Source organism: Eucalyptus grandis, chromosome 10 (assembly GCF_016545825.1).
Source record: "Eucalyptus grandis isolate ANBG69807.140 chromosome 10, ASM1654582v1, whole genome shotgun sequence".
Taxonomy (NCBI): domain Eukaryota; kingdom Viridiplantae; phylum Streptophyta; class Magnoliopsida; order Myrtales; family Myrtaceae; genus Eucalyptus; species Eucalyptus grandis.
Window position 1 is genome coordinate 21,984,507 of NC_052621.1, and position 70,640 is coordinate 22,055,146.

The 70,640-nt window shown below is 39.2% G+C and overlaps 8 protein-coding genes across 13 annotated transcripts in view; 4 read left to right on the top strand and 4 right to left on the bottom strand.

Moving 5' to 3' along the window:
* Nucleotides 1–13,304: 13,304 nt before the first annotated feature.
* Nucleotides 13,305–19,279, top strand: LOC104422266. Its single transcript, XM_010034531.3, has 5 exons — nt 13,305–13,685; nt 13,833–14,026; nt 16,200–16,521; nt 17,991–18,086; nt 18,939–19,279. Exons 1-5 carry the CDS (start codon nt 13,590–13,592, stop codon nt 18,996–18,998), a joined length of 768 nt encoding a protein of 255 aa, XP_010032833.2. The 5' UTR covers nt 13,305–13,589; the 3' UTR covers nt 18,999–19,279.
* A 3,525-nt stretch (nt 19,280–22,804) lies between these two features.
* Nucleotides 22,805–26,106, bottom strand: LOC104422265 (zinc transporter 5). Its single transcript, XM_010034529.3, is given in 5 exon segments — nt 22,805–24,259; nt 24,262–25,425; nt 25,428–25,742; nt 25,744–25,911; nt 25,914–26,106. Coding segments are annotated over 5 exon segments (2,664 nt in total). The 5' UTR covers nt 26,010–26,106; the 3' UTR covers nt 22,805–23,338.
* A 1,068-nt stretch (nt 26,107–27,174) lies between these two features.
* LOC104422267 (E3 ubiquitin-protein ligase SIRP1) lies at nt 27,175–30,207 on the top strand. Of its 6 annotated transcripts, none has more exons than XM_039303809.1 (3): nt 27,175–27,339; nt 27,851–27,970; nt 28,221–29,595. In XM_039303809.1, the coding sequence occupies exon 3, from the start codon at nt 28,247–28,249 to the stop codon at nt 29,387–29,389; it is 1,143 nt and encodes a 380-aa protein (XP_039159743.1). In that variant the 5' UTR covers nt 27,175–27,339; nt 27,851–27,970; nt 28,221–28,246; the 3' UTR covers nt 29,390–29,595. The 6 variants fall into 6 exon arrangements, with proteins under 6 accessions (XP_039159743.1, XP_039159742.1, XP_039159741.1 ...); XM_039303808.1 differs by having other exon boundaries at nt 27,881–27,970; XM_039303810.1 differs by lacking the exon at nt 27,175–27,339 and adding an exon at nt 29,618–30,207 and having other exon boundaries at nt 27,412–27,970; nt 28,221–29,393.
* Nucleotides 30,208–31,593: 1,386 nt separating this feature from the next.
* Nucleotides 31,594–35,361, bottom strand: LOC104422268 (pyruvate kinase, cytosolic isozyme). Its single transcript, XM_010034537.3, has 3 exons — nt 34,990–35,361; nt 33,069–33,530; nt 31,594–32,694 (listed from the first exon to the last, which is right to left on the bottom strand). The coding sequence occupies exons 1-3, from the start codon at nt 35,233–35,235 to the stop codon at nt 31,882–31,884; spliced, it is 1,521 nt and encodes a 506-aa protein (XP_010032839.2). The 5' UTR covers nt 35,236–35,361; the 3' UTR covers nt 31,594–31,881.
* A 2,689-nt stretch (nt 35,362–38,050) lies between these two features.
* Nucleotides 38,051–46,805, bottom strand: LOC104422269 (glucosidase 2 subunit beta). Its single transcript, XM_010034539.3, is given in 17 exon segments — nt 38,051–38,634; nt 38,731–38,782; nt 38,862–38,923; nt 39,240–39,327; nt 40,226–40,294; nt 40,422–40,479; nt 40,561–40,662; nt 40,748–40,852; nt 40,950–41,196; nt 41,198–41,284; nt 42,094–42,186; nt 42,281–42,349; nt 42,764–42,996; nt 43,755–43,994; nt 45,222–45,317; nt 46,244–46,360; nt 46,513–46,805. Coding segments are annotated over 17 exon segments (1,902 nt in total). The 5' UTR covers nt 46,634–46,805; the 3' UTR covers nt 38,051–38,571.
* Nucleotides 46,806–49,008: 2,203 nt separating this feature from the next.
* LOC104422271 (TATA-box-binding protein) lies at nt 49,009–53,430 on the top strand. Its single transcript, XM_010034540.3, is given in 11 exon segments — nt 49,009–49,288; nt 49,632–49,758; nt 50,877–50,964; nt 51,097–51,168; nt 51,656–51,706; nt 52,050–52,094; nt 52,186–52,278; nt 52,428–52,476; nt 52,479–52,527; nt 52,617–52,690; nt 53,214–53,430. Coding segments are annotated over 10 exon segments (606 nt in total). The 5' UTR covers nt 49,009–49,288; nt 49,632–49,681; the 3' UTR covers nt 53,222–53,430.
* Nucleotides 53,431–54,490: 1,060 nt separating this feature from the next.
* LOC120289240 (2-oxoisovalerate dehydrogenase subunit beta 1, mitochondrial-like) lies at nt 54,491–57,453 on the bottom strand. Its single transcript, XM_039304016.1, is given in 12 exon segments — nt 54,491–54,850; nt 54,937–55,023; nt 55,151–55,228; nt 55,293–55,388; nt 55,830–55,916; nt 55,980–56,048; nt 56,130–56,202; nt 56,898–57,006; nt 57,095–57,152; nt 57,227–57,243; nt 57,246–57,285; nt 57,388–57,453. Coding segments are annotated over 12 exon segments (792 nt in total). The 5' UTR covers nt 57,430–57,453; the 3' UTR covers nt 54,491–54,814.
* An 11,913-nt stretch (nt 57,454–69,366) lies between these two features.
* The window catches only part of LOC104423778 (cysteine-rich receptor-like protein kinase 1), a 1,900-nt gene continuing 626 nt past the window's right edge, over nt 69,367–70,640 (top strand). The window contains exons 1-2 of the mRNA XM_039302902.1: nt 69,367–69,730; nt 70,406–70,459. Coding sequence (XP_039158836.1) covers nt 69,367–69,730; nt 70,406–70,459 — 418 coding nt within the window. The remainder of the gene's footprint in view (nt 69,731–70,405; nt 70,460–70,640) is intronic.

The following is a 70,640-nucleotide window of genomic DNA, read 5'->3' on the forward strand; positions in this document are numbered from 1 at the left end:
ATGCATCCGAATCATTCAATTTACAAAGATATATGGAGGGATTTGAAAAGTTTTTAATCATTTCTTTTCATTTCCCTAAAACAATCAATTTGCGTTTGGCAGTCGGAATAAAAGTCGGGATAAAATATTATTTATCATATGATGTTCACTTAGGACAGGATAAAATCATATATAAAATGAATATAGACGGGATAAAATTATCCCATGAGGCGGTGGGATAAAAGTGAATAGGATTTTTAATATCTATAATAGGAAAGTTATTTTTCTCGAATAACAAACTTATTAAATTAAAAAAATTGAAATTATATTTCAATATAAATAATATTTGAATTATAATTTAATAAATTAAAAAGAAAAAAAGAAAAAAATATTTTTAATTAATCCTATTTTAATTTATATATTCAATTTTAATTATATCTTATAATAAACATTCAATCAATAAATTAAATATTTATATTTTTTATATATTTTAGGTATTTTTGTATTTTAGATATGTTAATACGGTTTACTATTTGATAAAATTTTATTAAAGAATGATGAAAGGGAAAAAAGAAATAATATAAAATATATATAAAAAGAGGAAAAATAAATTAATAAATTAATAAATATTGTTACAAGAGATTTTCACAATCTCCGTTTATGAATTTATGTTTATTTATAATGATATGCCGTTTATATCAAAAAAATGTACATGATATGATGTGAACATATCCGATTCGAATGCTACGATTCACCAAACAATAGATATGATATAAAAAGATCCCAAGATTTTATATCATATCCTATTCAGTCCTATCATGATTAGAAATTCAGACGACCAAACGTAGCCCAAGATGTTTGAAAATCATTCACCCCTACACATCCCCTTCACTTTACCTATCCCTTCAACCAAACACATCTGGGACAAGGGATGTACCCTTACTCCTGTTCAATCAAGTCGAAACCCTAATCGTAGAGCACAGCAGCATTGGTGAAGCAAATTGAAGAGCTCGACCCATACAGAGGCTAAGGCACAAGATGGAGGCATCCAGGGCTAGGTTAGAGGAAGAAAAGATGGAGGAAGAAGAGAGTACGAGTTGAGTCCTATTTTAAGTGGATTGGAAATTGATTCATTTTAGAATCCATTTATTTAGCTCTTTTCATTTTATAAATTGATTATATCTGTTTTCAAAATTTGATGAGACCCATTTATAACTTATTTAAACCCATTTTGGGTTAATAAATGGATTTTAAGCCCATTTTGACAGATCCTAACCTATCATTAATTGCAACATCCCTTTTCTCTACGTAAGTACTACATTGCACCATTCCAAGCCAATTACAATAGTAACTTTGTTGAAGGTTAGACTCCGGGACACACTGAGCACTCAGCTGAATTAAGCATCACAGTAACAACTTGTTTGCCAATTGTACTCCAAACTTCATTAGAAAAAAGCAAACATTACAAACCACACAAAGTACAAAGTATTCACAAGAAAAGAAAAAAAGAGCGTTTAATGTGCCCCTAGACTCATCCTACAAACCATACAAAGCATAAAGTATTGACAACCTAAAACTATGCCCCCTAGACTCATCCTACTACAAACCACATAAAACACAAAGTACTCACAACCTAAAAAGAAATAAGGAGCGGCCATCATCCAAACAAGAGACAAGCTTTGGACATCCAGAAACCTAAAACCTTATCTCTAAGAGTAGGTCATCCCCTAGGAAAAACCAGTGAACCAATATGTAGAAAACTCCGGCAAAAACCGCATATATTAATCGCCCCCTGCGACCTAACCTCTTGACATTGTGTAGCCGCTCGTCATTCGGCAAGAGGAGCCTTCACTCCACCTTCCTCTCGACAAGCTCTGTGTACCGATACTCTAGATGCCGCAACAACATGAAAAAGGAAATGGAATGGGTGGCGGAAATCAACAAAACGGCAAGCGCCGGCAACCATCCCATCTCGCAGTGCAGCTGGGTGGTTGGTGTGATGGCCTGCACGCATGACAGTGCTGCCACATGGAACGCTAAGAGGCAGCCCAGCTGCTACCAGAATAGGTCCACCGATGACTCTAGAAACTCCAGGCGCATGGTCGTCTCTTCTCTCTATGCAACGATTACTTCAGCCATGGAGGAGAGAGAGCGAGCGACTGAAAGCGAGCGACTGAGGAGAGAGAGTAAGAGAGCGAGCGACTGACTAAGGAGAGAGAGCGACTGAGAGCAAGCGAGAGACTAAGAGCGATTGAGAATGAGCGAGAGACTGAGAGCAACTAGAGCGAGAGAGAGATTAAAGTAACGGGTTTTCTCTCTTCTCCTGCAGGAGAGAGGTCATTCTCCAACTTTTCGATTAATTGACTGAACTCCCTCTGCAAGGAATTCATTCCCTCTCGTTATTCTTCATTCTCTCTATTTGCGCCTTTCTCCGTTTAGTTGACTACAGTGCAAAAGATAAATATATTGTTGTGGCGAGGGATAACAACCTAAGCATTCTTTCATCCAAATTAAATGAGAGGTTGCACATCGCATTGTTGCTCCAACCATAAACTTTTCCGACGTTTTTTGGGGAATTTCTTTTGGCAATTTTTTCTTGAAATTTTTTTGACATCTTCTATCAAAATAACAATAATGCCCAATTTATTTTGAGAAAAATAAATAATTTAAAATTTTCAAAAAATTGATTATTTATATTGTTCGCAAAAATTAATACATTAAAAATTACTTTAATCATTTATGAAAATATCTAATTATAAATTGTTGTTGACAACAAAAATATTATTTATCGATTAGTTACTTCAAAAGATACAAATAATCATTTATAAAAAAAAAAATACTTTTTAGATCATTCATTTTCCATGAACAAACTAATTATCAACAACCATTAAAATCCTACATAGTTTAAAATTAATAGGATTCCCAAAATTTCTGGTCAATTATGCTTAGTAAGGACTTCTCACATTTTTTAAAGCAAGAGTACCTAGATGTTACTATTTATCAATTAATTGAGTTTGTATTACTATTTGAGTACGCTAAAAGAATGCAATCCAAACATATATTTTATTGCAAGAGATTTTATGAAATAGCGTAATGATACCATATTCAATAATGGTAACCGAGGCACGTGCATTTGAATCATTTAATTTGCAAAGGTATATGGAGGGATTTGGAAAGTTTTTAATCATTTCTTTTCTTTTCCCTAAAACAATCAAATAAGATTGTTTGCAAATCATTCACCCATTCACATCCCCTACTCTTTTCCTTGGAATCCTTTCAACCAAACGATCTAGCACAATAAATGCACCATTGCCCCGTTCAATCAAGTTGAAACCCTAATTCTAGAGCACAACAGCATTGGTGAAGTGAATCGAAGAGCTCGAGGCGTACAGAGGCTGAGGCGGAAGATGGAGGCATCCGAGACTAGGTTAGAGGAAGATAATATGGAGGAAGAAGAGAGAGAAGAGAGTATGAGTTGAGTCATATTTTAAATGGGTTGGAAATTGGAAATTGGAAATTGGTTCATTTTAGAATCCAATTATTTAGATATTTTCATTTTGTAAATCGATTATAACTTGTCTTCAAAATTTGATGTGACCCATTTATAATTTACTTAAATCAATTTGGTTTAATAAATAGGCTTTAGAGTCATTTTGACAAGTTCAGGACACTAATCTATCATGAATTGGAATATCCCTTTTCTCTCCACAAATTGTACATTGCACTATTCCAACCCAAATTCAAATGGCAACTTTGTTGAAGCTTAGACCCTGAGACACACTAAGCCCCCAATTGGACTTAACATCGATGCCGCAAAACTGCAACATTCTGCTCCATACCTCACTAGAAAAAAAAGTGTTCACTTTTTGCAAATGCACAATCTATTACAAGTATGCGGCTTGTTAAGTCCAACAATCCAAGTAGTCGATTATAGTCGTGTTTGTGTTATACCAAGTAAACCTATGCGAAATTACTTTTGCCTTTATATCTCTAGTTAAGTTTCATGCATTTGTCATGAGCCGGTATAAGATGGGTAACAGAATTTTCAAATTTACTAATCTTAGTGAATGTACATGCACAAACTGTTTACATTCATCAAGTAAGGTTTTGTATAATAATGAACATAACTCAAATATAGTACATGCCACATTGGACCGAATGTTGTGATTAAGTCCATTAACTTTCAAATTACCTAATTAAGTTCTTAATTACTCAATTGAACTCAACATCCCAGTTCCAACTTGTCTGCCCCAATTTGACTCAACATCCCAATTCCAATTTGTCTGCAATGCCGCAAAACTGCAAAATTCTGTTCCATACCTCACTGGAAAAAAGACCGTTCAGAAAGCAAATGACCTCTTAAACTTATCATTCAAACCACACAAAATACAGAGTGTTCACATTCTTGCATATGCACAGTCTATCACAAGTATGCAGCTTGTTAAGTCCAACAATCCAGGTAATTGATTCTAGTCGTGTTTGTGCTATACCAAGTCAACATATGCCAAGTTACTTTTGGCTTTATATATCTGGTTAAGTTCCATGCATTTGTCACGGGTCAATATAAGATGAGTAACAAAATCTTCAAATCTACTAATCTTAGTGAATGTACATGCACAAACTATCTACATTCAATAGGTAAGGCTTTGTATAATAATGAATATAGCTCAAATATAGTACATGCCACATTAGACCGAATGTTGTGCAAGAATGCATGATAAATTCATTAACTTTTAAATTACCTAATTAAGTCATTAATTACCCAATTGGACTCAACATCCCAGTTCCAACTTGCCTGCCCTAATTGGACTCAACATCCCAGTTCCAACTTGTCTACGATGCTGCAAAATTGCAATATTCTACTCCATACCTCACAAAAAAAAAAAAGCATTAAAAAAGCAAAACACAAGTATATGCACAGTCTATCACAAAACACAGAGTGTTCACATTCTTGCATATGCACAATCTATTACAAGCATACGGCTTGTTAAGTCTAACAATCTGGATAATCGATTCTAGTTGTGTTTGCGCTTGTTAAGTCCAACAATCCGGGGTCAGACCTCGGGATACATTGAGCACCCAGCCAAATTAAGCATCACCATAACAATTTGTCTGCTGATTGTGCTCCAAACTTCACCAGAAAAAAAGCGAACAGCACATAGTAGTCACAAACCACGCAAAGCACAAAGTATTCACCAAAAAAGAATAATAAAAAAAAAAGAGCGTTTACTATGCCCCTAGACTCATTCTACAAACCAAGCAAAGTACAGAGTATTGACAACCTAAGACTGTACCCCCTAGACTCATCCTACTACAAACCACACAAAGTATAAAGTATTCACAACCTAAAACAAAAAAAAAAATGAGCGGCCATCATTTAAGTAAGAGACAAGTTTTGGACATCCAGCAACCTAATACTCTGTCTCTAAGAGCAGATCATCTCCTAGGAAAAACTAGCGAATCCAACCGTGAACAATATGTAGAAAACTCCGGCAAAAACCGCATATGTCAATCGCCCCCTACGGCCCAGCCTCTTGACGTTGTGTAGCCACACGTCATTTGGCAGGAGGAGTCTCTACTCCTCTTTCCTCTCGACAAGCTCCACGTACCGATACTCCACGCGCTGCAACAACATGAAAAAGAAATGGAATGGGTGGTGGAAATCGACAAAATGTCAAGCGCTGGCAACCATCTCATCTCACAGCGCAGTTGGGTGGCTGGTGTGATGGCTTGTACGCATGACAATGCCGCCACATGGAATGTTAAGAGGCGGCACAGCTACTGCCAGAATAGATCTACCAATGACTCTAAAAACTCCAAACATAAGGTCGCCTTTTCTCTCTAGGCAGCGATTGCTTCAGCCATGGAGGAGAGAGAGCGAGCGACTGAGAGCGGGCGACTCACTGAGGAGAGAGAGCGATGAGAGCGAGCGAGAGACTGAGGAGCTGAGAGCGACTGGAGCGAGAGACTGAAGTGAGAGACTAAGAGCGATTGGAGCGAGAGACTGAGAGCTAGAGCGAGAGACTAAGAGCTGGAGAGACTAAGAGCTGGAGCAATAGACTAGAGCGAAAGACTGAGAGTTGGAGCGAGAGACTGAGAGACTGGAACGAGAGACTAAGAGATTCGAACGAGAGACTAAGAGTTAAAGAGATTGAGAGCTGGAGCGAGAGACTGAGAGTTAGAGAGACTGTGAGCTAGAGCGAGAAACTGGAGTGAGAGACTGAGAGCAATTGGAGCGAGAGAGACGATTAAAGTAGCGGGTTTTCTCTCTCCTCTTGCAGGAGAGAGGTCTTTGTCCAACTATTCGGTCAATTAACCAAACTCCCTCTACAAGGAAATATTTGGTGAGCATCTTATTTCCTCTCGTTATTCTTCATTCTCTGTTTGCGCTTTTCTCCTTTTAATTGACTATAGTGCAAAAGATGATTATATTGTTGTGGCGAGGAATGACAACCTAAGCATTATTTCATCCAAATTAAATGAGAGGTTGCACATGACATTGTCGCTTCAACCATTGACAGGGGAGTCTGATGACTTTAGTGTGAAAGGTACATTAGCTCTAATGTTCAAATTTAGATATTTGTGTCTGGAATTTTTGTTCATAATTTGTTATTTGAAGGCATAACCTTCCTGTAACCGTCTAAGTATGCAACTTGTTAAGTCCAACAATCTAGGTAGTCGATTTTAGTCGTGTTTGCACTATACCAAGTCAACCTATGCCAAGTTACTTTTGACTTTATATCTCTAGTTAAATTTCATGCATTTGTCACGAGCCGATATAAGATGGGTAACAAAATTTTCAAATTTATTAATCTTAGTTAATGTACATGCCCAAACTGTCTACATTCATCAGGTAAGGCTTTGTATAATAATGTACATAACTCAAATATAGTACATGTCACATTTGACCGAATGTTGTGATTAAGTCCATTAATTTTTAAATTACCTAATTAAGTCATTAATTACCCAATTGTACTCAACATCCCAGTTCTAACTTATCTGCCCTAAGTAGACTAAAAATCCCAGTTCCAACTTATCCGCGATGTCACAAAGCTGCAACATTCTACTCCATACCTCACTAAAAAAAAGAGCGTTCAAAAAGCAAATGACTATCTAAACTCATCCTTCAAACCACACAAAACACAGAGTGTTCACATTCTTGTATATGCACAGTCTATCACAAGTACGTGACTTGTTAAGTCCAACAATCTGGATAGTCGGTTCTAATCGTGTTTGCGCTATATTAAGTCAACTTATGCTAAGTTACTTTTGGTTTTATATCTCTGGTTAAGTTCTATACATTTGTTACGGGCCAGTATAAGATGGGTAACAAAATCTTCAAATCTACTAATCTTAGTGAATGTACATACACAAACTGTCTACATTCATCAAGTAAGATTTTATATAATAATGAACATAGTCCAAATATACTACATGCCACATTGGACCGAATGTTATGATTAAATCCATTAACTTTTAAATTACCTAATTAAATCATTAATTATTCAATTGGACTCAACATCCCAGTTCCAACTTGTTTGTGATGGAGAAAAGCTGCAACATTATGCTCAACACCTTACAAAAAAAATCATTTAGAAAGCAAATGACCCAATAGACTCGTCCTTCAAACCACACAAAACACAGAGTGTTTACATTCTTGCATATGTATAGTCTATCACAAGTATACGGCTTGTTAAGTCCAACAATCCAGGTAGTCTACTCTAGTCGTATTTGCACTATACCAAGTCAACTTATGCCGAGTTACTTTTGGTTTTATATCTCTAGTTTAAGTTCCATGCATTTGTTACGGACCGATATAAGATTGGTAACAAAATCTTCAAATCTACTAATCTTAGTAAATGTACATGCGCAAACTGTCTACATTTATCAGGTAATGCATTGTATAATAATGAACATAGCTCAAATATAGTACATGCAACATTAGACCGAATGTTGTGCAAGAATGCATGATTAAGTCCATTAGCTTTTAAATTACCTAATTAAGTCCTTAATTACCCAATTGGACTCAACATCCCAGTTTCAACTTGTCTACCCCAATTAGACTCAACATTCTAGTTCGAACTTATTTGCGATGCCATAAAGCTGCAACATTCTACTCCATACCTCACTAGAAAAAAGAGCGTACAAAAAGCAAATGACCCCCTAGACTCATCATTCAAACCACACAAAACATACAGAGTATTCACATTCTTGCATATGCACAGTCTATCATAAGTATGCGGCTTATTAAGTCCAACAATCAGAGTAATTGACTTTAGTTGTGTTTACGCTTATTAAGTCCAACAATCCGGGGTTAGATCCTAGGACACACTGAGCACCCAGCTAAATTAAATATCACAGTAACAACTTGTCTGCTGATTATGCCTCAAACTTCACTAGAAAAAAGCGAACATAACATTATAATCACAAACCACACAGCATAAAATATTCACTAGAAAAGGAAAAAAAAAAAACGTTCATTATGTCCCCTAAACTCATTTTACAAACCACATAAAGCATAGAGTATTGACAACCTAAAACTGTGCCCCCTAGACTCATCCTTATACAAACCACACAAAGCACAAAGCACTCACAACCTAAAAAAAAATAAAGAGCGGCCATCATCAAAGCAAGAGACAAGCTTTGAACATCCAACAACCTAAAACCTTGTCTCTAAGAGAGATCATCCCCTAGGAAAAACCAATGAACCCAACCGTGAACAGTATGTAGAAAACTCTGGCAAGAACCACATATGTGAATCCCCCATGTGGCCCAGCCTCTTGACGTTGTGTCACCGCACGTCATCCGACAGGAGGAGCCTCCACTCCTCCTCCCTCTCGGCAAGCTCCGCGTATCGATACTTGACTCGCTGCAACAGCATGAAAAAAGAAATGGAATGGGCGGCGAAAATTAACAGAATGGCAAGCGCCGGCAACCATCCCATCTTGCAGCGCAGTTGGGTGGTTGGTGCGATGGCCTGCACACATGACAGTACTGCCATATGGAATGCTAAGAGGTGGCCCAGCTGTTGCCAAAATAGATCCACCGATGACTCTAGAAACTTCAGGCGCATGGTTGCCTCTTCTCTTTGGGTAGCAATTGCTTCAGCCATAGAGGAGAGAGAGCGAGCGACTCACTGAGGAGAGAGAGTGAGTGAGAGACTAAGGAGAGCAACTGAGAGCAAGCGAGAGACTGAACTGAGAGCGACTAAAGCGAGAAACTAGAGTAAGAGATTGGAGCGAGAGATTGAGAGCGACTGGAGCGAGAGATTAGAGCGAGAGACTGAGAGATTGGAGCGAAAGACTGAGAGTTGAAACGAGAGCTTGGAACGAGAGATAAGAGCGATTGGAGTGAGAGAGACGGTTAAAGTAGCGAGTTTTTTCTCTCCTCCTGCAGGAGAGAGGTCTTTGTCCAACTGTTCGGTCAATTGACCAAACTCCCTCTACAAGGAAATATTTGGTGGGCTCCACCAAATATTTTCTTCGCATCTCATTCTCTCTCGTTATTCTTCATTCTCTGTTTGCGCCTTTCTCCTTTTAGTTGACTGCAGCGCAAAAGATGATTATATTGCTGTGGTAAGGGATAGCTGTGAAAGCTAGTACGAGCACTTAGAGGGGGTGAATAGATGCAAAAACAAATTTTCCAAAGTGAAGTGATCAACTTTGATCAACAATAGATTATAAAAAGGAAATTAGACTCTTATAATCAAATTGAATTACAATCAAAGTAAAAGAGCTTAGGGAAGAGAATAAGAACACAGGGTTTATAGTGGTTCGGCTTAGTCCAAGCCTACGTTCACTCTTCCGCACTAACAGTCCACCGGCTGGATTTCACTATGAATCAAAAGAGTTGTTACAGTATAATTCTTCATTGATTTCATAGTGTAGAGACTCTGTTACACTTTCTCAAGGTCTCACAAATATATAAACTCTCTTTTGAGTACAAGATTTCACTCAACAATTGAATTGACTAAGAACAAGGAGCTTCAGACTTTGGAATTCTTCTATCGCGCACACATTCGAATAACTGGAACGTTTTCCTTATATACTCCTTCATGCCATCATACCCATCAGCATTTACTAAATGAGTTCTTCCAATCTACCCGTTGGACAGAATCAATTAAGGAGATTTCGAGTTATTTAAGGAATATATCGATAGCCCACCAATCCTGCTCACCCATACAATCAGAATTTAGGTTTCCATAAGTAGAACCTTCCAAGTATACTTTGTCAATCAATGGATCCAAAATCTCTAAATCAATCTCAATTTGAATAATGGATTCCGACATGCTATATTCAGCCAAGAGATCTTTTTCAGTCGATAAAATCAAATCTTTAACGAAATACTCAGTTATGGATAAGCCTTCTTCGACGGTCTAGAAACTATCAATGAAGATAGACTTTGAGTCTTGAGTCTGGCAATCCGATGGTCTTCAGACTTTGATGGAAGAATATGCAAGTCTTCAGACTAGACTAATGGAAACGTCTTGTCAACTTCAAAACACTCAATGAAGTTTTCTCCAACAATAACAACTTAAGCATTCTTTCATCCAAATTAAATGAAAGGTTGCACATGACATTGTCGCTCCAACCATTGACGGGGGAGTCTGATGACTTTAGTGAGAAATGTACATTAACTTTGATGTTCAAATTTAGATATTTGTGTCTAGAACTTTTGCTCATAATTTGTTATCTGAAGGCATAACCTTCATGTAATCGTCCAAGTATGCGGCTTGTTAAGTCTAACAATTCGGGTAGTTGATTGTAGTCGTGTTTGCGTTATACCAAGTCAACCTATGCCAAGTTACTTTTAGCTTTATATCTCTGGTTAAGTTCCATACATTTATCACGAGCTGATATAAGATGGGTAATAAAATCGTTAAATCTACTAATCTTAGTTAATGTATATGCGCAAATTGTCTACATTCATTAGGTAAGGCTTTGTATAATAATGAACATAGCTCAAATATGGTACATGCCACATTTGATTGAATGTTGCGATTAAGTCTATTAACTTTTGAATTATTTAATTAAGTCATTAATTACCCAATTGAACCCAACATTCCAGTTCCAACTTGTCTGCCCCATTTAGACTCAACATCCAAATTCCAACTTGTTTGCTACAACATTCTGCTCCATATCTTATCAGAAAAAATAGCGTTCAAAAAGCAAATAACTCTTTAAACTCATCCTTCAAACCACACAAAACATGGAGTATTCACATTCTTACATATGCACAGTTTATCACAAGTATGCGGCTTGTTAAGTCCAACAATTAGGGTAATCGATTCTAGTCGTATTTACACTATACCGATTCAACCTATGCCAAGTTACTTTTGGCTTTATATCTCTGATTAAGTTCAATGCATTTGTCTACATTCATCAAGTAAAACTTTGTATAATAACGAACATAGCTCAAATATAGTACATACCACATCTGACCGAATGTTGTGATTAAGTCAATTAAATTTTAAATTACTTAATTAAATCCTTAATTACCCAATTGGATTCAATATCCTAATTCCAACTCATCTGCCCTAATTGGACTCAACATCCTAGTTCCAACTTGTCTACAATACCGCAAAACTGCAAGATTCTGCTCCATATCTCACCAGAAAAAAGAACATTCAGAAAGCAAATGACTCCCTAAACTCATCATTCAAACCACACAAAACATAGAGTGTTCACATTCTTGCATATGCACAATCTATCACAAGTATGTGACTTGTTAAATCCAATAATCTAGGTAATTGATTCTAGTCGTGTTTGCGCTATACCAAGTCAATCTATGCTAAGTTGCTTTTGGCTTTATATCTCTAGTTAAGTTTCATGCATTTGTCACGGGCCGCTATACCAAGTCAACATATGCCAAGTTATTTTTGGCTTTATATTGCTTGTCATGGGCCGATCGATCTAGCATTCCCTAACCCGTGCGGCCTTAGGATTTCTCCCAAGCAGTCTTTCTCACACTTAACTTATAAGGATCTTTTAGAGAGAGAAACTCTATAGAGAGAAGCTCTGAACTTGTATTTCACTTGTGAATTAAATGATACAATAAGGAGAATAGACCTTTATATATACAAGTACAAGATAAACCGCATCCATAGATTTCTCCTCGATCTAACGGTGGAAATCATATCTCCCCAACTACCATATACCCGCATTTATTACATAAGTGTACAATTACCGTATCACCCGCCCCCAGAAGTATTCTAAAAAACTCGAGAAACTTTAGGACTCAGGGATACAAGTCGAGGGTTGTTTGTGGATGTGTCACGGCCATCATTTAAAACCCTCTTGGATCATGCTTTCCTTCGGGCCGTGACACGTTCTTGAGTAAGAATTCCATATTAGAGGCAAGGAAAACTCTATCTGGTTGTGAATAGGCACTAGTGTCCCACAATGATCCTGCTCACTAAATCATCAGAGCAAGTTTGTTGCTAAACCCGTTCATTTCCTTTTTATAACAGCTGAAACCTTGGCTTCAGCCAATGCAAAGTCATAGATGACCCTTCTTGGTAATACCTCAACCAAAATCCCCTTGGGATGCCAATGATCATGCCAAAAGAGGCCAATTCCATATTCCCTCTTATATACCCAATAAGAGGCTTCAAAGGATTCCTAGGTTTGAGCTATTTTCTCCATGAAAAAGCGCAGTAGTCACTATCCACAAGCACTTCCCCTTCAACAAGCCTACATTGAACCAAGCAACTCAAATTGAACCAATCTAAAGCAATAATAAATAGGGAAGCTCTCCCATTCATTTATATCCATCCAAACATTTCAACAATACAAAAGATTCTTTCCCATAGTTTCTTTTCTTAAACTCTCTCTCTCTCTCTTTACAATATGCTGAATTATTGGAAAGGCTTAGTTTAGGCGCTCTACTAATTTAAGAAAATTAAGTCGCTACACAGTTTTGATTGCAAACGATCGGCCCATCACACGTGGCAGTGGTATGCGCCTTCTTCAGCAACTTTGAAATCTGAAAATGTTAAACCGCACCTGTTGCTGAATTGGGATTGATCACTGGTCATGCTACTTTTAAAAGAAATGTAAACTAACCCCATCCATTAATCTAAGGGTGTGCCATTCTCTCGACTCGGCTCGATGCATTCAAGATTTCTATCTCCCGAAATGCCTCCAAAAGGATCTAAAGCCCATGACCATGAAGAAAGTGAAACTCTCTTGTCAATCTCTAGTTAATGTCGAACTTCACGTGCACAAAAAGGGACAGAACACCAGGACAACTCAACTGGTGACAAAGCGTCATCAAAGCCATCACGCACGTGCGCCGCACGTGCACCGGGGGGAGGGGGGGACGAGGATTTCCGCTCCTTAGGATCGGAAGCGCGACCTCTGGAACTGTAAAAGCCCAGCCAGTTTTCCTTCCTTCCTTCCTCCCTTCTTCCCAAAGCTCCCATTTTTTTTAAGTCACTGCGCATCTCGCCGCCATTGCAGAAGCTCCCGGCTTCTCGCCCTCCGCCGTGTCCTCCTCCTCCGCCGTCTCCTCCGCCGCGCGCGGCGCCCGCTTCCGTTCATGTGCAGCCACGCGCGGTTCCCGCATGGCCAGATCCACGTAGGCGAGATTCGACCCGTCCCCGCGGGCATATGATGCCTTGTTGCTCGCTGGGAGAACGCGTCCAGCGCTTCCTCCGCGATTACGACAGCCTCCAGTCCTTGGCCGTCGTCCTCATTTACATCCAAGTCAGCTCCCTTCCTCTCTCTCTCTCTCTCTCTCTCTTCCCCTGAATCAAAGCTCGGTTTTTTTTTTTTTCCCTTCGTTTTCGGGTTGTGGTTTTCGGAGAGTGTTTGATTGTTTGCTTGGGAATTCGTGGTCTTTGTGGATTGAAGATTGCTTGCGCGCTGCTGGGATCGCTGGGCGCGATATACAACGGGGTCCTGCTCATCAACTTGGCTATTGCTCTGTTCGCTCTGGTGGCTATCGAGAGTAGCAGCCAGAAGTTGGGTCGAACCTACGCCGTCCTTCTCTTCTGCGCTATTGTGCTGGACATCTCCTGGTTCGTCCTCTTCTCGTACGAGATATGGTACGTTGTCTGTCCGATAGTTATTCCCAAGTACTTCATTTTTGGTTGAACTGTTGCTTTGCCTGTATGTCGTGCCGGGGTATTGATGTTGAAGCAGTCGACCTGCTTGTAGAAAATATCAGATGGGAAAGGATTACTTCACTGCCCATTCTTGTAGTGATTTTTGTCCTGTGGTAATTAAGTTCCACGAACCCATCATTCTCGCCATTAGTTCACAATAACAGAATTGTATGAATGTGAAGATTGATTGTGACCTTTCCCATAATTCGATGCAAAACTTGGCTGCAGATCTTATGGCGTGCCACAAGTTCTCTTTGTGAGGTTTAGTCAATGTAAGAAAAGGAAAGGTTGGTTGATGCGGGACCACGAGTCCCACAAGTAGTGAGTGCAGGTTGATTGAGAATTGAAAGGTGACTCGCAATCTGAAGATTCTTAAGCATCACTCTAGGCTTCTTGGGCTTCATACTTAAGAGAATTATGGCATAACTATTATAGCAAACCTTGCTAGAATTCGATAATCTCCATCCTTTCTATTTAAAAGAAAGGTAAACAGTAATCCTACTCCAAGTTGGAATAGGAATAGGAAAAGGAAAGTCACTGAATTTTGGTATGCCATATGACCTTATTCTCCACGCTAGAAGCACAACCATTGAAGCTTTCTTCCTTGCCTGTTTCTTCGACATTCTTAATCCTTTCCCAATAATCCACCATGTCATGTGATTCTAGTTCCTCGCCCTCTAGCAAAGATTCTTCTAACTCTTGAAGACCGTGGAAACTTTCTGTATCCCATGCAAGAGAGGCTTGGTTATTTGTGGTTCAAATTGGTCGCAATCCATGGGCAATGGGTATCTCGTTTAGTTGCTAAAAAATTTCATGGACTTTGTTTGCAAGTGTACCAAAACTTCCTTTATTTATTCATCTATATATCTTTTGAGCAAAATATCTGTAAAAAGGGGGTGCCACAGAGTTACCACCCCTATACAAAATGACTTCAAAGGGAAGCCACCCATATACAAATATTAAGAACAAAAGACTATATATATCATTCCCAGCAAGCCATGAGTGTGAAATTGAACTACTCCACCAACCAAACGTGAAGAGTGGATGAACACTGATCTCTCTTCTCCTTGAAAAGCCCTCTGCATAAAAACTTTCTTTATATTGTCATGAGCCTCACAAAAAGCTTTTTGATTTCAATTTGCCAAAGTCATAGTTCAACTTACTTAGCCTAGGGTTCGATTCAGTGTGACTCACCATTTTTAGAGAAAATCATAAGTCAATTCTAGGAACATTTGCTTTGATTCCAAAACCTGATATAGGACAAGTCCCAACTTAGTAGGCCAGGACAGAGAATTCAAGGAGAACTTTTAATGGACAATAATCAAAGACAATCACATTTTTCTTTTTGCATTACACTTAAAGTTTCCCAAGCACGCCGCTAAGGCTTCTTATCAAGCTTAAGAGAAGAATTGCATCATACTATTCAAGGAAAGACTTGCTAAAATTCAATAGTTTTCCTTAACTTAATCTAAAACGAAAGAATTTTAACCATATACGTGACTCTTGTAAATTCAACTCCAAGTCGAAATAATAAACCTGAATAGGAAACATAATTGGAAAAGGAAGCCTGTCATTACTTACGACAAGAAAACTTATTATATACCTAATATAAGTTGCTGATCAAATCCCAATCTCCAATGTCAGTAATTGAAACCGTCCAAGTATGATGGTTCTGGAACCTAATATGCTGCCGTTCTATTTTTCCACCAACCCCTCATTCTAAAGTGGCCTGCCACAGTTATTTATGTTCCTTTAGGTTGATTACTTTACCAAGAGTTACTTGGAAATGAAATGTGGCTCAAAGGTCATATATCCTGGCATGTTCTTTTCTTAACAACAATACCGTTAGGAAAATAAACTTATATCAGTCTTTTAGATACTGATCAATATGCAAAGGCTTTTTAAGAATCTATACAAACTGTTGAAAGTAATATTGAAAATGAGTATTTATAGATGTCAAATTGAAATTTTAAGAATATTGTAGGGCCTGATATATATTTTCCCTGTGAAACAATGATGGCCTACTGTAGTGAATAGTTTACTCCAGGGAGCAGTCTTTCTCTTCTTGCATTCCCTTTATGTATAATCTTGGAGTATTTTTATGTTAATGCAGGAACATTTCTTCTGATGACTATGGAGTATTTTTCATCTTTTCAGTGAAACTTGTGCTGGCTATGCAAATATGTGGGTTTTCTGTGAGGCTGTCATCCTCGTTTTTATGGATTCAGATCTACAGGCTAGGGGCCTCACGTGTAGACAGCACATATTCCCATGAGGTAGATTCTGATTTAAGAAGTAGCTTTTTAAGTCCGGTGACTCCTGCTACAGCTAGACAAGGCCCAGATCCTGATGAGATTCTTGGAGGCTCAATCTATGACCCCACTTATTATTCATCACTTTTTGAAGAGGGTCAAGACAGTGGATGCTTAAATAGGGTATAGTTTTTTCACCTATATTATATTAATTGTATTTGGCTTGCTCTTTTTCTGCACTAAAGTTGCTTCCGAGTTATTGTGATTGTCATCTAAATTGGTCATATGGTTTTTCAAATGTTTCATGCCGTTTTACCTGATTTGTGTCCATACATCATTGTTTGCTTAATTTTGGATCTTTTCCCTCACAGATAATATTAACTGACAGCAAAGTGTTATTCGTTCTGCTGAAATAGAGTATATGTATGTTATATATGTTGTTCTTGACTGATAATGTAGGAATTGGATGGCTGCTTTGATATGATGACTACATTATGCAGCAGATATTAGCTGTTGAAACTGTAATAGCAGTTGACATTTTGATACATTAGATTTGGAAATGTGAAGTGACATTGAAAGCATCTGGGCTACAGAAGGATATTTGGGTCGAATACTGTCTTCGATAAGTGAGTAGATGGGAGTACAAAAATCATTAGGGAGCAAGTTTTGGGAGAATATAGTGGGAGCCATTGTCTAGACCATATATGATCTTAGGGAGTGCCTCCTTTATCAACGATAGTAGTGCATCCCAGCTATCTTTTCCATTTTTGCATAAGAAGTGCTATCATAGTTGTTAATGTTGACCAGTAAAATGTCCATTTTACTTGTATAGCAACTTTTATGACATGTTTGATCTCATGCTGTCATAAGTTGCTTCCTTGTCTTCACGGTAGGGCCTTCTGAGTGGAAGCAGAAAGTAGGGTTGACAGTCAACTCTCTTGATTATAAGTTGTGTGCATCCTTCATTAGGAGCTGTAGCAATGCTTGTGATCAATCACGAGCTTTTCAAGAGCTCTAGGAAATTCTCGACAAGTCCTTGCTTTAAAACCTTTGCCTTGCAACCAAATCAATGATGCATGGTTCAGCACAAGTGCCAACTAAATCTCCAGTATATCTATTTTTGTTTTATACACTTTTCGATATCTCTTCAGATGAGCCAAGTTAATATATCACTTTTCCTTTTGTCCAAAAAAAATTATCACTTTTGCTTCAATGAACCTTTATTGAGTTTAGTTAGTGTATAATGGCTGTGTCATCATAATGTGCTGGTTTATGTTTGTTTACACATCTTATTTTATATATGGAAAATCTGAAGATTTGTCACGATATGCTTGATTAGAAGCTAGTGAAGGCTCTCTCTACATGGTGTGTGACAACCATTATTTAACTCTTCTGCATTTCCTCTTAATGTGTGCTTTCTTGGGATCAAAATCTGTTCTGGAGAGGTTGTGCTGCAAAGCTGATTTTGCAGGTTGTTTCGTTTCTATATCTGACTATGTGTTTGAATCTAACTATCTCTGAGTTGAGAGTACATTAATGAGATTGCCTAAGCATTATCCTTAGGCTCAGGTTCTCAGAAGCTGCAGAGTTCTTCGTGATGTGGTATAATTTATGAATTCTGACATCATCTATCTTGCGTGCTGCATTTGTAGGTTAACCAAACTGGCGCACGTGATGATGAATCTTTATCTTCGGCAGAATTTTCTGAGCTGAAGACATCCGTTGGGAGGTCCTTTCAGGATGCAGATGTATGTGGCAATCTCAATATTTCTTTTTACTTACTGCGATTATACTTGAGGATTGATTAGATGGAGAATTTAACTTTTTATAAATACAGTTCTTGGTTCACTTGATGAACTGATTGGAAAAAAGAGGGAGGCAGGGATCTTGCAAGATTGATCTTTAGTTTATCTACTCATCATGATGTGCTCAAAACTAGGTGTGAGTAACCAGGCTCATTCAATCCGAGAACTGAACTAAACCAGCCTTACCTGACCAATTCTAGGCCAGTTCACAGGGGCACCTTGTAGATTCTATGTAAAAAATTTGGGAACCTGCCTTGACTGGTTAGGTTTCTGGTTTTATACTGTGAACATCGGTACTCAGGGTGAATAAGTTCTAAATTGGTTTTTTAACATTTTGTTTTTTGTAATTTGTTTGGAAGAAAAGAATAGTGTTGGAAATATGTTTTCCTAAAATAATAGAAGTAATACTTATGATCAGGCCTGGTTCTGAGTTGACCTTGGAATTGGTTCGTTCAGTTCTTGGTCTGACAAGGTAGGTTCTAGGTTCTAGGTTGTTGGTCTAGAATCTACCCATCCTGAAACCAATCTCCCTTATTTGGACCTCTTTGTGTGTGTCTGTGTCTGTGAGAGAGAGAGAGAGAGAGAGAGTAGTCCATGTAACTTCAAATACAGATATGTGCAGCTTCTCCTGCAAATGGACATATGTTTGTAAAAAGCAAATAACTGCTAGATAAATTTATAGTGACACCATAAGGTACCAGAGTTATTGTGAATTTGTTGTAAGATGAGCACAGTTTTAGGACTAAGGTACATGATTCTCCTTTTGTCCTCTGTAATTTCAATGTGTCTTTGCAGGTCAAGGGTTCAAGAACCCTATCTCAGCAGGAGACTGCAAAGAAGCCTCAGAGTTTATAGGTAAAGGATATATGATAAATATACCCTTCTCAGGATCTAGTGCATCCATATATTCTGAGATTTCATCATTCAATTTTCCGATTGAGTTATTTTAGGATGGCTTTGTACATTTTCCTATGTCCATTCTTTTTGTATGAAGAGGATGCTGAGTGTAATTTAGAAGGATCATATTCGCGGCTCATGTGGAAATTGGAGTTGACTAATCAAATGATATTGTATTCATTAACTTCTGAGAGGGAACTTCAATGGAAAATGTTGGGTTTAACTTCATTTGAATGCCACTACAGTGGAAAATGTTGGGTTTAACTACATTTGAATGCCACTTTTGCATTGAATATCATGTCAGACCTCTCTTGGCAGTGGTCGGTATTGTTGTGCATGACCATGATTATGTACAGATTATGCATAGATTTCTTGTCTCTCTCTTTTTAAAAACATTTGCATTACTTGAGACATAGAATTTGGTCCTTTGTTGAGTAAATGGCCTATTAGTCTAGTTCTGATCTCAATTTATGTTTTGCTGGTGTCTTAAGAGTGTTAGAACGGATTTTTGCTAGGAATTTTTGTCTCTCTCTGTCCCTCTCGAGCTATGTTTTGCCGGTGTCTTCAGGGTATTAGAGCTGATAACTGATTTTTCCTCGGCACGCCGAGCACCCTAACCTCTCTGCCTCCCTCCCCGTGCGTGAGCCCGTGAAATGGTGACTGCTTGAACTAAAACAAACTCCTACCGTGACAAAAGGGAACGAGGACGCCATCGTGCAACCATGATTACAGCTGCTAAGGTGCGTTATAGCTGGAGCATTTTCGCAATGCCTTTCAGATACAGTAGCGCGAGTAATATGTCGGAGAAAGTGATTTACAATGTCACGGCGGTTTGTCGTAAATCGAATTTTAAAGTGCAATCATCACGCGTTACAACGTTGTATCTGGGAAATTTCCCATTTCATTGGTGTGTTGTTGTGTCGTGTGTTGAGAGAACATCCCTCCCAAGCATATGCCTGATATATTCCTTCCTCTATGCGGTTCCATCACCTTTTTCACTTTCCATTTTCTAGGGTCCCAGTTCGAGTAGGACATCATGGAAACTACCCTGTACTGAGGAAAGACCTGGCAAATAGGCATTGAGGAGCGTGACCTTTCGCTTTCTCGTTTGCTTTGCCGGGCTTTCCACATGAAGTGGAGACCACGCAGCAACTAAGGTAGCGAAGACTATCGACGTTAACCTTGTCCGACCAGTCGAACGCACGTGACTCGGCCATCGATCCGCCAGTCAAAGACACTCTGTTACCTAATCTAATTCTCGGATGCTGATCTTCCACCACCGCTCATCATCTTTTGACCAAAAAATCCCGCCTCGACTCCCACATGATTAGCGGTCGTGATAGGCTTGGAATCGTGGGACCCGGATCCGTACAAGTGTTTGCCCTCGATTGCTTCCATCTTGTGATCTTTTTACTCACTTTCCTGGTCGTGATAGGCCAGGAAATTTCGGTATTGATTACAGCCGTATCGGTCGGTGCAGTCAAACCATTGACTAAATCAAATCAGAGGGTTTCAATAATTTGACACAGCGTATCTAAAGGTTCCTTTGTAGCGTGAAAATGAACGAATTGTCGAAATTCGTGAAAATTAATCAGTTCAAAATTGAATTGTCGAAAATTAACCGTTTGAATAAGGGAGACAGTCGATTAATTGAAAGTAAAAATATTTTCTATTTTAATTATTTAACAAGTCTTTCGGGATATTTTTAACAAAATTACTAATAATATGTCCCCATCCGCAAAATATAAATTCTTTTCCTATGCGGAAAATGATTTCAAATGCCTGCTGCTGCAAGAAAGGCTACATTCGTTTGGTCTTCCAAGTCAAAATGCGATAACTTTTTTAAAAAATAAAATCATAGCTTTTTCCTCATGCATAATAGTACAGACACGATAATAACAGACAAGCGTAATAGAAATTCGAATACTCATTGCCACAATACAGTCGAGCATGACCGCCGCGACAAGAGAACCCGCACTCTACCGGACCACCACAAGGCCGCCACCACTCGCTCGGACAGCGCTAGGGTGGCGACTATAATGGCGATGGCGGCGTCAAGCTGCGACAGGCCCACACGACCAGTAACAACGGCAGTGAAGAGGAAGAGGGACGAGGAAAAGAAAAACAAGGCATTTCAGCTTATTGGCAAAAGAAATGACCATTTGGTTCAAGTCATATTAAAAAAAAAAAATGCGTGACGATGACCGCACGAAGTCCATTCTCGAAAATGGTGGTGGTACTCAATTTGAAAAGAAGGAAAAAAATTAAACAAAGTTCCAACCACCAGACTGCACGATGAGAAAGAGGTTCCCATCATCTCTGTCATGTCTCTCTGATTGATCATTCAATACGATCATATTCTACGAGTCGTTTCACAGGACAGACAAAAGCGGTCGTACATCCAGCTGAAATTTCTAGGTAAGCCTCCTGTAAATTCCATGGACGTTCCCTGCTATTTTCTCCTGCTCTCTAGGGTGCATAGATATCCAGAAATTTTATTATATTCTATCTATTATTTGATAAATTATAATAATAAAATTGAATACTTTCACATCTTATTATGTCCATTTACGTAAATAAAAATAGTAAAAATCTTTCACAATACTTTTACCTAATTCATTTTTATTTCCTAATTTTTTAATTTTTTCCCCATCTTTTTATTTCTTTTTTCCCGTTCAATCGTTCTCTAATATTTCGACCAAAAAAAAATATTCTCTAATAGAATTTCATTAAATAATATACTAATATACCTAAAATATAACATAAATATTAATACATATTTATATATTGAATTTATAGTATAAAATAGAAACAAATTCAAATATATAAATAAAATTAAGAACAAATAAAAAAAGAAAGCGTTGTTATTTTGAATTTTTTATACTAAAATTCAAATATTATTGGAAAAAAATACCACAAAAATCCCAAATTTAATACAGAGTGACAAATTTACTCCAACTTTTTTGTGTGACAAAAATCTTAAACTATCAATTATAACACATTTGCCTCGAATTTTTTTCATGACAAAGAAAACCTAAATTTGTACATACATCACACATTTATCTTAAATTATAGGGTATTTTTGTCTTTTTTTCTTTTTCTTTTTTTCTTTTTTATTTACTTTTTTTCTTCTTCTCTCTTCCCTTCAGCAGAGGGAAGCCAAACCCAGGCGAGGGCAGCCCTTGCCAAATCCAGGGAGGGCCACCCTAACCCATCGCCAATAAAGGCAGCCCTCGCCTAAGTCCAGCTTTCCTCCACCATGGCCGACGAAGGGAAGAGAGGAGAAGAAGAAAGAAAGAAAAAAAAGAAAAAAGAAAAGAGATGAAAATACTATCGATTATAGAATTTTGGATAAATGGGTCATATTTAGCAAAGTTTGAATTTTTTTGTGTCACAAAAAAAAATTAGGGTAAATTTGTCACTCTGGACAAAGTTTAATATTTTTGGTAGCTTTTTCCCAATATTATTTTAATTTCATTAATTTAAGAGGTTTGTTATTCAAGGAAAACAAATTTTATATTATGAATATTAAAAATTTTATCTACCTTTATCCCACCTCTTTTATAAGATAATTTTATCTAGATACTATTCTCTTATATCCAATTTTATCTTGTCTTGAACAAAAACCATTCACTTGATCAGATGAGGAATTTTATCCTAACTACCAAACATAGCCTGATATTCTCTACAATTGGCCCAAATCGCAATCTTGCAAGTATACTTTACACTGCAAGCTGAGCTTAACACAATTTTCTTCAATTCCATAATCAAATGCTATCTAAGACTTTTTAGGATTCAGCATTAAATCGACCAAGTTCTGATTCATGGCTTCTTCGTTCATTCACAAGTTACAGCTACATAAATAAAACCAGGACAGAAAATCCTTTGGAGATTATGTTGCCGAGAGAAAGGAGTTCCCCGCGCATGCACATTGCATGGGTACTAACTTCTAAGCTATTTATTTACATCGAAGCAAATCTAATTTCTATGGACCAAATCAAAAGAGGGAGCCGCGATGACATTGAGGCAACAGCCCCTGCCATGCAATCTTTACCAGAATAAGGACAGCATTCCAGCAGTTGATTGATGGGTGTCTTGCATCTTCTCATTCAATATGAATTTTTGACAACTACATGGGAGTAACTGAGATAGAACCCAGAACAGCAGCGATAGCACTGCATATGGAGCTTCACTGACAATTTTAGTCAGTAATTTGAATCTGTCCTCACATTGGGGGTTTCTCTTTTCTTCAACCGGTCCCGAAAATGATGAAACTCAACATTAGTTCAAGATCAGCATTAAGTATGCTTGACACACTCCACCTGCAGCGTAAGATCGTTAATTCCAACATCATGCAGCATCCGGGAAACTTGTGCTTTTGCAGAAGCCTTGTCAGATTCCGTCTCAACATGGAGATGGATCGTTCCCACTACCTCTGTATTCGTAAAGCTCCACGCATGGAAATGTGGAATCCCCCTCACCTGCTTTATCTTTGTGACATTGTTTAGAGCATTAAATAGATCCCGTTCGTGAGCCCTAGGCACCCTTTGGAGCAATACCTCTGCCGAGTTCCTGAGCAACGGGATGACTGACAACACAATTAAAATGGAAATAAATATGGAGCTGGCAGGATCTGCAACAAGCCATCCCTTGTACTTTATCAACAGAGTCGATACAACGACTCCAACACTTCCCATTGTATCTGCTAGAACGTGCAAGAATATCCCTTCCATGTTGTGGTCAATGTGATGGTGACTGTGCTTTTTTGCTTCGCCTTCACTTGAAGGTAGATTTCTCTGGTGGATTTGACTAATGGACGAACTGAGACCATGGGCGTGTGGGGCTGCTGTCTGAGTAGGCAGACATCCATCTGCATGACCTTCAGTGGAGTGATGATTTGTGAAGACCGGCTCATGATGATGATGGTCATGACCATGACCATGAGCATGGTCATTGTGATGACCATGATCACAACCATGAGAACCTTCACTATGATTGTCAGCATGGTCATGACCGTGACAACTAGAGCTCCCCAGAGTAGGATAAGCAACTTTAGCATCGCCATTGCCGTGTTGATCAGAATGATGGTGATCATGCTGATTATGATGACCAGAACAAGATTTTTCATGGCAATCATGCTCAACAGAAATACATTTCTGATCCTCAATGTGGCAGTCATGGTCATGTTGGTGTTGGGAATGGGAATGGGAATGGGAATGGGACCGGAGTGGGAAGGCGAGTGAGAGCAGGATCCACCATGTGCATGATGATGCTCTTCATGGAAGAATATCAACCCAATCACATTGACAAGAAGCCCGCCAATGGACACAATTAACAAACTGTTGGTCGAGATCTCCTGAGGGTCCAAAATTCTTTCAATAGACTCTAATACAATAAGTGCTCCAACCAACACCAGAAAAACTGCATTAACATACCCAGAGAGAACCTCAAATCTCCCACGACCATAATTGAACTGACCATTAGCAGGCAAGCGAGATATATACGAAGCATAAAGGCCTATAGCCAGAGCAGCACAGTCAAACAACATGTGGCATGCATCTGATATCAAGCCAAGACTGTTGCTCATGAACCCAACTACGAACTCAACAACCATGTAGCCAGCATTGATCAAGAGGAAAAGCGCAATCTTGCGAGACTTCCTTTCGCTCAAAATGTGACGGATGGGCTTTATGATCGAGGTAGTAAATGGCTCCGACGATTCCAAACCCAATTCGGCATAACTCGAGTAAATAGGATCCAGCTCCGCAACAGCAACATAAAGAAGTATCCCACAAAGCAATAATCCCCAAAGCGAGAGCTCAGGGAAGTAAAACAACTCCAAAACCACCGTGCAGGCGAACGTAACCAAAAATTCCCTCCGAAAATCTTTAGAGCTAACGAACTTCTCATCACTGCAATTCTCACTCAACAGCACTCCAAAAACAACAGTATTAGCTAGAGGCCAACCTAAACTAGTAACCGAAATACTATCTCCTTCGTGCTCAAAGACGAGAATGCTAATCACAGCAGGAACAAGGAGCACAATAGATGTATAGAGCAGCGAAATCAATCTAACCCGTTTCTGCCCCAGCTCTTGCAGCACTCCCCGATTCATGGACACGCGCTCGTAACACCCCAAAAATCCGGACAAGAACGGCAACAGCATCGGCCATATCCTCAAACAATTCTCTCTAGGCAATACCAAGAACCTCCATTTATCATCAGAAGACGACGATCCGGAAAAGGGGAAACACATGTTCCGGTCCCAACTTAGAGCCAAAAGAAACAATCCCAGAAACAATGCAGCAAACCCGCGAACCCGGGAGGATCGATTCTTACCCAGATATCCGGAATCCCAAATCCTCCCCTCGGCGAGGAACCGGGCGGCGAAACGTTGCCGGACAATTCGGCGAGGATCATGGCCGCGGCGCCGCAGTACCGGAGGGCCTGGAATCGGAGGAGGAACACGACGGCCAGGAGGACGGATTTCTCGGCGAGGACCTTGTTCTGCGAGGGGGAGAGGGAGGTCAGGACGAGGAGGGGCTGGCTCTGGAGCTTGGACTGGAGGGCGAAGGATTTGGAGGAGGAAGAGGAGAAAGGGGAGAGGAGGGCGAAGGAGAGGGAGAGGAGGAAGGAGAGGAGAGAGACGAGGAAGGAGAAGGGGAAGAGAGAGAAGGAGGGCGGGGAGGAGCGGAGGAAGGGGGAGGAGGAGGGAGTAGAGGGATCGGAGGGAGAAGAGGAGGAGGAGGAGGAAGGAGAGGGAGGATCTGCCGCCGCCGCCGCCGCCGCCCCCCCGGGCGGAGGAGGGGGTGAGGAGAGGGAGACCGCGCGACTTCGACGGGGTCGTGGTCGGCGTCGACGAGGGGAAGGAGAAGGAGGGTAGGACCTCGAGGTGGCCGCGGCGGCGCGCGGCGGGACGGAGATCCGGTGAGGGCGGTGGTGGCGGTGGTGGTGGCCGTGGTCTTCCATGGCGGCGGCCGGCGGCGGGGGAGTCGCGGCGGTTAGATGCGGGACGCTGCGGGGCGGTAATGAAGACGACGGCGTTGAATTTGCATTTGCAACGCGACGTCTCCTATGCTCAGTCAAGTAAAGGGAAGAAGACCTTTAAAAATCATTTTCATAAAATAAATAAATTAATAACACAAAATTAAGACCTTTTGACTCCGTTTATTTTCTTTTTTTGGGTCAAAGTTAACATTTACTTCTAGACGGCTTAAAAAGGAGATATTTTTTTTATAAATTATTATCAGATCTCCCATCGATATAAAATATATATATATATATATATAGTAGCGTGTATATTTGACATCGGCTTTTTTAACCAAACTTTTTTATGATTAACCATTGAACGATAAATATAATATATATTTTGTACCGATGATGAACCTAATAAAAGTCCTATTTCTTTGCTAGTGAATGATAAGGGTAGTGTAAATAAATTGTCACTAAAAATGGTAAATTGACCGGTTTTAGGCAATTGACAAATTAAATTTCTATATTTCAAATTTTTAGGATGGGCACCTATGCTCGATTTGAATTTTGATTTTATAAGCACCATATCTGGATGGATAAATTTTGATCCTACTTGTCTTTAAAATTTTACTTAAATGAGTTGACAACCTCGCACAATTATAAAACTTCAACTTTTAGATGAAATTTTTTTGTTCTCTTCTATCAATACCTATAAGATAGGTAACAAAATCTTCAAATCTACTAATCTTAGTGAATGTACATGCACATACGTCTTGGTATTTGGATGGCTCGTACTCCCTCATGTTCCCACCCAAATTTCTCTTCGAATGTGAGAGGTGACATAATAAGGTCTTTCATTCCAAGGAGAATCGTCCCGTCCATCTCTTCTCACGTGAGTCTTTTTAACTGTCTCCTCAGGTTCAAAAAGGCTTAAATTGAAAAAAAAAAAAAAAAAAAAAGGAAAAGGGGAAATTCAGTAATTAGAAATGAAATCCTAACCCATTGAGAAAAAAAAAAAAAAAAAAGGCATCCCCTTCCTATAAAAAACGGGAAAATCCGAGGAAAAAAAGAAAAGAAAAGGAGAAAAGGACAGGCGTTGGAAAGTAGAGGAGAGAGGAGAGAGAGAGAGAACGCGGTTGGTCTGTCCTTTAGCCAAGAATCTTCAACCATTTCCAATCCTCTGTCTCTCTCTATCTCCCCTTCCTTTCCCTTTTTCTTCCACCTCCTCGGCTTTGCTTTTCTCTCTCTCTCTTTTTACCTCTGGAATTCCTGTTGAGGCCAAAATCAAACATCGGCAACGGGTCCGAAGCTGCAACGCCTTTGTCGGGTCGGTATCATTCCTTCCCCCTTCCTCCTCCTCCTCCTCCTCCTCTCTTTCCTCGATCTTTCTCGGGTGGGTGTTCGATCTCTCTCTCGTCTCATCTGGGTTCCGTTCAACGTTCGTCGAAACGTGCTCTGTTGATTCGTTCGTGGTATTGGGTTTCTTCTTCTTTACGCGTCGGTCTGCGTCTGAATTCGGGCGGTGATGTGTTCGGGTAGAACCTGGGTGCGCTCGTGATTTTCTTGTTTCCAGATCGTGGTGTTTCTCGTGTTCATTTTGGGTTTTATCCCTTTTCCCCCAAAATTGAGCGCGGTTGTTTTTCCTGAGCGAAACCCGCTTTTTATGATTTGTGGGTTCTTTCTTTTCCCCCCTATTTTCGAGGTGATGTGCGAATTTGGGAGCTTAGTTTGAAGCTGGGTTTGATGTTTGTTTGGGATCCTTCCGATTGTTGTCTGTCTTGCCTTTTTTTGGAATTGAAAGCAAAACGTTGACTTTGGTCCTCTGTGTTTTGTTGAAGAGCAAGTTTGAGATTAACCCTTCTCTTCAGTTGAAGGATGATTTTCGTCCCCCCTACTGTATTTGTGAACGTTTCCTTCGAGCTACAGAGTTGAAGATGGACCCAATTGGAGTTCGGAAGGTAATCGATGGGGTTTGCTGAATGATTTGGGATTTATCAGAGCTTGGAGTGTTTCTTTTTTTTTTCCCCCTGGTTTGTGCATGTTTAGAGGAGATTTTGATGTTTGGATGTCACAAAATCATTGTCTATGAGCAAGATCTGTCATGGTTTTGGAAAACGTGGAATCTCTGTAGACTTGTGCTGCATATTGACTCGTCTAATTATTTTTAGCCTATGATGGTTGTTAATTTTACTGCTTTGGGCATGACAGAACTGAAGGGGGAACAGGGAGACAAGATGGAGGAAGCAATGGCCGCAAGATATTGGTGTCACCAGTGCTTACGAATGGTGAATCCCATTCTGGAAGCAGAGATCAAGTGCCCGTACTGTGAAAGCGGTTTTATTGAAGAGATGAACTCCACCATGAGGGATTCACAGGACTCTGATGGTGACCTTGGGTCAGACCGCGCACTCTCTCTTTGGGCACCAATTTTGCTTGGGATGATGGGCAACAGCCGTAGAAGGCGTAGGTTGAGACGCTTCGGGTTTGAAGATGAAGATGATGATACCGAGGAGGGTGAGTCACGTCATGGTGGTGACATGGAATTGGATCGGGAAATTGATTCCATAATTCGTAGGAGGAGGAGAAGCTCAGCCACTATTTTGCGATTGTTGCGAGATGCTAGAGCTGGAATTGCATCTGAATCAGAATTTGCAGATGTTGCTAGAGACAGAGATGGAGATAGGGACAGGCATAGGGAAAGAGAGCGTGTGATCTTGATAAATCCATTTAATCAAACTATAGTCCTTCAGGGTTCATCAGATTATTCGAGAGAGAACTCAAACCTAATTGGCTCGCTGGGTGATTATTTTGTTGGCCCCGGTTTGGATTTGCTGTTGCAACATTTGGCAGAAAATGATCCCAACGGACACGGTACTCCACCCGCCAGAAAGGAGGCCATTGAAGCTATGCCAACCGTGAAGATGACGGAGAATGTGCAGTGTTCAGTATGCTTGGATGATTTCCATGTTGGAGCAGAAGCGAAAGAGATGCCATGTAAGCATAAGTTTCATAGCGGCTGTATCTTGCCTTGGCTCGAGCTCCATAGTTCTTGCCCCGTCTGCCGCTTTCAGTTGCCTATTGATGAATCAAAGACTGATGCTGATGGATCCAGGAACGGAAATGACACTGGTGAGAGGGAGAGGGAGAGGGAAAGGGGGAGGGGGAGGGAGAGGGAGAGGGAGAGGGAAAGGGAGAGTGCTCAGGGTAGTGGTGAAGAAGGAGAAGGGAACCAGAGAAATGAAAATGGCAGGAGGTTTAATATCTGGTCTCCCCTTAGTTGGTTCTCTTCCAACTCTGGATCACATTCTGGGGGAGGAAATTCTACCTCATCGCCATCAGGTTCATCATCGAATGGACGTGAAGATGCTTCATCTTAAACTGGTGAGAATTAATAATAATTCTTACTAGTTCTGGTATTTTCTTTCTTGGCTTGTTGCTGTGGCAGTCTGGAGTTACGTTGTACATAGTATTGTACTCGCTTATGTGGAATTTTCCAACAAGATATTGCTATTTTTTTCCCATTTGTTGGAGATTTGTATTTTCTTTTATGCTTTTAAAAGCGGAAACCAGAAGGATTTACTCATCCTTATGTGATGACAAAACAGCTATCGCGACTGCGACTGGCGTTGCTGTCAATCCGTTACCCCTTTTTGTATTCAAATATGTGATGCTTCAAGGGGGTCCTTGTTAACCTCTCATGATAGAAACCAAAACTATGTTGGGGAAGTTGGTGCGCTCGGGGAGAACTTGGTACAAGCCACTGATCATAAGACGAGAAAAGCTCATTGAAGTTATGCCGACATGTGGGTGGGGTGGCAGCTTTCAGTGCTTCAATGAAGAAGAGAAGAAGAGAGACCCTTTGACGGAGATGGAGGTTGAAAAACAGGTTGACATACCTTGATCTTACAGAAGGCGAAGGCAATGAGCATAGCAGGTATAACGAGATGCACGCGACACATTTTAAGGCGGGTCGATTTCTGAGTTCTGTTGCAGACAAGGTCCATGCAAAAGCAGGATCTTTTCACTGCAATGTGTCTCTTTTGATTGCAACTGTTCCAAAGCTTGTCTTACTTACTAGATCGAAGCACCCTCTGGGTAGCGGTATCATGAGGTGTGAACATCGTATAACAGGGAATCTGGGCAGAGTTCCTGCTTGTAATTTTCGATCAGTTAATGAAATTCCCTTGTCATGAAACCGTGACCCAAATACAGGGAGACGACATCGTATGTATGAGCCGGACCTTCTGCTTACGAAGGCATTAGTCAAGATAGGTTTTTGATTGTCAACTCCCTAGGCTCCGAAGGAGTGATGATCCAAGTTTCCCCCGGACTAGAGAAAGAGTCTGCCATTGGAGTATCACTCATTTGGCCTTAAGGCCAAGCCGAAGTAATCTAGGGTCGAAAGTCTTCAAAAGATGCAGAGGAGCCATTTAGCGTGCGGTGCGCATTTATCAGACACGGCTTTTTTTAACAAGCGGGACCGCCTACTCTTGAAAATAGACATGACTACACGTCCTGCCTAGTCCTGCCTAGTACTGCCTAGTCCTGCCCATGCGAAGTTCAATGGTCAGCACGACTCCCTTATTGCAGGGAATCCACAACGTGTTCGTGGGGTTTGGATGTTATATGCTTGTTTGGATTGGTTCGAGCTGGGAGTGGAACCACATCATTTGAGGGTGGACCAAAAGCCATGACTTAGACGGAACGTTTTTTCCCAGAAACTGCTCCCCCCATGTGGTATCTGACTCTTTCCCATGTACTTTCCACACGAGAGAAGGCGTCGAATCTTTCATGTGATCCACGACTCGTTTTCTTCTTTTTTGGGCTTGTCGCGTCCGACGATCAGAAGCGGACGACACGTCAACTGCCTTCCTCGTCGTTTCTTCATGGAAATTATCAAAATTGACGTGGACTTGAAGGCTGCATCACCAAACGCAACAGATCATGCATCGCTGATTGATTTTCTAAATTATTTCGGGAACGACTACGCCCGGTCTTAGCCGAGACATCGATGCCCGTCCTGGACAGCAACGTAAATCGCTTGTCCCTCTCTCTAGATCTTGCTTGATTGATTGATCATTGCAAAGCTTTAGGCGAGATACATTTAATTTCATGTGATGGTAAATATCGCATTGACAAGATTTAAGACCGATCCCAAGCTTATATCAAAGTTTCCTAAGATTTGAACAATTAAAGAGCCAGAGATTGTTCTTTTTCTTCTGTTTCAAGACGGTGGCTCGATTGTAAAAGCTCGACTAAATTTTTCTCTTACACGGGCAGGCTATAAACGATATATTGCGGCCGACATTTTAAGTTTTCTCATCAGTGTGACCTCTTTTTTCATCTAAAAACGCAAATCAAATTTAACAAAATTCATCTTCACTTCAAAGAAATCGATCTATCACTTAGGTGAAACTTTACATACTAAAATTACGTCATTTTAGATGACCCGCGGCATACAGGGCCAAGAACACTATACTAAACACTGCCGACAACGCAAACACTATAGGCATGGCCAAATTATATCGCAGCACAATAAAGCATGAGAAACAGTAACACGAGCACCAAAGCAAACCGACACTAAATGGAATCTTAGTAATATCAAAAGAGAACAGTTGACAAACAGTAGGATCCCATGTCCTTCACCGAATAGATGGACCCCATCTAAAGGAAAGTCTCCAAATAATTCATTTTCACAAGTCTGGGCATCTCTATGTGTTTCACCATAACATTTCAAGGTTATGATACCCTCAATTAGAAATTACAGAAAGCATTATAGACTCGTATCTCAAGATATTCCAGAGTAAAAATCCTCTCTTAAAAATTGCAAGAAAAATGCAAAATTGAACATCACCACCAGACCTCCACATTATTTCACAACCAAGATCTTGATCACTGAAGCATTTCCAATGCGATGTAGAACCACCACAGAATCCCCATTTCTGCAGAGTCCTTTACCCTTAGCGACCTGAAGTGCAAACTCAATGGCTTCTTCCGTGGTTTCTGCAGACGAAGCCCTGGAAGATCCTGCGCATAAAACAGGCACCAACCCCCTGAATATGAGGCTATGCCTTGCTGGAGCCTCGTCGCTGCAAAACCAGTCAAATGAATCTGTTGTGATCTCAGGAACAACAACCGATAATATGGGTAAGCCGGGCCTGTACTTAGCCACCAGTTTTGCTGTACTTCCTCCTCTAGTAAGAACCAGTATAAGAGCTGCTTGAGCAGAGTTGGCCGTTCTAACAGCAGAAGAAGCCAGGCTCTCCAATGGGCTCATGGGAACTGGTGAGTGTTCCATTATCCGTTTAAAAACATCTCCATGGTTAAGAGTGCCCTCTGCTTCTATGCAAATTTTTGCCATGGTGCGAACTGCGAGCTCTGGATAAGCTCCTGCAGCCGTTTCACCACTCAGCATCACACAGTCGCTGCCATCAAGGACAGCATTAGCAACATCAGTAGCTTCCGCCCTCGTCGGCCGGGGTGATTTTATCATGGATTCAAGCATCTGTGTGGCTGTGACCACTGGTTTACCTTGAATGTTGCACTTGTAGATCATCACTTTCTGTGCAAGGAATATCTTCTCAATTGGGATTTCCATTCCAAGGTCACCACGAGCCACCATAAATGCATCAGAATTTGCAAGAATGTCATCGAAATTTGCAACACCTTCTTGATTCTCGACCTACCAAATGTCATTCACAGAAAGGGACCAACCAATATTTAGAATGGAAATTTTGACTAACCTTATAAATTGCAACTCATTGGCTGCTAGGATAAACCAAACCCAAGGGAGAACTATAATGCCGTACTTATACATATGAAAGAATCCAAATCTTCAGAAATGCATTTCTGTATCCATGTAATTGTCATTTAAAAATTTAATCACTTAATACACCATTCATACTAGCCCAAATAAGTATCTATTTTCCTAGTTGTCACTTTCTCAGTTTCTAAAGGAGAAAACAACTCAATGAATTGCTTCCTGATAAATGCATGTTAGCAGAAACTTTGACAACATAAGTCATTGGTCCAGATAGAGGCACAGATTCATCATACCTTTGACATAAGAAGAATGTTCTTCGCATGCTTCCCAAGCAACTTCCGTACCTCCACGAGGTCTGAACCTTTCCTAACGAAGGAAAGAGCAATCATGTCAATCTTATTGGGAATGCCCCACTGCAAGATATCTTCTTTGTCTTTTTCGGTCAACGTTGGAAGGTCCACGATAACACCAGGAAGATTCACATTCTTTCTCTCGCCGAGAACTGCAGAGTTCTCACAGCGACAATGAACTAGACCCTGTTCTTTGTCACAGGATAATACAGTAAATGAGATTGTCCCATCCGCACAAAGAATGACACTTCCGGGCTTTAGATCCTCAGCCAACTTTTTGTAGCTCATGCAAATCATTTCCTCATCCCCCTTAATGCTATAGTCAGTAGATATCGTGATCTCATGGCCCTGCTTCAATTGTATGGGCTTAGCATCCTTCAGAAATCCAGTTCGAATCTCTGGCCCCTGCAGCATTGAATGTTAGCAATCAGAATTCCGATCATGTTTGTCTTAACTGAGAGCTATGCATTTAGACAATAGTAGTGACATTAGCATATGCAAAGAAAATAGTAATGGGAGAGATAAACATGCCAACATCTCATGTTAATAGAAGTTGACAGAAAGGAGCATTTTGGATAATCTTCATGCTGGGATTGTTGTGGAGCTTCAAACAAGATACAGTGGAACACATCAAAATCAATAGCTTACTCAAAGCAACACATAGATATATATATGGCTTCTAATCAGGTATAAAGAGAGATTGGTTTACTAAGGTTGACATCAAATTTCCAGCTAAAAACAGATATCAGCAAGACCGTTTTCCGTACAAGAAGTAGCATCCTGAAGAAATCGCATCTATGAATCCCAGCAAGATGCATTATCCTATCTTCAAACATCAAGGTTCAGTTTTACTCCCATGGAAAATAAAAAGTTCACATATGTTGATCCTGTGTCATTCAACTGTTACACCAAGTAAATTCCATTCTCACAATTAACAATTTCTTCTAAAGCATGAAAGTAAGTAAGTTTTGCGGTATTTCTAAAAGTTCAACTGTTGATTTCTTGGCTAAATAACATCTAAGTCACTTGTACTTTGAGTGAAGAAAAGCTTATTTGCCCATTCGCATGGCATTCTGTTTGGCTCACATTCTATGTCAGCAACATTAACAAAGAGAGAGCCCCAAAGAGAATTTCATTTATTTTGTGTGTGCGTGTGTGTGCGTGTGTGTCTGGACACCACACGCGTCAAATGAATCATTAGGAAACTTTTGCAATCAGCCACATGAGCAGACAAAACAAGCGCTATTGTTTGTGGAAGAGCTTGCTTGCTTCAATTACATAATATAAGAAAAAGTGGCCTTGAAATCGAATTACTTACAACACAAGAGAGAAAAATGCAAATGCTAGAGCATCAAACATTGCAGTGAAGAGATCTTCACCTTAAATGGCTTTCCAAAGCGAATTTAATCGATGCAATTCAAAGACTTACCATTTTCAAAAGGAAATCCTTTGCTAAAGTAGTCAAGAAAATATATCGACGGAATAAATATTAAACTTGCAGAGCAAGCTCAAATTGCAAACCTACGCTCAAAAATCACGAGGCCCATCAAGACAACAGTCATCACCTAGATTTTCCGACTGTAACCGCAAACATAAATGCAAGATCGAATTTTAACATGAATCTTGGCCGGGCGCAATCGCGGAACTAGCGCACAAAGAAGGATCGGAGTCGCCGTGCCGCCCGAACACCGACAACCACCCCGCACACAGCACAACTCAATCGATCGACACGCAACGAATCATGCGTACCCCAGCCATCGTCAACCCATCCAATCCAAATCCAGACGCATATCAGACCGGAAAATCAGGAACTCAAAACCCCAACGACAGAGCGCGAAAGCCCGCGGCCCGGGGGTGGGTTTACCTTGGTGTCGAGCATGACGGCGCAGAGGATGCCGGTGCTCTCCATGGCCTGGCGGAGGTTGTCGAGGGTCTCCTGGTGGTACTCGTGGGAGCCGTGGGAGAAGTTGAAGCGGGCGACGTTCATGCCGGCCCGCAGCAGCTTCTCGGTCATGGCCACGGACCGGGACGCCGGCCCCAGGGTGCACACGATCTTCGTCTTCGGCCTCGCCTCGGCCCCTCCTCCGACGTAGCCGTTGACCTGATCCATCTCCGCCCTCGAATGCCGCCGCGCCTTCCGATCACGAGAAGAGGATGAGAGAGAGAAAGAGGTTTGACTGGCTGTGAAGGAAAACCGGAGAAGGTGTTTGTTGAATTCACGCTAACATTCGACAGTTCCGGGGACCTTAAAGGCGATCCCTTTTTTCTTGACCAGCAAGCCAATAGGGAAAATTAGGGTTTTTTCTTTTTCTTTTTTCTTGTTTTGTTCCTTTCTTTTACTTTTAAATTATGAAAATAAAGGTGCTTGTCCAAAAAAAAAAATTATGAAAATAAAGGTGGAATCCATTCCTGTTCTTTTTTTTTTTTTTTTTGGTAAAGGAATCCATTCCTGTTCTTTAGGTGCTCTTTTTTCTTTTTTTGCTTCATTTTTTTTTCTCATTATTTCTTGAAAGGTCGAATTTAAGTAAACCATCCCTTGGCTTACAATCGAGACACATAGCAATTATGATGATATAGTAGAGCGACGGAACGATCGGAATTGTGGTACGAAATGAATGAGAAAATGTAAAGCGATTGAGAGATGCCCTATTGATGAGTTAGTCGAGTGGAACGAAAGTTGAAGTGACAATGGAATTCATCTCAAAAGCAAATCAGCCGTAAAAGATGAAAAATAGGCAGCATCTTTAGCTACTTTGCCGTAGGGTGTTGAGTCGACTGCTTAAAAGAATTGAAGTCTTCGAAGGAGGTGGAAATCAAATAATGCACGTACCGGAAAAGCTTGCCTGATGTAATGACATTCGCTAAGTTGGAGATAGATTAGATGTTGCTGGAAGTTGGACGGCACCATTCAACTGAAGAGGCGTGCAAGTTAGGGGTGAGCAATCTGGGGTGGGTAGGCTCTAAATTTAAAAGTTGAAGCCTATCTTGTCAAAACCAATTCTCGATTTTTGGGGTTTAGAAAATACTTTGGAGACTTTGAAACCGAATCAAACCAGCGAGAAAGTATCAATTCGGTTCAATTTAAAGATCCACCTTAGAGCGGTGCTCTCCTCTAATCAATTCTTCCGAGAAGCCCAAATATGGAGGTGCATACAAGCGAGTCCCACTATTAAATTATGTGGCTTCACGTGCTTCACTTGAGTTTCACATCATTCAATCGCCCAAATTTATTAGGCTCATATACACTCGGATTTGTGCAGAGTCTTGGTCCACATTTTGTCCCTATGATAATATGGTGCAATATCTCCGTTGAAGTCCATCGATGAAAAGTAAATCGAAGTCAAGTCCAATTGTATCTAATGAATGAAAATCGAAGTTTCCATGATCTAAATTTTGGGGTCCAGCGGTGAAGATTAAAGTGGCTCTAAAACACTTATGAAGGATCATTAATTACGCTTTGGAAATATCGATATTTTTATTTAAAGTACGTGAATTTTTCAAAAGGCCTTATTATCCAATTTTCAAAATGTATTCGACACACACATTATTGTCAGCGATCTTAAGGCAGTGTGGTTAGGACACTGGTTGATAAGATCCTTAAATTTCTACCAATGTCATGTTTACCCCTTGCCTATATTACATAAAAAGATATATGATGATTCTGTCAACATAAGAGAAAATACCTAGAATACCTAATTAGTGTGGTTGTTCACGTTTTTTTCTCTTTTCCTACACAAGTGGTTGTCCACGTTTTTTTTTTCTTTTTTTTCCTATACAAGTGGTTGTTCACGTTTTTATTTTTTTTATTTTTCCTAGAATGATATTATGGACTATAAAGCCACAGCGAGGAGATAAAGAATACAAGAAAAGCTTGTGAATGCATGACAACACGAAAGCCACAAACCAAAGTCAGAACATAAAATACGTATCCACTAAACTGAAAAGGACAACACCCAGATCGTCATCAACGAAGCCCCACCTTTGTTTAATTGCCGTCGGTGTTGGTGACCCCTGGGTAAGCATGAGAGGGCACATCACGCACGGCCACCGGCATGCCCGGTTCGGGACCCGAATCCGGCGAATCCGGCGAATCATAGCCGTTGATATTGTGGATCCTACAAGGGGCTAACCCGAGTCCGGCGAATTCGGCATATCACAGCCGCTAACACTGTGTGAATCCCGCGTGGCGCCGAGCTCGGGTCAAGACAAGTGTTTTCCCCGGTTCATTCAGGTCCTTTGACCCTTTGTGTCCACGAGGAGGAACACTCACATTTGTTCGAAAGTTGCACGCTCTAAAATTGGCTCTTGGAGAGTGTAACGGGTCGGGTCCTCTCCTCGAATTTCTTTTGACCTCTCGTCTATCAACTTACTTCATGTTCTGCAGTTTTAAGAAAGCCGTCCGTCGTCAGTTGACCATTTTCGTGCATGATGTACGAAAGTCTGTCAAGAAAACTGCTCGCGCCGCGCGCAGTAGTAACGTTCTCGGCCGTTCTGTAGCCCACGCTACAGTTAGTAGGGTCGATGGGGGTTATGAGGAACTATAGAATCGATTAAAACTCGACGACCGCCATTGTTCTCGACTCGGTAATTGCTCGGTTTGGAAGGAGAGATGAGAGGACTGTCGTGACCCGGTAAAAGTTTAAGACTGATGGGTGTTCCGAGAGGTTGGATTTTCAACCCGCAGAATGAACTTCAGCATTCTAGCTGTAAGAAGGGAGACGATGCAGAGAACAATATGCAGCTGAGAGTCGGAATGAAGAAGCGCCTGTTCATGGATTCTTTACAGGGCTGCGCAGGCACCGCATGGCCAACATGGCATTTGTTTTACCCTTGCCCGGACCTCCCCCCAGACACCAGTTTGTACTTGTCATGTGCACAATGGTTTGTTCGTTTCGACAAAACTATAAGCGACAGGCTTCGCGATATACAGCAAAAGTCGTCACCATAAATTACCGATTGCGTCTTCTGCACAATATAACATTCAAACTAGTAAACTGTGGTTCGGCATCTGAAAAGCCCGATATTGATCTGCAAAAGAGCTGTATACAGTCAAAAGAAAAACCATGTTCAGAGCTGTATACGTTCTCCATAGGGCCCCTCTTATCTCTTACATGAAAATCCTTCTCATGCTGCAGTCATGTCGAAAGCTTCCTGTCCTGATCCCGCCATTTACCCATTTGACAGCTCCAGTAATCAACGTGCTCCTGAGAATGCTAAAGTTTCCAGCCTGGTAACCATGACGAAGCTCAACTGAAGAAGGCTGCACAAGTCACTCCTTTACTAGATGTTACATGTAAGCCTCTTATGAACAAAGCTGGAAGAAGCTGCACATGTCGCTCCTTTTACTAAATGTTACGTGTAAACCTCTTATGAACAAAGTGGGTAGTACAGGCTCGATAAGTCAGCATCCGAAAGGAATCTCCGACTCATTGATTCCATCCATTTATTATAGTTCGTCATGGCCTTCCATCAGTTCTCTGCTCATTGTGTCTAGCTTATCTTGAAGTTCCTGTAGCATGTCATTGGAAAAATTTTGCACTACCATAAGAAACTACTTGAACTAAGAGGTGATTTTGAAACAGTGGAGACACGACAGAATAAGTACCTTCAGTTTATCTTCTTTGCAAAGAGCTGGAGTGGATATCATTGCTTCATATCTGTCACAGAAAAACCAGATTTTACACAAGAAAGAGACATAAAATTACACACAGGCAGTAATAGGAAAGAAATCCTTACTCGCAACGACTTGGTTCATCTACATCAGCAACCTCATTTTTCAGCCCACATCTCAGCTTCACCTGTAAATGTGCAATAGCAGAAATCATAACAGCAATACATACTACCACCTATCTCTCTCAGAGGCTGGCAACTCTGGACACGTGATGATCAATTGAAATCGGCCTCATCTCAAAATTAAGGAAATTGAGCAAGCCTTGCAAAACAGCCAATATACAAGCTATTTGATCCCATAATTCAGCACAGTGTGCCATGGCTTATCCTTCTAAGAGAATCATAAAGCTAAGCAGTTGATGTTGGTGCCAAATAAATTACATCTTAGAGGGAAAAATCTTTCAACCATGTCTATGACAAACTCTAAAGCATGAACAAAAGTACCTTCATACTTCTGTCAGGACCATTCCAACAATTGTCACCGGCTGAGAAGACCATGACTCTGTAACTGTCGTCAAATTTGTCCCACTTCCTAGAAACCACACATGATAACCATCATACGGTATTATGAAAATAAAATCCTTAGTGCAATGGAGACTGTCACGGGCGAAAAAAGAAAACCTAGAATGACTAAATAATTATCCAAGGTGCAGGGTTTGAAATCTGTTCGCAAACATGTGTAACATCAATCAGCTGAGAAGCACTAAAGAATAACCTCATGGTAATTCTATCAGTCAATAAGACCACAGATAAACCGCATGGACTTCGAGGATGTTCCCTCTAAAGATGACAGATATGAATAAGGAATGGTTCAATTCATCTAATGCCAACGTTATGTCTTATTAAGAAGAAGACTACAATAATTTACAATTCCAATGCCTACAAAATTGTACATCTACAATCTGGTTCGGTCATCTTATCATGGTGAAGTAAATTTTTCCTAAATATCTCAGGGACAAAAAAATTATTGGTGCTACGTGAATAGCGTTAATTCATACGTGCGGGCATTTTGGCATCTGCCAAGACGAAATAGCCCTGAGTTTTTTTTTTCTATTTGCATTTATGGCCTAAGGTTCGTTGGTTTAATTCATGATGGAAAAGGTCAGTACAGCCAAGTTCTATTAGAGTAATTTGCTAGCTACTTGTAGATAGACAACAAATTCATTTGTGTTAAAAACAAAGCTAACCTATGTTTGATCCATTGGTAATTGAGTAGACTGAGATTTTACAATGTATTCCTTGAACCAATCATTAATCAAGATTTCTCGGCAATCTCTCTTTTAAGTTGAAGAAAATTGGTGCCTCTATGAAGATGATGCAAGGAAAGTAATTCTCAGCACAACACATATAAGTAAACTAGCAACTCTCCTAACGTAAGAATAGCAATTGCGTAGATCAAAATATCATGACAAGTAACATTAAAAACATACCCCAAGCGAGTTGTAGAGTGCCCTTCCTGCTGGGAAGCTTCTTTAAAGGGGCACACTTTGTAAATGTACCTAGATCAACAGATGTGAAATTAGGACACTGACTGCTGAGAAAGCTTGATCTTTGCAAATTGGTCCTTGACTCAATTTGAAAAACGTGACGATCAGAAAGAACATCCCAGAAAAGAGAAGTAGTAACTTATTCTGTTTGCTCTCAAAACAGCGACCATAGTATGAATAGAACTCCTTTTCTGGGCCTGTAACATTTAATTCTGAGTTTTAGTTCACAAGAGCATCATTGTCAAGATGTTCTCACGAGTATAGAAATATCTTCTCACCGAAATCCTGTTTCAGCTTTTGTGACAAGCTTGATATTCTTGACTGGATCTTAGATAATTTTGTACTCAATTCATCATATTCCTTGCGTACATGAGCAGCCCCTGAAGAAAAAAGAAAAAACAAATGACATGATTATGTATAATTCAATCTTAAGATTAAAAGTCGAACTATAAGGTTACCACCTACCAGATATGTCAACTGGAGTCTGGAATATATTGATAGCTCGAAGAATTCCCCGCAACATTTTCTTCATCTTCTCTACCCAAGAAAAGAACTTCTGGATTGCGATATCTATAAGTTAATATTATTCCATGTAACATGATGCATTAGGTTACTGAAATTCCATAAAACAGGATATTCAAATTCACAGGAAGCCGTAAAAGTGAACCTTCAAAGTCAAATTCATCGTCTGAGTCACTATCTGATCCATCTTTGTAATGAGAACTGAAATCATAATGATCGTTCACTGCAGAATCTTCATCAAACGCATCTTCCACATTATCATACTCATTCTTTTCGCTGTCAGCAGTTTCTAACGCATATATCATCAATACCATCACGCGTGTCTTTTGGGATCTCCCTACTTTGTGCCTCATTATTATTATCTCTTGCAAAGTCTTCCCCGCTTTCCTTCTCTGTCTTCTCCCCTGTCCAACGAGAAGCAACAAGTTGACCCAACTCTTCCTTTGACAGTTCCTCAGCATTCTCAGATGCGTCATCTCCCTACAAGTAATAAAACAATCATTCACGAGTTCTGGAAAAGCCAGCTAAAGTGAGATATCTGAGATCATTTCAAATTCAAAACCACAGGAACTTCAGAAACTCCATAAAAATAAAATGCTCTGCATTGGGCAAGAGGAAGAAAAGTAACATGCAGTCATGTAGACACCTCGAGTAAAGATATTCATTCTCAAACCTATGATATCTACTTGATGGAAATTACACTGAGAAATAAGATTGTTCTTGCCAAATTTTGAAAAAAAAGCTGCATTTTCTATTAGAAGTTAAAAGTGTAATCAGAATATATTTTTTCATGTTGAGTTAAATCTAACAGAATTTTCCATGACATGTGAATTATGTTTCATACACTGCCAATGGCAGAAAAGGAGTATGCTTAACCAATTCATCTGCAAGAAATGATGTCAGAGAAAGCAGAGATACCCAAAGCATCGAATGGGATCATATTACATAAAAACACGAGACAAGAGCAGTCCATTATTGAAGGTGATGAGGACGACTATAATTTCTATGGCCAACATGATTTCTATCAGACATTCACTTCCGCCAAGCTATAACATTTTCTGCTATGATTGACTGAAATCAAATTTTGGTATGAGAATATAAAATTTCATGCATATTGCTGCATTGCAAAGGCAGTAGTTGTGGTAAGCAAAAAGCATCTACGACATAATACTTGCTTATGATTGCACCAGATTTTACCAGAGAAATCTAGGGGTTTGCAGTCACATTAAAGCAATAAAACCAAAAGAGTTGACAAAAAGTACTTCAGCATGTATATAACCATTAGCCACCTTGCTTTCAGCATCAACAATAGGTTCAGATGAAACAATTGACTCTTCCTCATTTGCCGGTGTTAAAAACTCATCTTTCTCTTCCACAGCATGCTATACAGAACAACAAATGTCCAGATTGTTGGAATCATTTTGACTACAGAGAATCAATTGTGTGTACTGCATGATTAAACTTTTGATGACTTACAGTAATTCCCTTATCTTGGACTCCAGTCGATAGATGATCATGTTCTGCCGCCAAATCTTCTTCCAAATCCTATTGAAAGCGCACACATGTAAAGAACTGGGAGGAAGTTTATTGCATAGGAAGTTAACATACTAATATGCATCCAGAACTTTGTAAGCATGCCTTACTATTAGGGACAAAAAAAAAAGAAAAAGAAAAAGAAAGGCATTGAATCAACATGCATGTGCAGAGGCACAATAGCTATGATGCCAACGTAACATTATTCAATTAGTCAATAGGTAATCTTATCTTGACCAAAAAAAAAAAAAGAGTTAGGCCATTTAAGAAATTGTCCATGCAGATCGTATTCTACATGCTACAGAATATGCAGCAAGCAATATAGATCCCACACCAAAACTTTCAAAATTTAAGAAACAACAATTTTCTACAACCATTGACCTACAACTTGCCAAAAGTTAATAGGATAGAGAAATTCTATTGAACCTGGTCAGATGGATAATCATCCACAAGTCCAATCCTTTCATCAAGCATACTCTCTGTAGTTGACGTATCACTTTCACCTCCTCCACCCTTTTCAATTCTCTCTCGATCGATTTCCTCAGCTGTTTTGGTTTTCTCTTTGCCAGCTTTCTCCTCAGCTTCTCTTTTTTCCCTCTCTTCTTTTTCTTTTCTCATTCGTTCTTTCTCCTCTGCTTTCTCTATTTGTTCTTTGCGCTCTATATTGAGAGATGAAAAAGCAACAAAACAATTGATAGTAACACAAAAACAAACGCATGTAAAAGAAATCTTAAACTAAGCATCATAAAGTGCCAAAGCATGGAAGAAGGGTAGTCTAAGCACATGTACAACAACAGAGATAGCAAATAGTGACCATGACACTAAGGCTATTTTGGGAGCACCAAGGGCCGGAATTTGGAGAGTATCTAAAAATTCGAATTTTCCCTCTATTTCTCTCTCACAGAAATTTCAAACTTCTCCCGACTTTCCACCTATCCAGTCCATTTTCACTATTTTACCCAAATATAGCCAATCTTCCAAACATCATAACACTACTAGACACTCGTTTAGAGGGATGAAGTAATTTATTTAGTGAGGTAAACCAAATGCTTCCCAAATCTTCCATCCATTTACCTACAAAGCTGGGATACATCTGGCACATCAATATCTAATAGTCACAACAACTACACTCATTCAGAAAATGCTTCGTTGTTTGGTAAAACTACCAAACAGTTAGTACTGTAAAATATCTATATGGAAGCTATACTACGATGAGTTCATTATCATCAGAGTTTGAATTTTTCCAATTCTGTAGACCATAATATGCTGCTATCACTGGATGCAGTATGAACAAAGATGATATATACGTGCAGTAGCCAGCACCTACGTTTTAAGGGCAAACTCAGATTTAATGAGATCATGATGACTAAATTCAAGTTATTTTGCCAAGATACCACCAAATTAGGAAAAACCAAACCTTTAAGCTGTTCAAACTGCACTTTCAGTACTTTCTCCTCACTTTTCAGTTTTGAGAATTCTTCCTTGTCTTTTGCAAGAGCTACTTTAGCCTGTTCCACTTCCTGTTTACGTATGGCAACGCCCTCCTGGTACACAGCAATTTTTTTCTTCAGCTCATCTCGTGCTGCTTTTCCAGCTTCCCGACATGTATTCAGGCACTTCACTTTATCACCGTATTCGTCACTCCCATCACAGCAGTCTGAGTATCATGGAGCAGGCAAAGAACATATGTTAGGAGGAAACATTAAGAGGAGGCAGAAAAAGAATGACCACCTGCTAGTTAGCCTTTGTCCAGCGGATGTTAAAATCAGTGTTACAAGAACCGGAACGATTTAGTAATTCCATCAACCTATTGAGGTTAGATGATGTCGGCATATACATCTTTTATAGGACCTTAGCATTTAGTAATTGTCCAATTGACAAAAATCCTAAACAATGAAAAGGGAAAATTAATCTAAGTATTAATTAGTATCTTATCACAATATTATGATGTTACTTAATCCACACATTCATCATCCATTTTACTAACAATTGATCACTCTGCAGATCCCTGCATATAATGATAAGCATGTAGATTTTATTCAAAAATGCACCTTTTATTTTCTCTCCAACCTTTCCCCCTTCCTGCAATTTTTCTCGAATTCTCAGAAACACTGTTCATTGACGAGTGTTAAAGAAAAGATCAATCCAAACTAAACCAGTTCTCCATCTCACCTAGTTTTGACCACTTTCTTGTCACTGGATTGAACCAGACCAAGCATGCAAACTGTTCTCAATTGAAGAAGCCACTTTTGTCTAGCTTTTGAAACAATCCTTAAGATGTAAAGCCAAAAAAAAAGTTTCCATTCATTTCCCAAATGCATATATCTCACAATCAATGTCCTTGTCCTCAAAAGTTGGAGAGTTCCTAAAAAGTAGTCTCAAATCTGTTCATCACTTGAAATATACCCTTGTTTACTTGTCTTCATGGTATTAGGGTTCATTAAATAGTCTGTAAAGTAATATTTCAACAGTGATGTTTGTTGGTGAGGAAGACAATCCAGGGCATGAAGTTGCCAAAGCAGGTAAATAAATCTGTTGTTGCACAAATTATGATTAATCAGTGCCCCATGACACTAAAGCACGGAACATCTCATTGCAGAGAAGATTAGAGATATCCTTGGCATTGAAGCAATTAAAATCTGTAAAGAGAACTTCTGGCCCTGGCCATACATGATATCATATCTGATATTTCCATGTCTAAGAAGGAATTGCAACCTTGTTGGGCAATTCAAATGCAGCAGGATCTTGTTCGATGGTACATGAACTTACATGCATGTGTTATGTACAGATGTCAGAAGGGAGAATGAGGTCCACAATCAACACAGGAAAACGAATGCTTGGAAAGGCCAAGACCATGGAGAAAAAGTTCCGATGGACAACTTACCACAAATGCCATCATTTACTCTTGAAGAAAATATAATGACAGGAACATGTCCTGCATTCCGACAATAAAATTTTCCATTTGGGCATGCTGATGTTCCTGCATTATCGAGTCAGAGAAAGTGAAGTTACCATTAGAAAAGTACGTAGCTCTAGTGGTGGACACTACAAGAAATCTGCAGACATACATGAGATGTTCTAAAGAAGGAAACAAAGCTGGGTGAAAGTAACAGTGTCATTTAGAATAGTCTAAACATCAAAGCAGGTCCAGATATGGACACTACTATGTTCTATAAGAAGAAATAAAGCCTAGGATTAGTAACAGTCTTTTTTGGATAAGTAACATCTAAAACCAGTACTAGCCTAACAAAAAGAAACCCATGGTTTGTGATAAGCACGATACAACTGAACTAACATGAGTCCAGCTGAGCTTCTTGATGAACCATCATTACTAATATATCAATGGAGAGCATCGCTCAACTATGCCAGTTTATGGAAGTTGGCCAGACCATCCCATATAAACTGAATACACTTCTTTGCTCTTCAAAAGCATTTATATCAAATAAAGCAATCCGCAGTTTTGCTGATCTATGATGCAAAACCGATTATTCATGACAGTTACCAAGGAAAATATTAAGTCCTCATAATATACCTGCCAAGTTCGTAATATCTGGTGAAATTGCTTAAGGTAACAATTCGTCTGCTTTGTTCGGCAAGAAAGAAAACTGGGAGTTCTTCATATGCATCTCATCAAATGAACAAGACAGACATCAATGAAAAGAAGGGCACAGCGATTCATGAATTTACTTCTATCTCCTCCCAGTTTTGCCCATGGGTCAAGGTCTATGGCCCAAAAAAGTAATATTTATTTTACTATTTCCATTGTTTATCCTATTCATAATCTCTGTCTTTACTTCCCTTCCGTTGCATTAATTCATCCATCTAAACACAGTGCAAGACGAGAGGGCAACCAATGATTCAATGACAATAGCAAACTAATTACACAAAAAGTGGCTCAAAAAGGACCTGGCTCATCTGTGCCATCCGGGCAGTCGCAGAAATCGTCATTGACCTGGGCTCTGCTGAATTTCTTCGACCCATCCTTACACTCGATCCTGTTCGATGAACCGTAATATTTCACATCTGGGTATCACGCAGACTGTGATCAATCACCCAACCACAACCTCAAAAAGTCAAAACCCCCACCCCACCCCATCCCACCCACTACAGCGAGCTCAGTCCAATAAAAAACACTCCACAAACGAGGCACCCAGAAGAAAGCGACGGGCTCGAACCTTCAGGAGCTATCCCGAGAAACGGGTCTTTGGGCGGCGAAGTCGAGGACGACGCGCGGAGAGAACCGTTGGACAGCAGGACCAATGCGACGACGGAGATGAAAACGGTCGGCGAATTCATGTCCGCAGGAAGCGTTAGAAAAGAGCTGGAACCCAGAAGTAAATTCTTCGATGCGCCGGTGCCGGTGCCGGTGCTCGACCGTGATCTTGGAAGTTCGCTGCTCGCGGCGACGGGGAGGGAGGGAACGGGAACCTGAGGAAGGCGATCCGGGTCGGAAACGACGTTTTTTTTTTTTTTTTGTCGCGGGACGTGCGGGTCAACGATGTGACGACGTCACGTTCCGTGGAATATCAGGATTACAACAAAACCGATTGAATTGGTAATGGGTGCATTTGGCTTGGCCACGGGGCAAAGTCTTTTGTGAAATGTAAAGGTTTTAGGTTTTATCTATTTTTGGTGACTCGGGAACCACGCACGGCCGGCAGCCGAAGGTAAATCACTTGGAGGCGACACGTGCTAGCCACCACATACGTACGTGGCTGGGTAAGTCGCCAAAGTCTCAAGTTAAGTTATTCTTGCAACTTCGTTGCGGAGTTTGAATACTAAATCTTATCAATAGAAATTTAGCGTCTCAATTGAGCCCACCGGATGGTATAATTTAGGTTTTAGGTTTTATTTGTTTTGTGGAATATAAATAATTTTAATTTTAAAAAAATAGCTTATTTTATTTTAGATAATTAGCTAATGAATAGTATTTTTATTATTGATAATAATTTATAATATTTTTTATTCATTTTTATAAGTGATTTAAGCGATTATTTTTTAAGAGTATTTTTTTCAAATTATTCATTTCTCTCTAAACAAATGGAGCTAAAAGGATTTTTCAAATGTAAGCAGTGTTTGTAAAGTATGTTATAAAGATACATTGGGAAACAACTTTAACTTAAATGCTGTTTGGAAAATACTATATTTTGTAAATGACCTTTGCTTCCTTTTTGGGTGAAATTCTCAACCTATGTCCCTAACTAGCTAGCTTCACTTGAGGTTGCACGGCCTCGAGTGCGGTTGGCTAGTGCCAAACTAACTTTGTCAATACTCAGATATGGTCTCGCTTGTGGCCTAAACCTTTACCAATGAAGTTGTGTGAGGTAGGGCATTTTATTGAACTATGAAAATTAAGCGAGGGTAAAGTTAGAAAAAAAGTATTTGTACTTTGAAAGAGCTCAAAACACTTTTGGAGTTGCTTCGGGCTTAAGGCTCTTTAGAAATGTAATTGCATCTTCTCAAATCTCTCCCAAAATCATTTGTATTTGTCCAAGAGACTTTCTTCTTCTTTTTTGGTCGAAACCCACAGGATTTTGAGGCCCAAAAAGGGCTTTAGCAAAATCGAACCAAATACAAAAGAATGTGCATTAAAGTTCAAATTCAAAATCATATCAACTAACCAAATTAGTCTCAACATTATTATGCATTTATTATTTATACATGGTTTCAGAGGCAAATTAATAATATATGGGTTGCTACTTTCCTATTTCGATTTAATTTTAAATTTTCCTTTTTCATCTTTCCCAAACCTAGATAGATGAGAAGGATTTATTTTTTCGCTCAAAATAAGCAAAAACAAAATCCGAACTCATATTTAGTTGGAAACTTGATTTGGGACTTTAACTGAGTTGTCTTATCCCAATAGTTAAACATAAAGATTAGGTAAAACAAATGAAAATTAAGGAAATATTAGATCGAGCTAAACTTTCTTTTATTGTTGAACCGTGAGTAAAGTTATCGATATCGCTTATGAATCCTACCCTCAAAGTTTTTTCTATAAATAAACTTGAATGCAATTCGTCAAAATCACTTATAGAAACTTTGACAAAAAGAACAAATCAAGATTTCTAACAAGACAAATTAACAACATCACATCTTTAACAAATTAATGATTTCGTGATTGCAAATAGATCGAGCCTTTTTTTTAATAAAAAAATTTCACCGCTACAATAGGATAATTTTTGGTTAGAAATGTTAGCACAAATATGGTACTAAAAGAGAGAGATGAGATCAATTTTATCGAGAGAGAGGGCAATGTTGATTAGAAATATTGAATTGATCGGTAATCGAGTCAACTAATATGTGAAAAGGAGTATGCCTTAACCAAAAAAGAAAAAGTCCTTTTTAATTCCCCCGACATTAAGGAAAAAAAGAAAGGGAAAATCGAAAAGAAAAAAAATCGACATCGCTGTCAAGCCCGTCATGTGCAATGCGCAGGATACAGACAGAACAACGGAACGCGTTTCCGCAATGACGTGGCGCGCGGCCACTGGACGGTCACGCCGCGACCCCCTGTACCCCCAGCATTCCCCCGCACTGCATTCCCGAAAACAACCCTCTCGACAGGCCGGCGGGGCCCACGGCGGGGAGGGCACTTTGGGAACCTGAATATAAGCAAAGAGGGGCTGTCCCAAGAACCTACGCAACCTGCCTCGCCTCCATAAGCGACCGCCGCAGCCTCTTCTCCCTCACTTCTCTCACCAATCTCTCCTCTCTCTTCTCTCTTCTCTCTCTCTCTCTCTCCCTCTACCTCCCTCCCTCCCTCCTTCTCCCTCATCCCTCTCTCATTTTTAAGCCTCCAGATACAAATCTTTCATCTATAAACATATAAAAGACGCGCCTTTTCGAACTTTTGGCGCTCCACCCGCCCGTTTTCTTCCCTTGATTCTGCTCGGATCTGTCCCCTCTGAGCCGATCCCAACGGTCAAAACCCCGGGTTTCGAAGAAAAGGTCCGATCTTTTCTCGTTTCAGGATCTGGGTCTGTTCTCTTCCGGCTCGTGCCGGATCTTGAACAACTGGGTCGGTGATGGAAACTTGGTAGTTCTTTAAGAAATCGCGGGACTTGGGGTTGGGGAATGTGATTAGGGTTCGGGAAAAGAGATGGGTCGATCTTGTTTTTGCGTTCTTGAGGGGATATGAATTGGGTTCTCCCTGTTGTAGGATCTGAGGGGGATTTTTTTTTTTTTTTTTGGTAAAGAAGAGGGGGGATGTTAGGTTTTCAATTTTTTTTTTTTTTTTTTTGGTTTTTTGTTTTGTTTTTGATCTTGTTTATGCGTTCGTGAAACTCTGTAGGTGGACAGGGTTTCTGTGTTGGATTGTGTGGAGATTTGGAGGGACGAGTCATGGCGGATCAGGCCTTGGAGGGAAGCCAACCGGTTGATCTGTCCAAGCATCCTTCAGGAATCGTTCCCACTCTTCAGTGAGTCTTTGTCATTCTCTGGTTTACTTGAGAGCCCGTTTCGACGTTGCTGTAGCTGTGTCGGTCTTGCGAGGTCGTCATAAGTTTTCTTGTATGGATTGGCAAAGTCCTTTTTTAATGCGATGGAATGATTTAAGGAAGTCAATGAGTTTTAACCATTTGATTTACTTTATAAAATTAATTTTCGAGGATGAAAGTGGAAATTCTTTTGAAAGGTTTTGGTATTTCAAGACCGAAGAGTTGATAGAAATCTATAAAAGTTGGAAAATTGGAGATGCAAATGCTCTTAGTTAGTTCCTGAGAACTAAATTTTGAACTGCTGCAGATCTTTCACCTATGATTTTCGTGCTTTGGAATGCTTGCTGTGCATTCTTTTGGACCTGATGTAACTCTTTGGAAGCTGAAGCAGCTTCTCAAAATTTTCTTTGATACAAACTGGGCTCATAAATGGTTATTTTATGCCCTGGAGTATTTAAATGGATAAATAGAGCAGCTCCATTTCCCAAACTTTAATTCGCCCTTCCACAGATCTTTCAAAGTTGTGTCATACGTTCTTTATCATATTGGCTGGGTTCTCGAGATTATGCAAGGGCTACACTAAGTTAGAGGATGTAGGAAAACATGACTGCTGGTAACTAACAACTACTGAGGAATGACTGTAAATTATCTCATGCACAGTGGGGAGGCCACTTTTACTGGTTTAAATCACTGAATATGTGCCTGCTTGCATGTATGAGTATTAGTTAGGGTGTTGTCATCATGGTTTTAAGCTAGTAACAATTCATTTATGCATCTGTAGGTGTGTAGCTCTAGGATCTATTCTTTTGAAAAAGTAGATATACGTCCAAATCTTGTCTTTGCACAATATAATGCTAATGGAATGTCTCATGTGGCCTTATATTATTCTTTTTGCATGCTCATTTGTTTGGCATAGACACGGTGACATAAATTATCTCATGGCAACGAGTGGGTGATATTGTCTTGCCTGGGAAACTATAATCTTCCCTTCCTGAGACAATTTAGATGCTTTACTTTGTTCTTTGAAAGTAATTAAAACACCGCCTATTCTTAATACATGCTGTGCAATGATAATAAGTAGTGTTGTCTTTTTTATCCAGGAACATAGTCTCAACAGTGAATTTGGACTGCAAATTGGATCTTAAGGCCATTGCTTTGCAAGCTAGAAATGCTGAGTATAATCCCAAGGTATTTATCTGAGGCATCACTCCCTTTGTAAATTGTTTCTGACCTAGTTCCTTTTAATTATTTTGGTGACACCATAAATTTACTTTCTTGTACTTACATGGATTAACGTTTCCAAATGTATATCTTTTGCAGCGTTTTGCTGCTGTAATTATGAGAATAAGGGAGCCAAAGACAACGGCATTGATATTTGCTTCAGGGAAAATGGTAAGTCATATTAGATTAGACTCCTAAGCTGTTTCTGTTGGCAGCTGACGTTTCTCTCTGTGTCATTTTTGAATTCATAGAAATCTATCCCCTTGATTGTGTATGCCTGAGTTATTTTTTATTTCAAAATTATTTACTCATTAATTTTGAGTATTTCCCTGATTGAAAAGAAAGCAAGCAATCACCTCTATTCATCTCTTCATCCTTCCAGTACTGACTATGTATAGTTACTAGCTGGCTCTATGGCTAGCAGTCTTTAACATCATAATGATTAGATCGCACAGAAATGCCAAGGGGCACATGATTATGAGGCCAACAATACGTCTCTTAATCATGGGAAGCTTTGTATTGACATTTAATGGTTGCCATCATGATTTGAAAGACGTGTGTACATTCTCCTTGCCATCTTGAACATAGTTTAGGGTCCTACTTATTGCTTCTCTTTAAGGTCGTTGTCTTTGCTTACTGAGTGCGCTATTCTTTTCAGGTTTGTACTGGAGCCAAGAGTGAACAACAATCAAAGTTAGCAGCGCGGAAGGTAACTTGATAAGTGGAATGGTGTATGGCCTCTGACAAATAGCACCATCGTACAAAGTCTCAGTTCACAATTAATTAGTTTTCAATGGAACTGTCGTATATTTGTAGCTGTAAATTAATGGGAATAGAAAAAGTTGATGTGATGGTGTCATGAGAAGCAGTTAGTCTTTGGATTTGTCACAAGCAATCTTCATTGGTACATGAATAAGAGAAAAGTTAGCAATATCTTGACAAAGCCATAAGTTCTGTTGAGGCTGCGACTTTTATCTTGTTTTGGAGTGAAACAGCAATGCAATTTGAGACAATGATCATTTGAAGGCTAACATATTGTTTCTTCCTGCCAGTATGCTCGAATCATTCAGAAACTTGGATTCCCGGCTAAATTTAAGGTACACATGTGTCTCCTTCTTTCTTGTGACAGAATATTGTGGTTGACTTGTTGTAGTTACTGAGTTACTTAATGGTGTTTGTCTTTGCCAGGATTTCAAAATTCAAAATATTGTGGGTTCTTGTGATGTGAAATTCCCCATCAGGCTTGAAGGTCTTGCATATTCACATGGTGCTTTCTCAAGTGTAAGTTGTAGCTGCACATCTTCTTATGATGTCAGGAGCCCTCTGCACTTTTATGGCCTTTTAGTATTCCTAGATTTTCTATTTTAAGGTTACAAGTCATTTTTTGGAACTGTTAGTTGATGTGTCTTTTTGTTTGAATTTTGTGGCAGTATGAACCAGAGCTGTTCCCTGGATTGATATATCGGATGAAACAGCCAAAATCGTGCTGCTAATCTTTGTGTCAGGAAAATTGTCCTCACTGGGGCAAAGGTGATTATCTAGCTTGTACTCATGCATTTGGTTCTGCGGGTGTTTCTGGAGAGTCATATCAGCCTCGCTCATGCTATTTGATTATCCAGGTGCGAGATGAGACGTACACTGCCTTTGAGAACATATACCCTGTGCTCACTGAGTTCAGGAAAATCCAGCAATGGTACAGCTCTTACTGTCTTGGTGCTGCGGCAATCTTTCTTCTTCATTTCCAAATTTGATTGGCTCTGCAAACGTGGGGCTTTTGGCATAACTAAAGGGTCATGTGTCATGTGCATGTCCTGACTTTATCTGGTAGCAGACGAAGTTTGCCCCTTAGCCTTGCCTATGCTTGCAGCTATATTTGCAGCAGCTGCATATGCTATCTGAATAGGAGAACACATGCGTGCATTCGTACATAATGACATACATTTGTATGAACATACATGCACATATACATATGGAAGCAAACGGATGCATATAAACAAACACGCTTATGTATATAGGGTATTGACAATCTTCAATTTATGATTAGTCTTAAGTTTCTGATTGTGCAGAGGTTGTATTAAACAATGTTACTTTTTCACATAGAGGAGGATCACTAAGCTTATGTTTTTTTGGGTCCAACAATAAGCTTATGTTCAATCGCTTATGTGGTCTATGCTTTTATTAGCATCTGAGCTCTGTTGATCTTTATTTGGTGACAGATATCTGATGTCGAGATCAGATTGACGTAATTCGAGCAGTCGTGGGGGGGTGGTAAAGCTTGGCATCGATGGCGGAGACTGGATTCAGTTGTAAATATTGGAGGATAACTCCACTCGAGGCCCTTTCCGATTTAAGATAAATTAAGGGAGAGCAAGAAAGACTAGTTGTTATGTGCAAGTATCTTGAAAGAAAATAGTATTGTTTTGTTTGCTGGCATCCAGTGTGCAAATTTACAGCTTTCTTAAAGTCACCAATGAGAAATACTTAAAAAAAAAAAAAAATTAATGGTGCTGGAGTTGACTTTCTGGACCCTCGCTTCTATTCCTATTTTTGGTACTTTACAAGTGTGTTTTTATCTCAAGAAACATGACCGGAACTTGATCGTGTAAATTGCGTCTTATTCAAAGTAGGCATCATCATGGGTTGGAGTAGAAAGGCTTTATTTATTGAAGTAAGGTTGAGTAGGCAGGCCAAAGCAGATAAGCACCGGTGAAAAAGGGTCCAATCCACGTTCCCATTCTAGCCGTCTCCAACAAAACCTTGTCTTGACTTGTACTCGGAAGCGTCTTGTTTGGTGCCAGTGCGACGCGATAATGACACGTGAGGAAACTTATTGAAATATGTAAAAGTCGATTGTAACGTACGTTGGGTAATATGATTGGACCATTATATAATGTCAGGTCATTTATACATAAAGACCTTGTCCGCTCTTTGCCTTTTTTCATCAATCACAATGATAATATTGATGGCCATGATTGAGGTGGTCGGAAGCTCTGGCGAAGGAGGGCGGCATGGTTGATTGCCTGTTCAGTTATGGTTGATTGCCTATTCAGTACTTAGGTAATCACGTACCGGCTTGGAATCTCGCCGCCGCCGGGTTAGAAAAGAGCGGTTTTTGGTAAAAACTGCACAGTTTGTGTACAAATCTTTATATCTAGATGTAATTGCTTAATAATTTTGCTAGCCTGGATTTTGCACTCGAGCAAGTTCCTTCACTTGGTTAGTAACCGTCAGGATTTTCTTCTCATCGTTTCAACTTAAGTTGGTTTCTTACAGGCTCTTTTGACCTAATCTAATGATAATCCCCATCTATATTAGGGCGATGGAGATATTACTGTCCCAAAGGAAGAGAACGAAATCCCTGGAACCACAACGTTTTTCTCAATATGCAACATTCTCCTGATCAGAAAAATGAAATGTCTATGAAACTCTCATTCCTTGCAACACATTTGACAACCCCAGTGAGATAGATACCAAATACATATACATATATACATACGAGTCGAACTGTCAAGTGCGAGAATCTTTTATTTTGTTTTATTTGACCAGAGTTACTACTCCATATAGAATCTACAGATACGTTAACAAGAGTTGAATAGGGTTAAACCAAAGGCAAGGAAAGACAAACTCCTTATCCCAGCCATGTACTACCCCGAAAAATCATTCATGGGCACTTCCACATATAGCAGGGTTTGTTACAGCTAAATCTTCAGGCATGAAGTATTGAACAACTGGTTTTTAAAATTTTGCCAGTCTCAATTTGTTATGCACATCATATCATGGCATAGGACCGGAGTGAACAATGAGAGCCAAGTACCCATTAGTAATTTACAGTTGATTTTATGGCATCCAGTATCTGCATCCAGAACAAAAAGTCACAAAATTAGCAAATACTTCATTATCCTTATGGGAAGGCAATGCAACAAGCCAAAAACTGATCACCTTATTTTTGGTGGGCAAATAGAATGGTTCAAAAACTAGGGGAAAGGGGGTGTCCAGACCACAGATTCTGGCAACTGGGGCTTGTAGCTGCAAAACAATTACCGCTTTTAGGGATTAGAAGGTTTCTTATTTTGCCATAAGAAGAAGAAAAATCCTTGAACCAGTATTGCCATAGAAAAGAGAATCAGATAAAGATGAAAATCTTCAGGCTTACTCTTAAGAAGCATCTTTCGACAATTGAAGCAGAGATTTCAGCACCAAAACCTCCAGTTACAGGAGCTTCATGACTAATCTGCAAATAGGGATCTGACTTACTTCAATAATCTCACAGGCTATCAGAGGAAAGCAGAATGTACCAGAAGTCTTCCAGTTTTCCTGACAGATGCCTCCACTGTCTCCTTATCCCAGGGTAATAGAGTTTTGAGGTCTATCAGTTCACAAGAGATCCCATCCTGCAAAGTTTCTTGATAATATGAGTTTGAGGACATTAAATGACTTCATACAATCAACCATCTTGAGGCTCTTTAACAGATGACAGTCATTAAAGTGTGTCAGTATCTGAAGTCTACACCTAGGGGATTGACGACATCAATATGTAGATGACACACACATTACACACCACAAGTGCTACACAAGCTGTAGAAAATGTAGTGGCATCATATCTATCTGCATTCATCGTGATAAAGAACTATGTTTGGAAATCGGTCACAAGAATGCCATTCATTTTTCCAGAAAACTCCAAGAAATGAGCTGTTGGAAAAATGGAGTCGGATCATCAATTCCAATGCTGAACATAAAAAGGATTATATTCCTGCACTTTGAAATTATGTTCAAGATGGCCCACAACAGCAGGAAGGTACATCATTAGGAAAACAAGCTGGAAATAAGCTTACGTTTTCAGCATCAAGGCAGGCTTCTTCCATGACGGAAAGCTGAGCTCCCCATCCAACCAATGTTATGTCCGTGCCTTCACGAATCACCTACGACATTGAAACTTCGTTAGAATCTTAAGTCTTTGACTGTGTGAGCTAAAAGAAAGGTACCTCTGCCTCTGACAATGGCAACATGTAATCATGTTCAGGAACCTCTTCGACAGCCAAACGATACAGCCACTGGAATCCACCAAAAATAAAATCTTAAATTGGGCCATAGTTATTATTAGTTGTTGAGCTTAGATTGAAAGACGGAAAAACCTTCGGTTCAAAAAAGACAATAGGATTTGGATCACGTATGCACGAGAGTAATAGTCCTTTGGCTTGACTTGGGCTTGAGGATGACCACCTATAAAAAGAATCTTTAATAAAGGTGTTGGGCAGTTTCTAAACCACAAACTATATAAGTAATGAAAGAATATCAGTTTCATTGAGGAAAAAGAAAAGGTTTCTGAATTTCAGTGAACATCTCAAGTAAATTATAAGGCTACACCACGGATAATTTAACTAACCACTGATCTGTTCTCAAGTGATGCAAATTTCATCAGTTTTAATCTTTAAAAACCGATCACGTCCATTATTTTGATGCACTTAAAAATGAAATCATCACAAACACCAAATTCCTCAGCCATTGAAGTCGAAAGATGCTTATTTTGGTGAGATTCCAAAGTAAAACATTGGTGATTTTTAAGAACTGACGATTTCCTCAAGTTATAAGTATTAGATAAACATCTAGACAGGTTGCACTTCATTTAATTTATTAGTCTCCTGAACTAGACTTGCTCATGCAAAAAGAATTTGAGCCAGGGAAATAGACTACACATTTCAGGTTTGTCCTATCCTTTTCTACCTCACCTACAATCACTCAGCAGAAACTGTAAGAGGCCAAACAATGAAATGGTATGTATATCTTCATGCAATGGTCAATACTCATAAAATAGATGTCTTTTCTTTCAGACTCTCGTAAGATAAGGGAAGATTTCCCTAGAGAAAAATGAATCTGAAAGGAGCAATCCAGATTTTGGGAACGAAAGCCATACTTTGATACCAGGGACATGACAGAAGAATGCTTCTGGGGATTGTGAATGATAATGCCCCCCATGTCCTACTGCTCCATAAGGTGCTCTTATTGTTAAGCCTAAGAATATCACATTAAATCTCATCAGCGACAACTGGCAAAAGAAAATCTAATATGATCATCATATACTGACTGATAATGAGTATACCTCCACAGTTAAACTGATTCCCACTACGATATCTGAACTTAGCAGCTTCATTAACAATCTACATAAACAAGAGTTTCTGTTACTTAAATCTAAACATGTGGCAATACAGTATTTGCAAGATGGAATGCATACCTGATCGAAAGCAGGAAAATGTAATCTGCAAACTGAATTTCCGCGACTGCCCTATTTCCCTAAATGTGGTATAAACAGAAAAAAATTAATGGGAGATCTTAAAATACAAATATGATTCCATAATCCTGAATTGCATAAGGCGGAAAAAATGAAGTACTGACCATCGCGGCTAGACCAATACCAAATCCAACAATCCCCTGCATGCGAATTGTTTGAGATTAAAAGCTTATGCATTTGTTTACAATGTTCAAACATTGTTAGAAAAACAGAATTAGCTAAGGCTCAGTCAAACAAAATAGAGAAAGAAGCCACAAACTAAACATTACCGTGAAGTATTTCTCATTTGAAAAGAAGATCAAGAAAGAGTGATAGACAAAAAATGCCAAGAAACGTCACACTTTGGTATTGATCACCAAAAGCAGACACCTTTTTCGGAAAACAGTCAATACGTCATCAACCTGGCAATCAGGGATGCAATGTTTTTCTTCCAAGAAATGTGGGATAACTTTGTTTTCCTTCTGACAAGTCAGAATAATCAATAATTCGTGGGCAGCACCTAGAACAAAGAATACCTGCTCACAGAGAGGGGGGCATTAAAGACCCTGCCTTTACCAAATCGGTCAGCTAATCCCACTGTACAACGGAAGACCCCGCCAAAGCTCACATCCTCTCCAAATACATAAGAACTGAAGAGGAAATGCAAATGATGAGTTTCGCTATCAAACACATTGAACTTGACTTTAAGGACACTTGAATATCAGTGAAGCAGCAGTTAGCTTGACTTTATCCAGACCGATCACATCTAAAGCACTGTCATAGACATAAATCAACAACAAGAGACATCATTCATAGACTATTTCCCTATCCAAAATTTGACTGCACCCCACGAAATCATATTTAACCAAATGTCTAAATCCTGATGCTGCCTACGGTACTAAGATCATGATTTAGCATAAATCTCACTTTCTGAGCTGACCGATGACCCATTGCGATCCATATTACAGTGGGGAAAGAAACAAGAACAAAGCCCATCATTTGACCGAGCAGCATCATCATCATGCATGGACCAGAAGACCATTAAGACATGCGCAAACGATCACCTTTCTCTCTCTTTTTTCCCCCTCACTTCTTTCCCTCGTCTCGCTTAGACTATGCAAGAAACCCAACTCCATCACAGGACGACCGAACTGATTGGAAAAAACAAGAACCCACGACTCAAAACTCGACATCGAAATGAAAAAGCTCCGACGCGAGAACCCGCAAGCGCAGAGAAGCAAAGGGTCGTCACCGGGGTCGGTGTCGAGGGCGATGTGGAGAGCTTGATTGATCGCGGAGCAGAGGTTGAGCGACGGGTTCTGGGTCCGCTGGACGGCGCTCCAGCCGGTGGCGGCGGCGGCGGCGGAGGACGAGAACCGCCGGCGAGGGACCGAAGAGGCGAGGCGTCTCCCGAATCGCTGCGCAGCGGAGGTCGCCATTGTCGCGCACGGGCGGAGCTGAGTTGGGGAGGAGGATTGAGTCAGCGAGTCAGCACTTTCTTTGCTCTAATCATTGTTCTGGGATCACATGGAAAAATTACAAAAAAAAAAAAAAAAAAAAAAAAGGATCATTGGTAGGCTGACGTGGCTCATCTTCTCTCCTGTTTTTTTTTTTTTTTAATAATTTTTTTTATCATAGAATATTCTCTATTAGCTCCGGATGGAATTTGTAAGAGAAAGGATCTTCGGATCGAAACCGACGAGCCAGTCGCCGCAGCCCCGACAAGACGCCATGTTATTACAAGAGAGTTCGACCCCGCCGGAGAAGAAGGTGACAATAATCTCTGGCCCTTAGTTGCTAGACTATCTTACTTTGACAAGACTTGCAATTTCTGTGTCGTGCTACACGTGCACGTGCATCGAGGTTGATTGGGCCTTGTTTGGGTCATTGCGGGATTGGGTTCTTCAAGAGATGGGATTCCGAATCCTGTAATTTTCATGTTTGGAGGGTTGGATTTCGCAAAAATAAGATCCGTCAAAAAAATTGGGTGAAGAAATGATTCGGTAATAGCTTATAGCGAGATTCCAATTTCAGATTCTTAATACCGCTAAACCATCCCAAACCCAATTTCATCACTTTGTCGTTACTATAGTTGACCGGTCGTTGTCGCCGCCGTCGGTGAGAAGTGTTCCTTTTTGAATGGGTCAAAGCTCTTACCATTCAAGCAATTTGAAGGGAGGATTACGTGTCACGGGACTAATGGAGCCTTAGCATAAGCTTTGGGTTCGAATATGAAAATGCCTTCCGACAAATATATATTACAATCCCAAGATATATGAGCAACTTTTCATTTTGGCATATACAATATAATGTTTTATTAATATGAAACCCATTGCATTTTTATAAAAATAAAAATAATTCACAGTAAACTTTTTTAATGGGAAAAGAGATAGAGAGATTAAAGGGCAACTTAGAAAAACGTGTCTATCTACTTTCTATATAATAAAAAGTGGGTCTTGATTGTATGATTTTCCCTCCGTCTTGATTGTATGATTTTCAAAGAGAGGTTATCTCAACACATGTCTGAAAATTATGGCGAAAGAAAAAATATGTGTCTAAAAAAATGTGTCGTCGTTTTTAAAACTTTGATAATTTTTTTCAATCTTAATTCCAACCAACCCATTGAGGGAAAATTAACGATCTTCGTAGTCCTAAATTTTGTGCCAACTTTCACTTACTCCTTTGATCATTTTTTGCTCAAAATTGCTCATATGGTGATCTAATCAATGTCGATCGTTTGATTTGGCATGGTTGATGACTTGACATGGACAACTTTAATCAAAATGACACTGTTTTCAAAGTTTTTCAGATTTTTTTAAAAAATCTTTGGACTTTGTGCTGTTTATCTCCTTTAACCCATCCGCGTTTCATATAATCCGCTTTAATTTCTACAAGTACGATTCTCCAATTCAATTCTCCGAACCACACCCAGCTGTGTGCGACTCTCTTGCTGTATTATAAACACGCAAGGAACGAAGAAACAACCATCGCTACTGCCGCCATAAAGAACATCAAGGATTCAAGAAGATTAGCACGATCGCTGGCGTTTGGTAGTAGACCCACTCTTCACCGTCGCCGACTCCAGCGGCAGCAGCGCTCAGTCCCGGGATCACAATTCTCCCGTTGATTAACTCGAGTCGGATTGCTTACTCCGCTGCCGTGGAGGGGCGGAGGTGCTGTGAGAGGGACGAGGGTCTTTCAATTACCAAGAAGAAGAAGAAAAAAAAAAAGCATTAGGAAAATCCTATTGATGGTAGCTTTCTCCAGGCCTTCAGGAAAATCATGAAGAAAAAGCTGGCTGACGCCTGCACAGTACCAACCCAAAAGATGAAGAAGTAAATATAAACAAGACTTTTATTAGTCATCCTGGCTTGAAGTGAGCTCAACTCAAAAGATCAACCGTATAGAGTTTTCATTATGGTTTCTATGTATTATCATAACGGGTGAGCCAAAGGGAATGGTGCTGCCATATGCAAAAAGGAAGAGACTCATGAAATGGAGAGGCAAATAGAGCGTTCCCTAAGAATTCATATCGACAGGAATGTTTGGCACCTTGATGTTGGCTCTTTGCTACCTGGGCTATAGTATATTCCAAGGGTTGGGCCATGGTTCCTTATCTCGACAGGATACAAATATCTAAATTGGATATTTTTAGATACTTTTTAGGACCTATCACCTATACTAAGTAACAGTAAAAATTTGTATCCATTTTTCATGATATTATATATGGATTAGATATATCATGGCAAATTCTTCGGAAAAATTATGTCTTTCATAATGAAATCTGATAAGTAAGATTTCAAGTAAGTGTTTATGTAATCTTTTTTGTTCGAATAAATGATTCATCGAAATAATGAGTCACCATTGATAATTGACCCATCTGAGATTTCCAAATGTTTGGGAGTTCCTCTATTCAATCATTTTCCTTCTTCTTGTTGCTACATATATTGTTTGTACACATCTTCTCTTTGTTTCCTTGAGCCTATAGTAATTTACTGACATAGTTCGAAAATGTCAAATCTTGGATGATTCCATCATGTAGAGTGGCAGTAAGGGTGACTTATCTATCAACTTTTCCACTATCACCCCAAAAACCACATGAATTTACATATAGTAATGTCCATCTTTTACCAAAAATAAGCTATGAATATTAGCGGGAGGGAAAATGCCCCAAGCCAATGTTCGAGTACCAGGTGCTATGGCGTTGAAGTAACCTCATGCCATACTCTCAGGAAAAGCTCGAATGACCTATACCCATTCGCTCCCCCTAGCTTTCACCTCTTAGTGTCGTGTCGGTCCAACAGAGTGCTTTCACCATTGATGTTCTGCAATTCACCATAGGAGTGGCGTGGGGCTATGTCATATGACTTTTCAAAGCAATTCTAATTTTTAATGATAAGTGTGTGCAATTCATTTTCGATAGAACAAACATATCGGCTCACCGAATCAGATTCTGAGCAAATCACGACGCCTATGATCGTACGTAGCTTAGGAATAGCAAATTTTAGAAAGAGCAAAGCAAATATAGCGAAAAATAAGTAGCTGATGTTGCAACCCTCCCTCAAGGGGGATTAGGTAGTGAGCAGATTCGGAGCCAACGTGGAGCCGAAATGAATAGTCCTCATATTCGAAGTCCTCGCCCTCGTTCGGTGCGAATTCTTTGAAAGCCCTTAATTTGTGCAATATTGAAAAATTACGATTTGATTTTAAATTGAGATTATATTGTATTTTATTTGGGAGTTGTCCCGAGTCTATTGGGGCCAAACATGAGTCGAGTGGGATGCGGGAGGATGTCCCACTTCCTACGAACTATAGATTCTAAGGTTGGAGACTTGACTACATTAATCATCTAAATTAATGCCCTTTCGGGTTATAAACTTGTTTTGTTTGATTACTAAGTGATTCACGCAGTCTTTGGTCAAAGTTATGAATTCTAAGTTTTCCCCTTACGTGTCCGCGCACGGTAGTTTGATTGGGGTTGTGCCTTAGCGTGATCTCTTCGCCAATCAACATTGAAGGAGATCAAATCATCACATGACTGTAATGAGCACGCCACATCAAAGGTAAGTAGAAGACAATATAAAGTAATGCGCGAGGAAAGTAAATCCGATATGAGTTGGTAAACAATATTATATGACTTTGTTCTAAGCCACAGAATATGGTCCTCATGAGCTTATTCAACCCGATAAGAGTCAAACAAAAAATATCACATGGCCTTGTTTTAAGCCCCAAAAGAAAAATATGATCCCATAAGCTTGTTTATTTAAATTTCGACCTAAGTCTATTTCCTACACTGGAGAAAAGCATCTACAAAAAAAATTTCTAAATGAGATTTTAACTCTAAACGGGTAAGATGGACGCTTCAAAACCTCCAGTGAAATAACCACGTTAATCATTAATCACTTAGACTTGAGTACCTATCCAATCTAGGATGATCTGTGCTCCTTGGGATTATTCTAGCCTTGCGTTAGGATACGACATATCCGACATCACATATTCAATTGTTTAAGGTGAATTTACGTAATCTAGAAGACTACCATTTTGTTTTAAAGAGAGTACTATAAATCATTAAACTAGACTTAAGCCTAGGTGAGGTTAAGCTAAGCCTAATCCTAGGATCATTGAAGAATACCCAAGTTATGAAATTAGACCCACATCTAGTGCCTAATAACATCTTTAATCTGCCTAATAACATCATAAATCTTTTTCACAATATGGTTGGCCATCTCATTTTGTTGTCCTTCGAACTAGCTCCCCATGGTGGCCACCATAGTTGGACTCAGCTCCACTTCTCTCCTCCGCAACTCCGTGAGATGCCTTGGAATGTCAGTATTCCCACCTTGGTCCTTCTTCAGTGCCGCTTGGGCGACTGATGACTCGAAACGCTTGGCTATAACATTATCATGATGCAGCGACTGGTTGTTGCCAGCGGAATTGTTAGGCTCTTGTTGGTTCCTAGTTCTTGCCATTGCACTTTCTCAAATTGAACTGTGATGATCTCACCAAGTGTGCTAAAAAAATATTTCACCAAAAATGGGCGTTGACTCAAGTGGAGAAAGAACTTCCATAAAAAAAAGTTTAACTTTTGTTTTTTTTTTTATGAAATTGGTTTAGTGGTGAATTTGGATGTTAATTCAATCAGCATAACAAAGAAGAAGACAAATGAATTCAAAGGTAAAAAGTTGTTAACGATGGAAATTGAAAAGACATTAAATTAATAAACTAATAAAAGTACATCAGTACGTCTTTTGGATGATGGATCCTATTTTTATAGTTACATGTCGCCTTTTATAGTCTATTAAACACAATTACTTATAAGAAGAATGATACTCTAAAATGTGGTTACAATTGCATCTATGCAATTCTAGGCTTCCTATTTGCAGACCGATCTTATTTGCAAGCGCTATGACTCCTGAGGTGCCACTAGGTCGCGCCACCTTAGATGGATATCTATCCCTTCAATTGACATTCTCACTCTATCTCATTCCTTTTTTTTTTCCTTGTATCAAACGCTTAGCCAAATTTTAAAACTGGCTATGTATTGGTTTTGCCATTTGTGCATCGACAGGTGTATTTCATGATCATCGATAATTATTGTTCATAGTCAATAATTCTACCAACGTTGATAGGCACATTATGTATTTTTCGATGACTGTCACACAACTTGGAATTAAGTGAAGAGACTCATCTGTAATTGGAATTAATGTAATATATGCATCAAATTGTTAACCTTACTTTATTTAGTAACACGTTGCCAGTATTCCCAATAAAAGCAGTTAAAATGAAATAAGAGATTGCAAAGAGTAATTCACATTTTCACTTAAGTTTCGGCGAAAACATTATAATAAAGGAAAATGTATCACGGAAGTGATTTTCAAGGAAAATGTTTTCCCTTTTCTAATTAGGAAATTCATTTTTCTAATCTTAAGCACATATATATTTTTATCATAAATGGTCTTTTGTCAATTAATCATTTTCAGCAAATCAATTATATGAAAGTTTTGAAAATTAATCCACAAAGAGACTCTTCACTCTAACAAATACACCACTAGTTACAAAAAAAAAAAAAAAAAAAAAAAAATGTAACAAATTTTGAGTGCTTGACTAAGCCCTACCTTGTCGAGATAATCATTTTGTGTTAACAAGTGACAAATAAATCGAATGCTTTTTTTGATATCACCAACTGCATGGTACAAGTAATGAAGATCTTTTATAAAGATATAGATCACAAAAAAGAATGGAAGACAGGATATCACAAGTTTAGACATAATGACACTATATAAAAGATGTGGACAATATCCAATATATTTTTTATATTTGATACGCGGAACATATCAAATATTAGTAAAGTTGGGGAAAACTGACAAAATTTAGTCTATGCTTTGAGTTCATCTTCCTGTTGTTCTTGTGTTAACCTACTTCATTGAGTGAGGCGAGGGAGAGCAAGTCAAAGTCTTCACCATCTTGCTTGCTTGGTTGCATTTTCGAATTCTTTTTTCTTCAATCCAACCCAAATATTAGTAAAGTTGGGGAAAACTGACAAAATTTAGTCTATGCTTTGAGTTCATTTTCCTATTGTTCTTGTGTTTACCTACTTCATGGCGTGAGGTGAGGGAAAGCAAGTCAAAGTCTTCACCATCTTGCTTGCTTAGTCACATTTTCCAATTCTTTTTTCTTTCCACCCAACCCAAAAATTAGTAAAGTTGAGGAAAACTGACAAAATTTAGTCTATGCTCTAAGTTTATCTTCCTATTGTTCTTGTGTTAACCACTTCATGACATGAGACGAAAGAAAGCAAGTCAAAGTCTTCACCATCTTGCTTGTTTAGTTGCATTTTCCAATTCTTTTTTTTCAACCCACCCAAAAATTAGTAAAGTTGGGAAAACTCACAAAATTTAGTCTATGCTTTGAGTTCATCTTCCTATTGTTCTTGTGTTAACCTACCTCATGGCATGAGGCGAGAGAAAGCAAGTCAAACTCTTCACCATCTTGCTTGCTTGTTGCATTTTCCAATTCTTTTTTTTCAACCCAACCCAAATAGTAAAGTTGGGGAAAACTAACAAAATGTAGTCTATGCTCTGAGCTCATCTTCCTATTGTTCTTGTGTTAACCTACCTTATGGCGCGAGGCAAGGAAAAGCAAGTCAAAGTCTTCACCGTCTTGCTTGCTTAGTTGCATTTTTCAATTCTTTTTTTTTTCAATCCAACTAAAAAATTAGTCAAGTTGGGGAAAATGACAAAATTTTGTCTATGCTCTGAGTTCATTTTCCTATTGTTCTTGTGTTAATCTACTTCATGGCGTGAGGCGAGAGAAAGCAAGTCAAAGTCTTCACCATCTTGCTTGCTTAGTTGTATTTTCCAATTCTTTTTTTTCAACCCAATCCAAATATTAGTAAAGTTGGGGAAAACTGACAAATTTAGTCTATACTCTGAGTTCATCTTCCTATTGTTCTTGTGTTAACCTACCTCATGGCATGAGGCGAGGAAAAGCAAGTCAAATTCTTCACCATCTCGCTTGCTTATTTGGATTTTCCAATTCTTTTTATTTTCAACCCAACCCAAAAATTAGTAAAGTTATGGAAAAATGACAAAATTTAGTTTATGCTATGAGTTCATCTTCCTGTTATTCCTGTGTTAACTTACTTCATGGCATGAGGTGAGGAAAGCAAGTCAAATTCTTTACCATCTTGCTTGCTTAGTTGCATTTTCAAATTCTGTTTTTTTAACCCAACTCAAATATTAGTAAAGTTGGGAAAACTGACAAAATTTAGTTTGTGTTATGAGTTCATCTTCCTATTGTTCTTGTGTTAAACTACTTTTTGGCGTGAAGCGAGGGAAAGTAAGTGAAATTCCTCGCCGTCTTACTTGCTTAGTTGCATTTTCCAATTCTTTTTTTTTTCAACCAACCCAAAAGTTAGTAAAGTTGGGGAAAACTAACAAAATTTAGTCTATGCTGTGAGTTCATCTTCTTGTTGTTCTTGTGTTGACCTACTTCATGGCATGAGGCAAGGGAAAGCAAGTCAATGTCTTCATCATCTTGCTTGTTTAGTTGCATTTTCCAATTCTTTTTTTTCAAACCAACTGAAAATTAGTAAAGTTAGTGAAAACTGACAAAATTTAGTTTATGCTCTAAGTTCATCTTCCTATTGATCTTGTGTGTAGAAGTCATATAAATTTGATTGTATGTCTCTATACAAGTTTGTGCCTCTGTAATCTGGGAAGAGTGAGTTATAAGAGTTGCAAGAGGTGCTTCAATTTATAAAATCATTTACTTAAGTTTCATGTAGAAATAGACTCTCCGCAACCATAAAATTGCAGAAATTACACAATGGACACAACTGTTTGAGATAAGAGAGTGGAGTAAGTCAAGTGGAACATTGAACCACCATAAATCTGTCCTACGTCTCTTCTATCTCCTTAATTCTTTCATTATCTGTTTGATAGAAAATATTGTTTTGCATAATTATTTTGCATAATTTTTTTTCACTACAACAACGCATTCCACATATCATTTGCAATTATTTAATGCTAAAATGTATTTGGCTATGACAAGTTATGGCTTTAATGAAATGGTACAATCCTCATTAAGTTATCATTCTTGTGAAGATGTGCAACTCTCATGGAAGCTAACAAAGCGTTTTTGATAGAAGGCACCTCTTGATAACATGAATAAACAAGAGTCTAGTCCTCTCTCCACCCATGACGTGAAAAGAACTTTGTATTCAATCCTCCATCAAACAAAATACATTAAGTGGGTTAAGGGAGAGAAATTGGATTTCTTCATCTTTTTAAGTTTTCCATGACAGATACATTGAGGGTTTCGCTATGGATAAAAGGTAATTGCGAGGAAAGTCCTATAAAAGTAAGAACGAAACTTCGTCAAAACATGACTTTAGTGGATAAGTTAGAATTTACGTAGGAAAACCAAGAGAACGCCTCCTTTAAACACCAAGCATAACAAGATAGGACTAAAAAAATCAATTGTACAAAAGTGGGGAAAACCGGTTTATGAGTAGATTTCATATTTAAAGAATTTACAAAACTCTGATTTATAATCTGCAAAAGAATTACAAGTTCACCTATTGCAAATTGAGAGAACCAAGTCCTTTCAATTTGAATATTAGGCTGGAGCCAAATAAGTCCTTCGTAGCCGAATGGGCGCAAAGCACTGAAACGAAAGAATCGATTGTGGATGGAGATACCAAACCAACTCAACCCACTACAAAACTAACATCTTTTTTTTTTACCCCTAAAATTGGTGAATCCTTGAATATTTAACCTTATGTACTAAAATTAATCTAGATTGTTATATTTGATGGGGTCCACATGGAACTCGCCATTATCAACTCCAAGTTTAGTTTAGTATGATTTCTACGTTCCACTAATCTACATCTATTTATCTAGAAAAAAAGTATACAATAAGTGTCATAACTTTTGTACGACTCTCACTTAGGGCCATAATTTTCTTTTTCGATCACTTGAGTGATATAACTTATGTATGATACTCATTTAAGTATCATAACTTTTTTTTTCCAATCACTTAACTATCGTATGACTTTTTCATTGATCACTTAAGTGCCATAATTTTTTAAAAGCATTTACTACAAGTACCATGCCACGTAGGATTTTCGACACTTGGGCGAATGTTTTAAAGTTTTATGACATTCAAGTGATTGATTTAAGTTTATGGTACTCAAGTAAACGTCTTTTTTAGAACTCAAGGCACTGAAGTAGTACAAAAATTATGGCACTCAACTTAAGTGAGTGTTGTACAAAATTTATGGTCTTTATGGTGGCCTTAATCTTAATATATCTATGTCCAAGATTGAGTCATGTGGCACGCTTACGATCTTTACCCGATAATTTAGGATATATCTGATCTTGGCAAATCTCTGATTTTGCATCTCTACTTCTTATGCATATTTTGGTTATCAGTTTCTAGAATAGCATTATGCATATTTTGATCAGCAACGTTTAAAACTAATTTTTACTTATGTGTAGATTCTATTTTAGCATACTCGTATATTATATGTTTAAAACTGACATCTAAATTAAGATGTAATGTCACTATTTTTGTTAGGGGCCCAAAAACCAAAAGCAAGGAAATTAGTTTGCTCTTAACGAAATGCATGGTTATCTTTATGGGTGATAACATAAATGGTCCATAAACTTGAGTCCAATATATAATGTGATTCACGAACTTTTATTATGTGTAAAGTGGGCCCTAAATTTTGTTCCAATGTGCATAGTCATTTCCTAAATTTTTAATATGCTCAATATTATATCTGAATTATTAGTAAATGTTTAATGTTGTCCTTAGATTATATCAAGGATTGCATTGAACATTGAACCAAAGCTCATGAAGCACGTTAAAACTAATTAATGTATATATAGGGACAACATTTCATATTAGACTTGAGTATATGAATAATTTATATCATTTCTTTATCTTTATTGCACTAGAAATGTAAATTTTCCAGATGCACTGTAGAAAAACGTGATTACAGTGGGTCTCGGTTAGGGTTGACCACCGTGCCGTGCCCGACGCCCCACTTGATAATGAAACTTCAGCTTGGTCGACGCGCCTCTTCGACTTCTTGACTTGAATGAATTTGTTTCATAGATGATCCAATCTTTTCTGAGTCTTTATATATCCTGCCTCCTCCACGCTCACAAACCAAGCAATTCTTCCCCGTTCTCTCTTCTGCTTCTTTGATCTCTCTTTGCTATCAGCTCTATGAATACCTATCAAGTGTTGCTGCTCATTCTCGCTCTTTTGCAAGTGATGACCAGCAATGCCAAACCGAGCAATCGGCAGTGCATCGCTGCATCCTGCGGTAACATTCACAATATAAGCTATCCGTTTCGACTCAGGAGTGACTCGAAGGGATGCGGCAACGCGGCAATAGAGTTGGCTTGTGAAGATAATCGCACTTCTTATACCTCCATGGAAGCCGGTACTATATACGATCCATCAATTACTCCACTCATGAAATTAGATTGGTTGACGATGGGCTACAAAAGGGCAACTGCTCATCTCTCCCCCATCATTTGGCGGTCCGATATAAATTCAGGAACGCTCGCTATCCATACAACCAATACTACATGGACGTTGGCACAATAGTCATTCTGAACTGTTCAAAGCCGGTTAGTTCTCCATTATACATCACTACCGCTCCATGCATCACGGGGTTGTATTCATCTACTACATCATTTAATTGGAGCTCGTATGCTCTGATCAATCCAATAGCATCGGATGTTAGGGACTTTTGTACCATTAGCAGCTGGACGTGGGTTCAGTGGCCGATGGAGATTAACAGCTTTAACTATGAGCTAATCCATAACATCATGGCCGATGGATTTGTTATCGGCTTTGACATATTTTCGGTGAAGAGAACTTTCTTCTGCTTCTTTGATGTCTATAGCATCTACAGAGGCCAGGCTTGCGGATCCAAGTACTACTACGGCGGTAAGCGTCGGTCTGCAGTGAAATTTTACGACTACTTTGCATGATTCTTGTACACTCTTTTACTTGCTACTTCCTCTTCCAAAATACTTAAAATCCAAGAAACTTAGGAGAAAATACATGTTGGTATAAGTCGACATTTGTTTATATGAAAAGTTTCCGGAGTTTCGCGTTACTTATTAAAAATAAACTTGTAGGAGTTGCTGGACTATAATTCCAAGCTATCTTGATGTCAAAAAATTAAGAAAGGAATATCATGAGCAGCCACATGACTAGTTTTTTCTTTTTTGGCATAAAGTTTAGACTTTTTTTTTCTTATTCACCTCCTTATTTAGTTACTTAACTAATAACGTAAGAGACATTTGTTAACAATTTCCTTAAGAATTCTATTCATGTATCTATAGGAGGAACTAATGATTAATTAAGAATGAGTATCGCTGTTCCTCTATATTTGTTGACTCGCAACAAAGAAAAGGAAGTTTCTTGCATTGTCTATCATCCATGTGAAACAAAACTTATCATTTTCATTTATTTGGAAATGCCCATCCACTTCTCATATTCTTTGGACAAACTTCAACTTAAACAAAGCAGTTTGCTACTACTCTGTTTTCTCATCAGCTCTGTAATCCAAAATCTTTTCCTTCAATTTTCTTCTCACATCATTCATTCCTTTCGCAGGTGTCTTGAATGATATTGTAATTTGGATAATTGGAGCTATTATTGTACTCCTAGGTAAGCCGCAATGAGTTGTTCTTAATAATTCAAGAAAAGAACTCATACTAACCTATTAATATTTTCCTCAGTGTATTTTTGTGTAGCAAAATTCGTAATTGGGATGCCACTTGTTGCGATATTTCTAATCTACAAGTACAAAAGAAGGCACTTAGCAATGGACATGAACATCGAAGAATTT

Excerpts from the sequence above, each read along its gene's own strand:
- LOC104422268 (XM_010034537.3), bottom strand. The coding sequence starts at position 35,235 with ATGGATCAGGTCAACGGCTACGTCGGAGGAGGGGCCGAGGCGAGGCCG. Across the intron at positions 33,531-34,989 it reads CCGTCATGCTCGACACCAAG|GGGCCAGAGATTCGAACTGG; the intron begins GTAAACCCACCC and ends TCAATGCTGCAG. Across the intron at positions 32,695-33,068 it reads ACATTCTTCTTATGTCAAAG|GTCGAGAATCAAGAAGGTGT; the intron begins GTATGATGAATC and ends GACATTTGGTAG.
- LOC104422266 (XM_010034531.3), top strand. The coding sequence starts at position 13,590 with ATGATGCCTTGTTGCTCGCTGGGAGAACGCGTCCAGCGCTTCCTCCGC. Across the intron at positions 16,522-17,990 it reads ACAGTGGATGCTTAAATAGG|GTTAACCAAACTGGCGCACG; the intron begins GTATAGTTTTTT and ends CTGCATTTGTAG. Across the intron at positions 18,087-18,938 it reads GGTCCTTTCAGGATGCAGAT|GTCAAGGGTTCAAGAACCCT; the intron begins GTATGTGGCAAT and ends GTGTCTTTGCAG.
- LOC104422267 (XM_039303809.1), top strand. The coding sequence starts at position 28,247 with ATGGAGGAAGCAATGGCCGCAAGATATTGGTGTCACCAGTGCTTACGA.